The sequence below is a fragment of the Rousettus aegyptiacus genome, unplaced genomic scaffold (assembly GCF_014176215.1).
Source record: "Rousettus aegyptiacus isolate mRouAeg1 unplaced genomic scaffold, mRouAeg1.p scaffold_m13_p_6, whole genome shotgun sequence".
NCBI classification, from domain to species: domain Eukaryota; kingdom Metazoa; phylum Chordata; class Mammalia; order Chiroptera; family Pteropodidae; genus Rousettus; species Rousettus aegyptiacus.
In genome coordinates, this window is record NW_023416309.1 from 22664429 (window position 1) to 22736517 (window position 72089).

Genomic DNA, 72089 nt, shown 5'->3' on the forward strand with positions numbered 1-72089 from the left:
GGAATTTCAGAAAGATTGAATACAGGTAAGATTGGGCCAGTGGAGAAACCAAGCAGAAGAAAACAGCCTAAGATAGCAGAAGTGAGCATAGTTCTTTCTGTGAAAGTCCCCAAGAAGCTGAAGTCATACCAAAAAATGCCAAGTGCAGTCCTGCTCAAAGTATTTATTCAATAATTATATTCAGAACAGTAGAAAGAGTTGGAGATCACCTCTGCTTCCTTAGAGTCATCAATGATTTCGAGCAAAAATCTGAGAGCTGTTCTTTAGAGAAACATGGGAGTAGGGAGGGGCTGAAACTCCTAGTAAAGGTGTAAAGAGAATTACACCTTTACTAGGAGTGGAGTGGATTTAGATCTGGGGGGGGGGGTGGATTTAGATCTGAGGGGATCTTTGAATCTGGGGCAGAGGAGAGAAATCAAAGCAGCTCTACCAAGAACTGAATAAAATGCACTATACATCAGCTCTCGGAGAGACCCTCCTTATGTTGACAACACTGCTGGCCTCTCCCCATTGCACCCCGCGGGGAAGCTGACCTGACAAGTGTATCCTGCCCAAGTATTGGACCATACACAACCAGCTCTCCCATTCAATAGGATACATATACCAAACATGTGTTTTAGCTAGCCCAGTTCTTTATTTGCAAATATGAGTGGACAACAAAGGCTCATTAGATCACTTGAGGATCACCAGATTATTCAATTCTAAAAGTGAAGGAAGGAATTGAATAAACTGAGAAACTGGCAAGTCAAAACAGAAATAATTCAGGAAAGACAAAATCGTTAAAAAATTATAAGTAAAAATTTTAAAGAAATTAAAAAAGATATTGCATCCATCAATCAAAAATAAGATGCCATGAAAGACAAAACAAAAACCAATTACTCTTTTTCCTTTAAAGATAAGATTTTTTTTAGTCACTTTTCCCCCCACTTTTTTTTAAAAGGAAGTTTATTGGGCTACTAGACTGGAGGTCCCAAAATATTTCTCAAAGTCTACAGTCTTCTAAAATGGGCTTAGGAGAAAACTAAAAAGAAATAACCTTAAAGTTCCCTTTAATGATAGTTTTGTTTTTCAGATCCAGAGACAACAGAACCTATACTCAATCTACACCTTTGATATAAGAAACACCAAAGATGTGTGGAAGATGTCAGACTGACCCCCTTCCTTTTCTGTTTAACCTGCTTCTCCTGGAGAGCTCTCGTAGGAGTCTGAGAAAGAGAAAAGCAACCTCTGATAGCAGGCAAATGGTATGGTACAATCAACCAGTCCTTCATATTCTTTTGTTGAACGCAAAAATTTCACAAAGCATCAGCATCAAGGAAGGCCACTCTGTAGTGCGATGGATTAAGACAAAAAGAGGACCACTCTACAAATCATGTCTGAACACAGACAAAAACATAAATATTGTTCAAAACACAAAAATGCACAAACATTCCTCTATCTAAAGCTTTCTTAATACACCCAATTATAAAATTGACCCCACTTCCTGATCACATCCAATTAGAGCAAAGAAAGCCCACTTTCTTAAGCCCTCCAACAATCACCTAACACCAGGTCAAATCCTTTCAAATTAGTCCTTTCTGACACCTTCTTCCTAAGATGCCCCAAGTTTCTCCATGGCGTGTGTTCTCCCTAACTAAGAAAGTAATAACCTCAATTGTTCAGTAACAGATGTATTCCTGGTGGTATTCAGCTGGAGGGTTTGACAGGCCTTATGAATGCCATATTCATCTGCTCCATTCCTGTTATTACTTGTTTTGGATAATCAAAAGTGGCTCTTCTGGACTAACTTTCTTGGTCCAGGCAAGAATTACCATTTACCAAGCACTCCTTACCTACCAGGTGCTTCATATGGATTAACTCATTTGATCCCCCACAATGGCCCTATGAATCCATGAGCTTAGTCCCCCATTTACAGATGAGGAAACTGAGGTACAAACTGGGGTTACAGCACTACTAAGTAGCTGAGCTAGGAGTTCGAGGCAGCCAGTTGGCTGGATGGTAGGGCTCCGATGTCCACACCACACGACCTCATGTTGAACCAACTAGTCTATTGTGCTCTTGTGTGTCACTGAATAGTGTGTGATCACTGGTCACTGTGTCATTAGTCTACATTGAAGGGTTCTATGAAGCAGCCCCAGAAAATCACTCCTGGGTTTCCTGTAAGATAAGAAAGAATGAGGACCTGCAGACAAAAGAAAAACTCCTTATTCACAGTACCAGAAATAGCATAGCTGCTTCTAAGCAGCTGGATTTTTTTTTTTTTCACCTAAGAAGACATTAGTCACATAACTCAGTTTTCAACCTAATTTTAAGAAAGGTATGGTATGATTTTAAGTTGAATAAACATAACCGAGAAATATATCCTTTTTTCATTTTTCTTTCAATTTTACTAACGCGGTTAAGAGGGCATTCCTGCTCGGTAGTAATATGAACAGCATTACTTTATCTCCCCAGAAAGAGGGGTACTGCGGCACAAAGCCTTGGAAAGCAGTAATTAATATCTAGCAAGATTTTAGAAACTTAGATCCATTTTGTTTATTTTTGTAATTACCTTCCATCTGTAGCCTACTATAATGTTAAATAAATAGTGATACAGGTGGTAGGAGACCAAACATGAAAACAAAAATCATGAAGGTATTTTGGGAAAGCCTGACTTCAGTTTCCTCTCTGCTTTGGATGCTGGAAAGACCGGAGTTTAATTTATTAGTCATTGACCTCAAGGTGCAGTTCCCTGCTCCATGAATTTCTTCTAATCAAACTCCTAACTCTGTCTTTTATCTCCTCCTTCAATTGTCCTTCTGCCAGTCTTGTCCTGCTACCCTAAATGCTTTCAGGAAAAACAAAAACAAAAACGAAAACAAAACTGGAGGAGGTGGTGGAATGAGGGGCGGGGAGCAACATTATAAAGAATATCTTTTGTTTTAATAACATTAAAACAAAAGTGACCTGGGCAACTCTTTCACTAAATGAATGCAGGAGCTCTATGAAAGCCCAGCGTGTGTGATTTCCTCTCGTTCTGGGAAGTTTTAATTCTTCAAAAGTGTGGAGGAACCGCATTTCTAAAACTGCTTGGACAGCGGATTCCTTGGCCGTTCTCTTTTCCAGTTTAGTCACCATGGGAGCCAGTTCCTGGGGGGGAAAAGGTGTGAATTAAAGTACTTCACTGGAAAAGCAAGGAGGAGATGCCACAGATAAGTAGCATCTACCTATGCAACACCTTGGCCTTCAGTCCACCTCCCTCCTCTTTCCATGCTCTTGGGGCGAGGAAGTTCTTGGGGACCCCATGGAGGCCTGGGGAGGGAGGCTGGCTCCTGGGATTGGGAGGGGGATGGGCAGCGCTGGAGAATAACGTCCAGGAGCCGGGGCGTCGAGCCCCAGACTCCCGGGAAAGTCCAGCAGTCTAGAAAAGCTGGATTTAGATTCTCTTTCTCCTCTTTGACGAGTTCTCAGGAAGTTTGGGGGAGGGGCGAGCCGCTCTCTCCTGGTCTAAATGCGCGGGAGGGTGAGGAGGGACGACAGCAGCCGCTGGTCTTGGAGCTGTCACTTTCCCGCCCACGGGCGAGCTGGGGTGCTCCTGGCGGGGTCTGCCCCGCGCGCATGAGGGGGGGGGGGAGGGCAGAACGTGCCGGCCGGCATGGAGGGACTGATCCTGTTCAATGCCCTGGCCACGCGGCTGTTTTTCGTGCTGCACTCGCTGGTTGGAGTCTGGCGAGTGACCGAGGTGAAGAAGGAGCCAACGTACTGGCTGCTCGCGCTGCTCAACATCTTGCTCTTTTTGGAGACTGCTCTCACCCTCAAGTTCAAGCGCGGCAGAGGCTACAAATGGTGAGCGCACCCCGGGGAAGGGAGGGCGCGGAGTTCCCTGGTACTGTCCCCTATGTTACTCACAGGCAGCCCAAGAACCGTTCTCCCCGCAGCCCGCTGACTCTTTACTCGGATTCGGACCCTCTTTGTCCTCTCCGGTAGCTTCGAAGGAGCGCGAGATGCTTGCGCGTCTCTTGGGCACGCCGGAGTGTCCCAGAGTCCTCGGGCAACAGCCAAGCGTCACCCGGTCTCAGCTTTGGCAACTTGGAAAATAAGAAAAAAGAAGGGAAGCACTTGCCTGCTCTGCAGAAAGTGCTCCAAATGAGGGAATCGTGGGGCAAGGCGGTGTCATGTGCGCTGCTTTCTGAATTTGGGGCGTGTGGTTGTGCACAGTTACTCTACGTGCATTGCAGGTATGGGAACGTCCCTCGCTGGGCATCAGCGATTTTGGCAAGAGCCTGAGTGCATCCGGCAGCGGTGAGGGGCTAGGAGCCCCTCGCAGCACAGCAGTGGTTTCAGCCGTTTAAGTTCCTTCCAGCTCCTGGCGTCCTGGCATGACACCAGCTTCAGGTGTCTAGGGTTGGTCGCTTCGGAGCTTAGTTAATGGTCAGCCCATCTCGTCAAAGACGGGTTGCGGCGCGACGCTGGTGTAAGGACCAGCAGGTAGTGCAGACTTAACCTCAACCTGCAAAAACTACACGCTCTGCATGATGCTTTATTTCCTCTCAGAGACTGGAATGGCAATAGAAGAAATGAGAAAAGGATTCTCTTGAGATTTCCAAAGAGCCTCCACCTCCATTCTTCAACTTCCAGTAGATGTGTATCCCAAACTTCTCTAAGTTAGGCCTCTCCTGTATTAATTTTTAGAAAGACTGAGGCTGTGTTTTCATAGATGTCAATACTTTAAAAGCTACCTAATGCTATGAGAAAGAAAATATTAGGCAATTCAAGAATTAAACATAGGATGGAATTATAGTTAGCCACCATGTTAAGAAAAAAAAAATCCTCTCTACCTACAGTTTTACATATTAAACTACAAAAGTTGGTGTATTTCATGATAGTGCAAGGAGTGAATGTGTTGTCTCTTAAAATCATGTGAATCTTGCTTAAATTTTCCACTGTTGAAAAATTTCTAGAATTACCAGTGAAAAAGTTATTCAAGTGGAATCTTAATTTAATATAGTAAGGACTGGAATGTTACTGCTCCTCCCCAGTCCCCTTCCTCTATGAAGAATTTATTAAGCAGGAGAGAATTAAGGTATTTTTCAGTGTGCCTTTTGAAAATCTCAAAGAAAAATGGTATTAGCTTCCCAAATAAGCCTTAGATTTAAAGAAACAAAAGAGGAGAAAAGTGTGCACCTAGCAGGTAATGTGAAATTGATTTAAATTTTACTGAATGGCTTTAATATACTAAGGTAGAAAATATCTTCTGTAATAAGAGGATGAATTCTGAGGTTGAAAAATGTTCCACAGAAGGTAGTCCTGCTAACAACCATCAAAGCTTCTGAGAAAAATGTCAATCTCATAAGAGGGACTAGGTAAGCAGGCCCTGAAATGTCCCTCTTCCCTCTCCAAAAGTAGACCAGAGTCCTTGGCTCATATTAAGTCAGAATTCCACTCCAGTTGTATAGAAGTACTGAAGAAAATAAATACTTATCTCATATGTTGTTATGAATTAAATGAAATAACATATGTTGATGATCAATGAATAAAAAAGAAATGCTCTTTTCTAGATTCTAGGACTTCTTTTTTTTCTTCTTCTTATTAAAAATATTCTGTCAACTGGACATATTTTCTGTCTGTATAAGTCAAGCAACTTTATTTGGGGGACTGGCTAATAAACCATTGGTTCAGAGACAAAATGTATTAAAAAAATTCTCACCTTTATTTCAGAACAGGCCCATGATGAATATTGTATATTATAGCAGTAATTCACAAAGATCTTGCTGGCTCAGTATCTAGATTAACATTTGAAAATAAGCAAAGAAGAAATTGATAGATTTGGCTTACTATAAAATTTCAGGGACAAAAGACTCTTTGTAAATGATTTAAATACAAATATGTTACTAATGTTTTGTTCTATTGCTATTGATGTTGCAACTGAATCTGCAAATATGGTAATTTTTGTGGTGGACAATGCTCTCATGCTATTCTGTCACAAATTTGAAGAAAAAATTAGAAGATGGAATGTTAAAAATATATAGAAAATTATCCTTGATATAACAGTAATAATTAAAAAGAGTTTGATTTTGGACATATTTCATTTCTGGGTTGAAATTTTTTAGGTAAGGCAAGGCATAATTTTTTGTTGTTTCTGAGTGCTAAAAAATGTTTCCATGAGAAAATCAAAAACAAAAAAACACACATAAAGTAAATATTATGGCAGTATTCGTACTTTCATACAGGAACATATTACTATATAGATCTATATGGACAAATATATTAATAAAGATATATATATATATATCTCTTCATCCATTGGTCTTACATTTTTAAATCTACTCTATAGAACCAAAAGTAGTACCCTTATGTAAAGACATAGTACAAAATATTAATTTTCTTCTTATTAGAGGAAAATAAACCTGAAAGCAACCCAATTATTCATCAATAGACTGATGGAAAATTATAATATATCTTTACTATAGAATATTTTGCTGGTATTCAAAATAACGAGCTACACTTTTGCTATTGATTTAGAGGGATGTCCGTGATATATTGTAAGGAGAATAAGGTTACAAAGTTATGTATATATGGTCTCAATTTATTTTAAAAGACTTGTCAAAGAATTATCCCACATATCAGTTGAATAAATTACCTGTTTGCAAGTCAAGAAGATTAAGAATCAAATCTACAGAAATCATGGAACAATAAACAGAACTATAGAGGAAAATGTGAACAGAACTATAGAGGAAAATGTGAACAAAATTTCTTGAAATGTAACAAACATATTACACTTGTTCAAAGAATGTTTCTTTAGCTATCCTTTGGAAAGAAAAATGGAACTAGAGCTGCTGACCGCAGCTGTCTGGGGACAGGCAACATTACATCAACACTGATAATTTGCCAGTTGGAGAAGTTTAACTTGCTGGAATTCCATAGGATAGAGAGGGTAAGCCAAAAACACACCCCTTGTTAAGTGCAATAAATGTGTGCTGGTGAAATTTGTTCCATTTCATCTAGTGTTTATTAATTTCACCTGCAAATTCACTTACATTCCTCTAAGATAGAAAGTAGTATCACTTCGCTCTATTTTTTCTTGATTTTATTTTCTATTGTCTGGGCAACAATCCAATGGATCTGTGAATTATCATTTAGGTAAAGTCAAATGGAAGGCAGTATTTCAGTTGCTTCCTAGCCAATACTGATAAAATATTCCTCAGGGAATAGAAAAATGATGATGATTATGACATATTTGATTGAAGCCTGTTCACTTGAAAGTAGACTGTATCTGAAAAAAAAAGTAGAAATCTAAGTTGAATTTATTGGCAAAAGTAAAGAATTTTAGGCACGGAGCTTTTTTCATTGGAGTCTGAAGAATACAAGGTAAGTATAATTGAGTTAATAAAATACTTCACCTATTTGGTCACCTTTCTTCATTATCTCTCTTTCTCTCTTCCTTTATTAAGTTCAATCAGACAACTATTTGTTGAATTGCCTAATTAGTAAGCATGATACTATGCTAGACACTGCACGAGCAGGCTGAGAAAACAGAAGACAAACACACTTGAGATTTAAAATTAAAAGATACTAATGTTCAGACTCTTCCAAGTGTTTTATACACATTATCACATTTGATTCTTATAGAAACTACCACTATTCTGTTTCTCCGTTTTCACCCATTTTTAGATAAGCAAACTGAGAAACAGGGCTCTTAGATCATTTTACTTAGGATCATGTGGTTGGCGATTGTGGTTGGCCATCTGGGTATCTCCCAAATGAAAACAAATGTTCAAACTAGCCCAGAAGGAGGGATATTAAGACTCCAACGATTTAGAGGAGAAGGAATGTGATGAGAAGTACTATGGGGAGGAGAAGAGTGTAAGAGAGGAGGGGAGTCCATAGCATTTGAGCTATAGCAGGAAAAATGGATAAGAAATAGGAGTGCAAAAGCTGTGTAGCTAAAGGATATCCTGAGGATCAAGAGCATAGGGAAACCTGAGCAGATTTCTCTGGAGGAAGAACAGAACCTTATTATTCTTCATTCAACAAAAATATCTGGAACATCTAATATGTGTTAGATATTGTTTGAGTACAAAGAATGTGGAGGTGAATAAAACAAGTAAAATCCTGCCCCGAAAGAACTCACATTTTAGTCAGAGGGACTCAGAAAATAAAGAAGTAGGTAAAAAACAAGTGAGCAAATAAGTAATAATGAGTAAGTAAATACATGAATATCAGAACTATGAAGAAAGATGGAGTACCAGGGGGAAGTTTCTATTGGGTAGTCAGAGAGGCCTCGCTAAAGAAAAGACATTTGAACTGAGTCTGTTAGAAAAGGAGCTAGACATGAGAAGAGCCAAAGAGACAAAAATTCAGGAGGGAAGAATTATGTGTGCCTTGGGACATTTCTGACATACTCCCACAAGACAGATAAACACCAATTTTCTACTCTTCCTTGTCTCTTCTCCTCTCCATGCCACTTGCCTCTAAGAAAAATTTCTTCTCCTTCTAAGTTTTATATCTTTACCATATCTCATTTGAAACATCATGTGTTAGAAAGTGTCTGGGTATCTCCCAAATGAAAACAAACAAACAAACAAAAAGATAAATCAGGAATCAGAAGAGATTCTATCTTAAATTGATTTTGAGTTCAAGCCAATTTTGGGGGAAAAAAAAACCCTTAATGAAATCTATTTTGATTACTTGGTTGTATTTAGAAGGTTCAGTGGCAGAAACAAAAAACCTAGACTTGACAGAAACTATATGAAGTCTGTTCTTGAACAAGTTTTGAATAGTGTAAGAGAACGTTTTTGATGTAATTTTGTAGTATTTGATTATACGTATCTTCCTCCAACAAAATTGTTTATAAAAGTGCCAGAGACAGTTGGGACATAAAAACTCTTCTCCTGCTGATCTTTTTAGATAATGAAGAGGATGAAATGGAGGGATTTGGAAGAAGACCCGTGATTTCCACATGGCTGACTGGGGCACTGGAAATTCTCCCAGCAGACAGACTACTTCTCTCCTTGTTCACACTTGCTGTCCATATTTCCTGAAATCTCTCCTTAGATTTTTAGTTATTCCAGTAACACTTTCCACTGCTGCCTGCAGTGTGTCCAGAGTTTTATAATATTCATTATCTTCACTTGTGCTTGTGTGTATGCATTTTATCTCCTGAGCCTTGAGCTCAATGCAAAAGGGTGACTTAAATTTGCATCCTTTTGGGAAACACACATGGACTGTTACCAGAAAATAACTGTTTTTAATTATCTTATTCATAGTTTAGGAAGGAGTCTTATGCTACTTTGATTTAGTACTATGTTTCACGCCCAAGAAAAGTAAAAGTAACATATATATATATGTATGTATATATATGTGTGTCTGTGTGTATGTGTGTGTAAGATATATATATATATATATATATATATATATATATATATATATATATATATAATTTAACAATGGACTTGGGATTAAAGCAATAATTATGTCTGCATTTAGAATGGGACCCCAAGGAAACAGAAGGCTTGAATAATATCCATGCTTTCTTCATGAGTGTTCCACAGAGACATTTAGAACGGAAAATTAAGGTTATAGTATTTTGTAACTTCTTGTACTTGACTGGTAGAAAAACTAAGCGCAAATTAGTGTGGGAAGCTCCCATGAGCCAGTATAAATCTATCTCTACTTCTAATTTTCATGCATTTCTGTATCTCATGGTGGTAGCTCGATTATGCATACAACATCAGGACAAATCTGAATAGTTTAACTTCTTTTCCAACAATGGAAAATTCACCTTTACAGCAAGGATTATTTTCCCCCTGTGCATGTCCCTCACTACTCTCAAAGTTCCTCTGAAGTCCTTGTATCAGGAGAGATAAACCTGGGGTGTATAAATCATTTTGTTAAAAAAAAAAATCTTTTTTTTAAAACCAGATTTAAAAAAAAATTAAAAGGTTTTTTATATAGTTATCAAAAAATAAACTTTCTCTGAAAGTGACATTGAAATAATATTTAGGACGTACAGATTATTAATATAAAATGCCAGAGTGAAGATTAATTTTGTTGCTTTTCTCTGAATATAAGCCTACTACAGATAGTTGTTTAGGAAGAGAGGTTATATTTTATCTTTGGGTTTGTCTGACTTCAAAGTGGTAGTTAGTGCACAACTGACTTAATGTTAAAATAAAAGTTAGTAATCCCTCGGGGAAAAAAAAGTCCTCTCTGCCATTAGTGCTCCTGGCAGCCTTGGTCACCTTCTGCAGTATTCTTTTGCTTTCTTGTTTCCCCGATTGAGCCCCCTGTCCTGTGCACCTGTTTTAATCCACCTGCAATAGCTGTGCCATTTTCTGACAGCCTGTTAATAATAGGAATGAGGATGATAATGAAGGTGATGGTAATAATAATAATGGAGGTGGTAATAGGTATCAATTATTGGTTACTGACAATGCTCTCAGTCTGCTTCACATGCATTTTCTTAAGCAATCCTCACAATGAACCTATGAGTTAGTTTCCATCTTTATCATCATTTTATGATGAGGACATTGCTACATGGGAAGGCTAAGTTACTAATCTAAGGTCACAACTGTACTAGTAAATCACAAAAACAATTCCTAGCATCTGGTGGGAGCTCACATTGATTCCGGCAGGCTTTGGCGCTACATGCATTATCTCATTCACACCCCACAAAGGCCTGGTGGTACTATTCTTGCTCCTACTGGAAAATGAGAAAGCCAAAGCCGAGAGAAGGCTTCCCCATCCCGGGATTGAACTCTATCAGCCTATTCATGATGCTTTGCATTCAGTAACAAATTGAGTTTTGCCTGAGAACAGTACAACTACATAAATTTTTAGGGTCAAGGATTCCTTACAATGCAGAAAGAGAAAGGGTTGAAATATTTTCTCTTTTTCAAAATTAGGTAGGTAAATCCCAGGTGACCTACTGATGAGCACTGGGATAATTTAGCTTAAAACAAAATGTAGAAAAGTTCAGACTACACAGAGATATGACTCATAGACACTCTTGCATAAAGAGACATCCTTTTAAACCAAAATGAGATTAAAAGAAAACAGAAGAGGAGGAAAAATTCTAGATTGTCTTTATTTTTGGTCCTGAACTGAAAAACTAATCTTGTCTACAGAACAAAATGAATACCATTGTCTTTAATAGAATGAAATAAATTAAAACTTTACATAAATAACATCTATAATGAATTTTTATCTTCTGAGACTATTAAAAATTCTGTAGTCATTAGCGCTTAAGTCACATTTATTAAACAATTATTTATCGTAGTAGGTGCTACAATGGTGTTCTTGAAGGAATATAAAATTTATGCAATTACATGAGAACAGGATAAAATAACACTGAGAACCAAATAATTTTCCACAAATTAAGTTAAAAAGTGCAGAAAGTCTACAAATAAAGATACAATCAGTACGGTAGGCTTGTTAGACAAGGAAAATTTCTTGGAAGTGATTTACTTACTGGCCTTTGAAGTAACTAGTAGTTTTACAACAGTGGAGAGAAAAGAAAAAGGGCTTTTCTGGTTGAGGAAATATCATGATGGCAGTGCTTAGGGTTTCAGTTGGAACCTATTCATTTAGAAGATATCATGATTTTCTTTGCCTCAGAAATTTTATGAGAAAAATAGTACGTAGATCCTCAAATTGATGTAGATTTTGTTCCTATAACTTGTTTAGTCATACTTAAGCATACTGCTGAGGTTTGTATGTGGGAAACTTCAATATGAATAAAGCTTGTTTTTGTTTTAGATGTCCTCTTGGAAAGTTTTAAATTAAGTGAAGTATCGAATACTACTGTTAACGATTTATGTCATAATTAGGGATTATGGCTTTATTTGTAAAATGAGCAACAACAAACAATGAAACATTATTAAACACCCTAATATTCACCTTCAGAACTAGTTTCCTCTTTACAAAGCCTAAATGTGGGCATTCTTCAAAGGCTTGGGAAGGTAAAGAATGATTCCATCACACTGAGTATTCACAGCCCATTTTAGATTTCTCCCTGTCTCTTCTGCTCTTGTTACTAGTCTGCTCCTTTATAAGATCACGGATAAAACGAACCTATGATCTGACATTGGCATCTATTCAAACATACACACTCCAGATTTAATTTTCCATTTGGGAGATGTTCTCATGAGCTTATGTCCATTTAGTTGTGGCCTCCTTCCCTCCTTAGTAGGCAGATACAAAGGGGTCTGAGAGGGAGGTAGTTGTGAGGGGATGCCAGTTAAGAAGACAAATGAGTGGTGGTTGGATCAGCTTTGTGATTTTTCAGGCTTTCAGGTGTTATGTATTCTGCAAGAGCATGGGGTGAGTTTTGAGTGGCTGCAGAGCGGTAGATGATATATTGAGGCCGTTGTTTTGGACACTTCTTCCCCTGTACTAAAAAGAGTGCCCTTGCTGAGCAGCCCCGGTGGAAATCGTGGATGTTAAGGCCCACTTAGAGAAAGCAGCCTACAGTGCAAGTGAGGAGGACAGATAATCCTTAAACTGTGAGACAGGGTTTAGAGGCTCATGAAAAGGTATCTCCTTCCTTGATTTCCATGAAAGTAGACCAATTATTATAAAGTGCTCCAGAAATTTTATTGAGGACACTCAAGGCAGTTTAGGTCTATTAGTCTTACCACTTTACTCTCCTTTATAGAGTAAAAAAAACCTGAGAAATCAAATACAAATAAAATTACAATTCATGTCAAAATAATTTTGGAACATTATTTTTGCATCACTTAAATCTTATTTTTATATTTATGCATATATGATTAGAGGATTAGAATCCTTATTGTTTACAGAGAGCAAAGCTAAACAGGTTAGTGGGTGATATGGTTAATTTTTCTTCTGTTTGCTTATATTGTTCTATGTTTCTAAAACGAACAAATGTTACTTTTTCAATAAGAAAACAATAATAACTGTCAATTTTAGAAAGATGAAAATGGAATCCTAATTCTAGACTAATGGTGAGTTGAAGTAAATATAATCCATTATGGGGCTAAATTGCTTAATGTCATGACAATCATTTTGTAAAAAACATTATAATTTGTTGAAATGACATCTTTGCATGATAAATAATATTTTACTTTTGGATGAAATGAACCGAAAAGAAATATATGAGTATAACTCTTTAAGAGCTCAGAGCACTATTAGCATATAGCAAGACCTATAAAGATATTTTATTAGTAAATAAGTACATAAACCAACAAAGAAAAAAATCCTTTAAGATGATGCTCCTGCCAAGTACTTTAGAGAGAATTGGTATGCTGGCTAAGGGTTGTGAAATAAAACAAACAAACAAACAAACAAACAAAAATTTTTGTGGAGAGAAAAAATATCCTCAGGAAGGTTTTAATTTAGAAAAGATAGCTGAGCAAAGGCAAAGTAATTTGGCAATAAAGTATTAGCGTAGGGCACTTTCTGTATTCTCATAAGATAGGGGTAATCGGTATTATAATAAATCTAAGTTTCTAAGGGCAAATAGCTTATTAGTAATAGGATATTATTAATTTTGTAAAAATTTTCCACTCAGACATATCTTATTCATTTAATCATGTATTTATCAGTTTTTTGTTACAGTATGTCTTATTTTTATAAACTAGTGTCCAGAAACCTGATTTAAGTTATTTCTGAGTTGGCTAGACCCATCTATGGTGTTAGTCTTCATACAGAATTCTTGGCATATGTTTACTCCTGATGCCATTAAGACATGAAGACAAGTGAAATGATTTGGTAACTCCTGAGAAAGAGCATGCCATTTGATTAATTACACCGGAAAAGGTAGGATCAGGCCTAGTTTTTAATTTTTAGAACTCTTAGTCTCCTTGGTTCCAAAAATGAATTGCACTGACAATGCACAATCAAGAATATGGTAAACCTTCAAAATAGTAACAGCTAAAATGTCACCTTGAAATAGTAAATCTTTCATAGCAGCAAAACAACATTAGATTCATACAAGAAAAGAATAGTTTCCTTCAGTGAAACTTCTGATAAATGATGATATTTCAAGAAGAGATTCTAGACAAACCAGCATCAGAGTGGCAAGAAAATAGAAACTGTAAATCAACCATAATCTTATCAAATAACTATGTATTTGTGGGGAGCCCACCATCTGCCAGGCACTGTGGAAGGAAATGAGGGTTTGATGATAAGCAGACAGACACAGCTCTTTTGCTTGTGTTAGTTAGAATTTCTGGGAGACAAGCAATGGCAACACACACACCCCTGGGTGCATGCGCGCGCGTGCGCGCGCGCACACACACACACACACACACACACACACGTATGTGCATATATAATTATAAACTTTGAAAATATATGGAGTAAAAGTGAAGAGTACTATAGGAAAAATAACAAGGAGATGTAATTTAGACCGAAGGGAAAAGGAAAGTTTTTGTGTGGAGTCCCACATAACTAACATGAACTATGAGAAGGAAATAATCAGAGGAAACATGAAGGAAAGAGGTATTTCAAGGGAGAGGAATGCATGAGTGAGGGCCTGAATTAGAAAGGCACTTAGCTTTTCTCCAGAACTGAAAGGATAGCACTGCTGTGGGATCATAGTGAGGAAGAACTGCAAGCAACAGAGCTCAAGATGTAGGCAGGGCCCTGATTGTGCAGCATTTTATGGGACATGATGGGCAACTGGCTCATGTAAACTGCAACGGTATGTCAGTAATTGCTTTAATAGTGAATGTAAACTTAGGCGTAATGAGGCCCTCAGCAGTACAAACAACTTCCCTCAATTCAAAGAGTCTTAAATAGATTTTAGTATTGAGAATCACAGTTTAAAAACAAGATTGATTATAAGTTATATGAAGACATAGTCTTCTAAATGGGTATCCTCTGGGTCCTCTTTCAGCCGTCAGTGTATTTTCAGAGCTGAGCCTAGATAAAGCAACAACTCACACTATTGAGCACATACAATATCAGGCCTATACCACACACTGTTTCAACTCTCACAACCACCCTATGAGGTGGATATTATACTAGATCTCTTGAAATGGGAATAAAAGGTCCTTGTAGATACCAGTAGCCTCCATTCACTTCGTTTACTCAGTTCTTCCTTTATTTATAAATTCAGGCATTTCAGCATTTAAGGATTTGCCTAATAAGCATTAAATAAAAACTAACTAAGACACCTGATACCACTGAGGAGTGGAAAAGATGAAATAAAGGAAAGCGGGAATGGACATAAAGACATACAAAGCTCAGGACCTGCCTGCAAGGAACTCATATTGTTAGGAAAGCTAAGTCTCATATACACATAACTATAGAACAATGGAGAAAGTGTTGGGCTACGAGAGAAATACAAGTTAAAATTAATTCCTGGTATGCCTTTGAAATACAGGTATGATATTGATGGGTTGGAGGAGGGCATTCCAAAACGGGCAGTTATAATGTGGAGAGGTATTTTCTCTAAAGCCTTTTCAGAACCTCTCTTCTCGGATTAACCAAGCTGCAGGAGAATAGAGCACTTCGTTCTTAACATGAATCCATGGTCAAACAAACATAGGTGGCTGAAATTTATTTTTCATAGCCAAAATAAAATGTTTTTAATACTTTTCTAGATAATAGAGACTTTTATTTTCTCCATAAGTTTTTTTTTTTTTTTTTTTTTAAATAATTTCAGTTGTGCAATTGCCGAAGCCTGCTACTGGGGGTTTAGAGAGGAAAGAGTGAAGGAAGCTCTTGATTCTGATTTGCTATTGATCACTGTGGTATTGTGTGTTTCATTAGTAACTTTACCTGGAAGCTTTCTGAAACTCCAGTAGGGTTAAGAGGGTGGGAAATATGGTGAGAAAGGCTATAGGCAGACTCTCCTGAGTTGAATATGATTAACTCTTGGGCTCTCAACGTGATCCTTTTTTCTACCCCCTTTTCACTTACGTCAAGTAAGTCTAATGAAGAAGGACTGAAGGGAGGGGAACTTTCCAAAACATTTTGTTTTGTTTCTTTTAAATACACAGCAAGTTGGAAGTACACAGCAGGTTTTAAGTAGCTCAGGGAAGAGGAAGTGGAAGTGGAGATAAGACTAGATAATGGAGGCTATTATAGAGTTTAGATTTTCTGTAGTAGGCTAAACAGAAAACCTTGGACCTAGAAGTTTTTTTGTTTTTGTTTTTGTTTTTGACATAACTAGATTACTAGTTAGAGAAAATAAGTTCAAACAGAATAGTATTTTCTTTCCAATTATAAAAATAAATCATGCATAGAAGATGTTACAGGTTATTGTTTGTTTTATTTTTATCCTCTTTCAAGAGCTATTATATATTCAGTCATGGTTTCCCTAGATTATTGTTGTAACAATATTGTTAGGGGAGTTAAACCCAAAATTAATCTTAAGAGAGTCAACAGAATTGCAGTCCAGCCAATATTTGACACACCCGAACAAACATTTACATATTCCTACTGTCCCTCCAACTAGAATTCATTTCCTTTCCCAATCTTACAAAGGAAATATTCTCTCCTGATGTTTCCCTTGATATGTAAAGTCAAAAATTAATTGTTTCTTTTCTTTTTAAGAATATGTTTAACATGGGGACTTTTGATATCTCTCTGCAGGCCAGCCATCTTCAAAGTTAGATTTCAATAATACTATAACCTATAACCTTTTACTTCGAAATTGGTTTTAGCAAGAAATTAAAGGTGGGGGTATCTATATTAAATATTGATTTTTTAAAAAAATCTCTTTTTCTCTTGCCCTTTCTCTCCTCTTCTCCCCAGAAGTTGAAAGGAGATATTAGTGAAAAGGTTAAAAGCCTTTAAAAAGTCCATTCTAACCACTCTCTTCTATTTAAATTTGCTCACTTTTCTCTCTTGGATTATAATGTTAAGGTTTTAGTAGCACATTTCTATTTTTCAGATCATTTTAAGCCATCATCTGTCTGTACTAAAAGCCTTTTAATAAAATTATATTTACTCACAATTTTGACTTTGAGATGGTCTATAAAGTGAGTCCATATCTAAAATAGAATGCAGTTTGGTGACTATCTAGCACTAGGAAGAGAGCCCTCACCGAATTCAACCTTACTGGAATCCTGATCTTGAACTTCCAACCTCCAAAACTGTAAGAAAATAACTTTTAGTTGTTCAAGCCACCCAGTCTATGGTATTGTGTTATGGCAGCTTGAGCTGACTAATACAGTGACTGTCCCCATATTGTGCATTAGGATACACAGCAAGAGGTCAGTGGCAAACATTAGCTTTGGGGCCTGAGTGTGCCTGACTACAGAGCCCACTTTTTGGATTATCCTCTGAATTTTAGCCAGAAAACAATAAATAAAAAATAATAAAAATAATAAGTTTAGCCAGAAAATAATAAAAGTAATATATTAAAAAATACCAAAGCCTTCTTCTGTTGTTGTTTATATTGTTATTTTTAGTGGTTTAGCAGATATAGACAAAGCTAGTTGATTGCTCATTCCTATTCATTATCATTTGGTTTTTGTGTTCCAACAGAATGTTATTTGAGCTCTCAGAATCCCAGGTTAAGGTTGAAAATGTAGCCAATCTTCCTGAAATTGCAATGTTGAAAAATCTAAGATTTACTATTACTCTGTTTGCTTTTTCATAAAACATATTAAATATAAAATATCCAGTTTTGTGCCTGAAACTAATTGGCAGTGTCCCATTAAGCCATATTAAAATTACATCTATTAATTGGATTAGAAATTCAGTGTGAATGACAGCTGCTGGTGCCTTTTACAGTTACTTTGTTTCTGTATAATCCATATGGCAGAAATCACATCGTGCTTTTTTCCCCATTTAAATAAACACTTGAGATAAAAAAGGTTTGAATCACTGTGGTCGGGGTATGTGCATTCATTTTTCCTTCTTTCTTTCAAAAAAATGTTTTTGTATAAAAGCTTAACTATATTTTTACCCCCCTCTTTCACAGGTTTTCACCAGCCATATTTTTGTATCTGATTAGCACCGTTCCATCATTATGGCTTCTTGAAGTGCACCATGGGACCCAGGTACATCCTTTTGGAAAGCAGAAAAGTGAAAAATTCAGCAATAAACTACTTTCATATTATAATTCAATTTTTGCCAGAAATGTACTTTTCTAAGGAACCAGAGTTATCAAGAACTAAATAAATAAAGAGTTCATCAACAAAAGATTCATGATCTGTCAAAACCAATAAAAATATTGCATTCATTTAAGGCTTAAAAGAGTATATAAACAATTTGTGTTAGAGATCTTATTTCTAAGACCCTCCCCCACAAGCTAGAGTTTACATAGAAGTGTAAATAAAAATATATGTATTATTTTACCCTTAAAGCTTCAGTGAGTTTCTATATTGCTAAGAATGGTCAGGGCTTGATAATCTAACATCCTATAAAATGACATTTTCAGAAATAACAAAAAAACAGATCCTATCATCTGCATCTATACTCTGCTATATAAATACAATCAAACATGGGGGCACTATTTGAAGTAGTCTCTTTTAATATACAGGCTTTGCAGATTACAAGAGATTCACTTTTGAGGGTCCCATGAGCTAGTGGTTCTAGTGAAATAGAAATTCTACTCAAAATAAAGGTGAAGGAGAGAAGTCAGGGCAGCATCCTTGGGAAAGGTGGGTTGTATATATTAGAACCATATTGACAATAAACAATGGCTTCCAATAAGAAACCCTAATCTATATAAAGGTGCTAAATTTTAAGTGAGCTGCTTTACTTGGGCAACCTTAGGTTGAAGATTCTAGGCTGGATTCAGCCATTTCATGTTAGTAATGTTCCTATATGACAGCAGGGAGACCATTTGTAAAGTCCATCAGACTCCAGCCTGGACTTCTCATCTTCAAGGTTTAGTTTACAGGACTAAGTTTTACAGATGAACCACAATTACAATATAATATTTTATTACCTTCACTAATAAAATAAATGCTTTAGGTAAGATCTGTGAAAATTTGCCCCTATACAGATTTATTTGCTACAGTTGGTCATTTTATAGAAAAGTTAAGCCTTATCAACATGTTTCAGATATTCAAACCTTATCTAGAAAATTTTAGGCACACAGAGGACAATTTAGCTCTGCAGTCTATTTTTGAAGAATTCCACAAGCATGTTACAATAATGCAGGCATGAAGAAAACATTTGTCTGCCTTAAATCTCCTGTTTAAAAAAAATATTAAAGTCATAGGCTATCTCTACGTCTGTAGCAAAATTATTTTTGTAACAGTAGATGGGTTGGTTCAAGTTATCATGACATTTAAAAATTGTACCATAGGGAGTTAGGAAACTGTTTCAATTTCCTTACTGCTTACTACTTTCAAGGTTATGGAAATAAGCTCTGGTGATTTGAATCATTTTTTTTTTTCCTTCAAATCCAATTCTATGGCATGGCTATCATCCACAATAACAATTCGTTTCTCAAATGCTTTTATAATATAAATGTGTGGCACAGTTAATTGATATACAGGTCAAATCCCATTACAACAAATAGCCTGCAACCAAAAGCTCTCCTTTTAATAAAAAAAGATTTTCGAGCCCCAGGCAGTACCTCTCTAATTTTCATACTACAAAAGATATTGGACCTTTCATAGTAATGGATTTGACTCGTTTTGACACTAAGAATTAAAATGCATGCCCCAAAATTGAATTGGGCAGGGTGGGCAGAGATTGAAATAGAGGAAAAAAAAAAAAAGAGAGAGAGAAAAAGAGACAAAAAGGTATTGGAATTGCATTTAAAGATATAAGAAATGGTAGAATAAAGGGAAGTATAGCAAATCTTTTTGTCCATTCATTCAGGAAATTTTGGTTATGATAATAATTACTTTTCTCTTTTATTGCAAATATTTTCAGATATGTTTTCTCATTTATGAACACCGAACTCCATAACTTAGGCATAGTATATATATTTCTGTTTTATATAAGAGGACCTCGAGACTCAAAAAGATTAAGTGATTTTCTCAAGGCCGCACAGCTAATCAACAGTTTTCTGGGGCTTAACCCCTGGGTCTTGATTCCTACTCTCTGTTAACCACACTGCCTTTCTCAGTTACGTGTTCTATGTTTTAGAGGAGTTAGCATCAAAATCATCTGGATTTTTCATGAAGGAAAAGAGTAATTTAATTTCCTTTCATTTCTTCCATTTACTCTAAATCCTAAATGTTCTAACCTCTAACCTGGCATTAGGAAAACATCCTGACCCATCCCATGAAGACATTTCTCCTAGTTGATCAATTCTGTACCTTCATTCCTGAACCTGGCTCGTTCTACATGAATGGAAACAAAATGGTTACGACAATTTTGACCTTAACCCAGGTTTATTTATGAAATGGCACAGTTAAAGAAATGGAAACTTTCTGGTCTCAATGGTGTCAGTCTGGTTTGACCAAAAGGAACATTTTTGAAGTTAATAAGAGTTTTTAAGACATAGCCCAGAAAAAGTGGATTGTTTGCACCCAGGTCACCTACATAAACTCACATAAACAATGCTGAATGTAAACAATATTACCATAAAAAAAAAAATACAATTCAGATTAAGTTTTAGAAGTCAAATAAGTTGCTCTTTGCAGTCCTAATGCAGGTGCACTAAAAGGAAATTTTCAAAAATGTATAAAAAATAGAATTACAAGAGTATAGAGGAACTCAGATAGGGTCTAATATCATAATATGGATCTTAAAACTATTTGCTACCAAGTTATCTTATACTGCAGTGCAGATGACTTTTTAAAAATAACAATATGTGAATGGATTTTTAGTGATAAGGATTTAAAAAACATAACAAGGTCACCACTTATAGTACACAATTTGCTTTCATGCCTGCAAACAAAGTGGTCAAAGTTTGTTTTACATTGACCATTTTGTTCTTAGAGTCACAAAACTACTCTGCAATGAGGATTTGTTACTTGGTTTGAAGGTTTAATTTTGCATCTTTATTATCTTTTCTTGGAACCTTAGCTGTACAAAAAAAAAAAAAGTGTGGAAACAGCTGTATTTTGCTCTTAGAGGTATGGGATATGGCCGGTTTTCTTAATTATTCTTGTCATTTCACCCATAATACTAGTTGTTTTGATGGAAGGTAGAAAAAAAAAATAGCTTCTTGACAGACTCTCTTACTTTTTAAAATAGCTCATAGAATAATCGGTGAAGCACCCAGAATAATTTTTTAAAAATACACTTCTTACAGCTTTAGAATTTTTTTTTTTTAATGTTTTTTCTCTAAATCCAAATGTGTGATCATGGATTTGTGGTGGTGGTAGTGGCATGTGTGTGTTTCAAAAGTAAGTTAGCACTGCAAATATTTAAAGAAATCTTCAACCTTATTATTATTATTATTATTTTTAACCATTTGTGAAATAATCATTGGCTATAGATACATTTGCAAGTGTCACTTCTTTCTTCTCATATACTTTTTCTTTATCTCAGATTCCTAACATCGGGCTAGATAAAAATAATGTATAGTTCACTTGCAGAAATTTATATGCACAAAAAGGAACAAGAAGCGAAAAAACATCATTTAATTTAGGTCTATTATAAAATTTTCTATAAACCTAAATTGACTTCTAAACTGACACCAAAATGAATATTTTGATGGGCAAACATGTTAATATTCTTGCTTGTTACAGTGCTTAATGGGCAAGATTAAAAGTAATTGGATACCTATGTAAGCAAATGATATTTTAGCTAAAGAGGTTTCTGGACAAGAAACAACCTCTTAGAATGAATGCTTTGACCAGGATCATGCATATTTTAATGCTGGGATTTAGTTGTTTTTTTGTTTTTGTTTTTGTTTTTTTTTGTTTTTTTTTTTGTTTTTTATAATTGTTCCAGGGTTCAAGAAAGGAACATCAATTATCAATCCATTAATTCTATAGCTCTCCACAATGAACTCAGAACATCTATATCCTCACAGACTGGTGGGAAAATAAGACATGTATAATAGACTCTCTCCCCTCATATTATTAGAAAAGTGGTTTTCTATCTCAAGCCTATAATCTGATTTTTGGAAATGTTTTACATACTGTTTAAACTCCACGTATCTGCTCATAATCTCTTAGACATATTGAAGTCGTTTTAAATTCTACCTATTGTAGCGTTTTTCAACATATTGCCTTTTAAAAATTTTTTAGTATTGCACCCAATCTGAAGAAATGTTACAGAATATCAGCAGCAAAGAAGACTTCAATCAAACTCTGATGTCAGGTGAACAAACCAGTGGAGGGGATGAATTTATTAAGACGGTGAGAACATTTCCCACAAAACGTTAAGTGGTCTAACAAATCTTTTCACTTGGTGAGGATAATGTGCTCTAACCTTTTGGCTTATTCTTTCCTAAGGAAACTTGTCAATTGTTCGACGCAGGAATTCACAAAATAATTGTATTTTTATATTTACGTTTTTATTTTTATATTTATTAAACACAGTTAACATGTACAATAGACATATATATATATATGTATATACACATACATACGTACATACACACACACTAAGAGAGATACATGTATTTGTGAAGTAATAATATAATTATAAAATTGGGATCTGCCCTATATATTTTAAAGTTGTTTACGTTAATAAAATAGGGAAGATTTCCAGCCAAAATGGAATCACTACTTTATTCTTCATATGCCTGATATTTGTCAAACTAACCATGGCCTATTAGAAAATGATATATAGAGAGAAGAGATTCAAGGCCGAGGCCTATACCACTGAACCATGTTTTCAACAATAAGGCTATTGATTCTATGAGGTTTAATAGAATTAGCCTTGGGTTCTAATTCAAGCTCCAATCACAATTTATGAATATCACTTTGAACAGATCATTTAGTCCCTCTGTATCTCAGTTTTTCATCTGATAATTAGAAATATTAATATATCCCCTGCTGGTATGCTACATGTAAGAATTAAATAAGATGTATGTGAAGGGTCATAGAATAAAAGTATTCAAATAAAAGATTATTGATCTTCATTCATGGCTTCAACCAGGTTAGCAACCTGCCTCGTCTTTTTTAATCCCTCTACCTTTGCACTTGACATAAGCAAATGATCTAAAAGGATAAATAGATTTTCCACAAACATAGTTAAATCACTTGCATAAATCAGTTGAAATCACTGTCCAATCCACTTGAGACCTACATCCCTGTAGTCTTTAAAAGATTGTAACCTATATGGTCAATAATATACTTTAAAATTTATTTAGAAGGTAAGTGGATAAGAGACCCAGAATTAATGAAGGAGATGTAAAGTTTTCTCAGAATCCAAGAATAAGGACAGAATAAAATTTGGTTGCTAGCTTATAGATTCTTGAATAACGAATTAAATAAAAATAACTATAGGTATTCTCTTTATTTATATTTAGGTAATGAATAATAAACAGTATTATTTATTTGATGTAGTACTGTTATAAAGCAATGAAAAACAAAAGAGAAGATTTGTACCATGCTAAGATATTCCCAGATTGGTAAATTCAGAATTGAAATCTCTGAAAGAAAAGTATAGAATTTTTTTTCGTGATTTTAACACGGGATTTAAAAAATTTTGCTATGTGTTATACTTTGTTACAGAGTGTAATCAAATGAAAAATGATATTTAAAACATCATAAAATTAGCTCTTTAAATATACAGAAGAATCCCACTAGCAAGTGCAAGATTTAAATTACCTCTAGTTATAAAGCTGCCCATTTTAAGGACTACATCTTCAGAGCATTCAGTTGAAAGAAGTTTTAATTTCTTTAGTAAGTGAAGAATCATCTTTTGAAAATGACCTACCACAAAAGCTAATTCTTGATTGAAAGCTATGGCGAAGGAGGTACATCTCTCCAAGGTGGTAACTCAAAATCCTTTTGTCTGTATTACATTTCTGTTAAACAGGCCCAAAATTTTGTAAATAACTTATCTACAGTATGCGAGAAAGTTTGGACTCTGGGACTCCATCAAACATTCTTATTAATGCTAATAATTGGAAGATGGCTTCTACCTATTGGAGGTGGGATTACTCGGGACCAACTCTCTGAACTTCTCCTTATGTTCGTGGGGACAGCTGCTGACATACTGGAATTCACAAGTGAGACCTTGGAAGAACAAAATGTGAGGTAAGCAGAACCTGCAATTAAACGACCTTCTTTTAAAGGTCAGAGCCCATACACCTGTCTCTTTGTTCCACCATTTATATTCTGCATGAAAAAGGATTTTCGGTATATCATATGCCCAATGGTAGAGTCAGAGAATTTGTTGCTGTTCAGACACATATTAAGTACCAGCCCAGTATATATGCGATGATATAGATATAGGTATAGACATATATGTATATATGCAGTTAATATAAGATTCTGTTCTACAGCACACCATAGCTACAATTTCAAGAAAGCACCTAAAGGAGAAAGTGAAATCTCTCCCCCACCCTGTTGGGAAATATATTCCCTGGTGTGAATGGAGAATGGGCAGATTAGGTTTTATTTTATTAAATTTTATTTTTAGTCAGTTTTGTTCAAAGTGCCCAAAGGCTTTCTGGAGTAGATCCTTATAAATTAAAACTTATTGAGTTGGTACTTTTATTTTTGCCACAAGCAAATAAACTCAGAATCCATGATCACATCTGTTTATGGAACTACTTTCTTACCATTAGGGATTTAAGCCTCAGTGCCTGAATGTACTTTCGGCTTGGGTTGTTTTGCACTATGCTATAAAAATAAATTGCAATGAGGCTGGTTTTTAATGTTACAGTTTACTTTATGCTGTGTTCCTCAAACAACAAACCATAAAGCTGAGCAAAATACACTAACTTACTGAGTAAACTTAGTATCTTAGTCATAGCACAAAGTATATCTTTAATCATAATAGGTTACCTTTACAAGATCATTTCTTGTCTCACTCACTTATACTTATCTTTTATACCTTATTAAGTACACATAGAATTTTAAAAAGAATCCGATCTAAATTGATCCATTGTCCTCAAAATGTGGATTTTAGTTTTGTAGCTTTAATATCTTACATTTGGTCAGTGATTTACATTGCATAACAATTTCAGATCCTTTAGGACACTTACGACACAATGGAGTTACAAGAAAAACATGAAGAAACCACGACCAAGCACGCAAAAACAATAAACCACAGGCACAATCACAGGGGCATGAGCTTATAAAGACAACTACACTTACATAGAAATAAACACATACATGCTACATATCTAGGGATATGGGAAGGATAGAGGGAAGGAAATAGGGTATTTAGGAGGGATATGGATGTAGCGAGCTATTGACCGATTAAGTGGTATGTGCCGGGCAATGTGTTGGTCAGAGATTGGGGAGTAAGTGGGAGCAAGTGGAGAGCGAAAGGACACAATCCTGTCCCAACCCAGCCAATTTCAATTTGGCAATTTCTTCTGCCACCTACAAATTAATCTGAACGTTTCATAAATCTTTCTTTCCCTCATTTTAAACTTGAATCTTGTCCTGAGAATGGGACATAGGGTCTAATAAACTGTGCCACAGTTTTTGTTTTTAAATTTCTTTTTGGGTTTCATGATCTCAGATTGAAGTCATTTTATTTTTAATATAACTGCATTGCGTCTGTGACCTTCTGTAGTCTCTATTTCATTCCTGCATGTCTCCATTACTACTCAAAGACTCCAAAACCAAGGCCCAGAAAAAACGTAGATTTTTTTCTTCTTCTAAAAATTCACCTCCCAGGTTCTGCTTTCGTCTCTGGTTCCATTTATACTGCAAGAATTGACACTACAAATGACCTTCTCTTCAAAGGAAATTTTTAAATCCCTCCCACTGTGGCATAACTTTTCCCTTTGGCCTCAAAAATACAGCCATGAAGAATAAATTCCATATACATGTAAAAGATGTTTACATGTAACAGCAAAGGGAGTTGCATCATTACAACCTACTTAGTATTACAACATTTTATTTTCTATTTTATTTTATTCCACAATTTGGGCTGATTTAGAGAAAAGTCTGCAATGATATGTACACTAATATCTACATCTTTTCTGCATCCTGGCTAAAACCTCAAATCCAATTTTTTTAACCTAAATTAATTTCCTTTATTATTCTCACATGAAGTTAATCTGATTTATTCTTATGAATTTACATACTGCAAATTTTTCTTAACAGCTTGCCTTTATACATCATAAAATTCAACGATTATAATCCTATTGTTCGATAATATTCAGTAAATTCATATATTTGAGTCATCATCATCAGAATCCAGAATCCTTGTGGCTGTTTGTAGTCGATTCTCATTAACAACCTTAGGCAACCACTGATATGCTTACCGTATTTTTCTAGAAATTTCATGTAAATGGAATCATAAAATATGTAGAGTTTTGTATCTGGCTTTCTCACAGCATAATGTTTTGGGGTTCATTCACATTGGTGCATCTATCAGCAGTTAGCTCCTTAATTTTAAAGCGCTGAATAGTATTCCATGCACTTAACACTTTTAACTTACCCATTCAGTAGTCGATATACATGCGTATTGCTACTTTTTCACTGTTGAGAATGATATTGCTATGAACATTCACTTAAAAGCCTTTTTAGAAAAATATGTTTTCATTTCTGTGAAGCAGATACTTAAAAGTACAATGACTGGGTTTTATGATAAGTACATGATTAACTTTTCAAGAAACTGCCAAACTGTTGTTCAAAGTGGCTGTACCTTTTTATTCCAACAATGCATGAGTGTTCTAGTTTCTCCATACTCTCACCAACACCTTTTTTCCCAGTCATTTTTGATAATAACCATTCTAGTGGGTTCATAGTGGGATCATATTTTGGTTTTAGTTTGCATTTTCCTAATGACTAATGATCTTGAGAATCGTTCTGTATACTGATTAGTTATTCATATGTCTTCTTTGGTGAACTTTCTGTTAAAATTTTTGGTCATTTTTCATTGGATTGATTTTCTATTATTGAGTTATAAGAGTTCTTTATAAATTCTAGATACAAATGCTTTATTAGATACATATATGTAAATGTTTTCTCCTGACATGGTTTTTTAAAATGTTTCCATTTGAAGAACATTTTTAAAAAATTTGATATAGTCCCACATATTATTTTTTTATGTAATGCTCCGAGTGTCATATCTAAGAAATATTTTCCTCACCCAAACTTAGAAATATTTTTCTCTGTAACATTTAACACTACACAAATTTTTGTGAAGTGCGTGGTAAGGGTCTAATTTCATATTTGTCTTGATTTGTTTTTCACATTGTTTCAGTGTTTTTTTTTCTTTGGTTCCAGCTGAGACCAATTGTCTTGGCACCATTTGTCAAAAAGGCTATCCTTTCCCTATTAAATTGCCTTGGCTTCTTTGTGAAAAATCAATTGATCACATATGTAAGGTTATGTGTTTGTTTATGGACATTCTATTAGGTTCCACTGCTCTAAATGTCTTATTTTTTTTATGCCATTGACACACTATAGCAATTACTAGAGTTTTATGATAAGTTTTGAAACTAGATACTATAATAAGTCTTCTAACATTATTCTTTTTAAAAATTGTTCCAGCTATTCTAGCTCTTTTGCATTTCCTTAAAAGTTTTATAATTAGTTTGTCAAATTCTATTTTTAAAAATCCTGCTGGAGTTCTGGTAAGGATTGCATTAAATTTAAGCCCTCGATTTGTGAAGAAATGAACTTTTATTAATGTTGTCTTCCAATCCATGAACATGGACTGTCTCATCATTTATTCAGATGTTCCTTAATTTCTCTCAGGAATGCTTTGTAATTTTTATTGTATAGGTCTTATGCTGCTTTTCTGTCTCTAATGTCCTTTAGTATTTTTCCACTAGCTCGCCTAGTGCTTAAAATCTCTCCTGCCTTTTGTTTCAGTAGGCATGAATTCAAACTCTCTCCCCTATTGCCATAGTCTTGAACAAAGCCTTTCTTGACTAATTAACTCTGGCTGGTGCAATTTTTCTTTGGCATAGCCAAGCTAGAGGGATATGGGAATATCCAATGGGCAAGAGTGCCTCAGACTCCCACTATCCTTAACTGAAGTTCTATTAGTTTTTCAATATTAAATGTTACTCGATTTATTTACCTCTTGTTGATTTCCAGAGATCTGAAGTGGTTGTTTTTGAAAATTTGTTCAGTGTTATATATGTTTGTTGGAGAGAGAATTTGCTGACTTTTTATTCTGTTACAGCCAGCCTCCAACATTTTAACAAGTCTGAATTTCAATGCCATTGCTATGAACAAACAGTTAAGTGGTTATTTGTACTTTGAAGATTACTCTGTGCAGTCTTTTTTTGAGCACAGATCATTTATTAAAAAGAAAAAATATGTTCCCATAGCATTATTGTTACTTCCTTGTGTTTGACCACACAAAGGAGAATTTTCCTATGTTCATAATGTGCTTTCTTTTTATTTAGCTCTTTTTGCTCGGTGAAACATTTCTTCCAGGCTAGATTAATACTTCATTGTTTTTCTTATTTTCTCTCTCCTTTATTTTTCCCCTTCTCTGAAGAAGTTTGTTAGATGCTTTTATAAAGCTAAATAAATTCTATTCACTACTTATCTCTTATTTACAGGAATATTTATACTTTCAAAAAGAAATGTTAAGCAAACTAGTGTTCTGATCTACCAATTTCTAGTCTTTTATCCTCTCAATTTTCCAAGTAGAGAAGTGACACTCATATCTATAATTATACTTCTCCAGCTCTTTTGCCTCTTTATGAACAGAGCCCATTATCTGCTTACATGCTTCTCGGTTGACATTTATGGAGATAGATTACACATGAGAAAATGGGGCAAGACAGTTGGGGGTGGCAGTTACACAATGCAGACAATGTTGGACAAATTAACTCCAAAATTCCTTCACAAATTTTGAGCATTTGCCATTTAAACTCAGTGATTTATTTACATTCCAACCTTTAATTTTCCTGAGTAACTTTTATTGTCTGACTTAATAACACGCATTTGTTTGCTTCAAAAATTTTCTGACTATCTTTTCCAAAGCTATTTTTAATAACTTTAACATGTTTTTCAACACATACTTTCTCCCATATTTTAGTGTGCAGTTGTGTGTTTTTTGTTGAGTTTTAGATGTTCAGTTTAATGTTGTTTAAGGGGAGAGATCTGGGGACGTCTCTCACTCTGCCATGTTTCTCCTCCTCCCTCTCCCATATTTTGTATGTGCTCAGATAATATTTGCATATAAAGAAGACATACGTTCTTTATTAAGGGTTAGAATTTGAAATTTGCTTACTTAGGGATAGGGTTAGTTTATTATCCCTATTTTGTAAAATGGTGAAATTAAAACACAAAAGAGTTCAAGAAGTATGTCCCTATAATAATAGAAATACATCAACTATGATTAGGTAATATTTATTTATCACCTGCTATGTCCTAAGCACTGTTCTAAGAGTTTTAGTTGTGATAAGTTATTTAGTCCTTACAATAACACTATGAGGTAGATCCTATCATTATCTCCATTTTATAAACTGAATAGTGACGAGCAAGAGAAGTCGAGAAAGTCTCAATGTTACATGGTAATAAAACTAACTAACTTGTAGTGATCTACCATATTTAGTCTATATCAAGTGCTGTTCTAAGAGCTTTTTATGTTTAACATATTTAAACAACACTCAATCGAATTATATAAAATCTAATAGCTATTATTATTGTCATCCCTATATTGAACATGGGTAAACTAAGACATATAGATGTTAAATTACCTGTTCATATTCATGTAGCTAGTTAATAATCAATTTTTGGTTGGAGATCCACATATCTCTGGTGAGGGTTGGAGGCAGTATTTGAACTCCAGCAACCTAACATCAGAGCTCATGCTTTACCACCACTTTCTGCTGCCTTGAAGACAAATCGTATGTGAGTTTTTGGAAGAATTATTGAAGTTTAGGATTAAAAGAAACTTCAAAAGTGACCACCTATTGAAAACTCTATTTTACATCTATTGCAAAATTCTCTCCAAAATTTCTCAACAAGTTTTGTCCAGACTTTCTTTGAAAATTTTCACTAATAGAGAATATACAAACCCCAGGGGCAACTCATTCTGAGTTAATATTATTAGAAAGTACTTTCCTCTATTGTGATGAAATTTGGATTTTTACAGATACAACTAAAATTCTTGGAACCTCTGTTGGCCCCCTGAAGTCACAAGAAATAAGTTTAATTCCTCTTCACATGATAGCCCTTTAAGTGTATGAAATAAAGTTTTAAAGGAAACTTCGTTTTCAGCTTAACTGCCTCACAAAAAAACACACATATACATGTCTCTGAGTTTTCTTACCACTTTAGTCTCTCTCTTTTGGACCAAAAATATTATAAATGTTCTTCCTAAAACATGAAGCACAACACATAATATTTCAGATATGTTCTGAACATTGTAGCATAGAACAAGGTTAAAACTTCTCATTTTGTTCATGAAAATAGTATAGTGTAATGTTTAAAAGGGGTGATGCTGAAATTAGCTATCTAGTTTTGATTTCTGTTTCCAACACTTATAACCACATGACTTTTAACAAGTTTCTTCAACTCTTTATGCATCAGTTTCCTCACTTGTCAAATAAGGATAATAAGCGTGTGTACTCTGTAGAGTTAATATGAGGATTAAGTGTGATCATAGAGCTAAATAGAAAAAATCTTGCACATAGTTCAGACAGTGTAGGTAAAATTATTTAAAAATTCAGGCACTTATCGAAGGTCTCCTATGTATAAAGACATTGATGTTGCAATGAGGGAAAAGTTATAGGCTGTGTTCCCTAGGCATTTCCACTTAAAATTCTAGACTTTATACTTTTGTGAAGCAACCTATGATTGCATTTGATTTTGGAAAATCACATATCTTTTGTAGTTTAATATATACTTCTGTTTCATTGTGAAAATTAGGACTTTATTTATTTTTATTTTTTTATTTTTGTCACCAAACTTGTCCTAGACATTAACTGCCAAGACAGATCATGATGGCTTAGAAACTTCATTTACAAACTCTCTTAGAGTTTTGAAGTCTAATTGTTTGAGCCTTCAATACTGGAAGCACTTAAAGGTATTCCTTAAATCCCTCATTTACTTTGGTTCAGTTGGCCTTCCCTGATGCTTTTCTATTCCTCTCCAATCTGAAAATCCCTCCTGACAGAGAAATTTGCAATAAAATCTGTTATTATACCACAAACCTGAAATTGATAACTTCCCATGTATTTTTGCTAAAAAAAAAAAAATTGACTTTGATACATTTAAAATATCTTTTGTATTTTTGTAACCACTTTTCTTCATGACTTTAGTCTTTAAGACCATTTAGTCTTTAAGGCCATTTAAAAGGTCTATAAAATGCCTATGACTTTTATATATTTGCCAAGTACGGGTCCTTCTTTCGTACACTCAGCAATTTCTTCTACAGGCATTTCTCGAGTGTTTACTATTGCCCAGGGACTGTTTAGGCACTAGGGATACAGAGTTGAGTACAAGAGTCACATTCCTTGACTTACATCCAGTATTGAGTGTGAATCTTAGATTATTGGATTTATCTCCCCACCTTTTTTCCAGCTGCAGATAGCATTCTTTTACATGCTGAACTTGTAATTGTTGAGGATCATCTAGTTATTCTGAGATGTATTTTTAAGTTAGAGTCTCAGGATCATAAAACAGTTTTCACTTTTTCTCCTTGAAATTTCTTGAAATCGGTCCTCTGAATTTCTAGGTCGATGTCTAACATTTGTCCTAGCATTTCTCTTCCATTATGTTTTTATGATTTTGCAAAACTAAAGACAGCAATATGGGGTCAAAAGGCTTTGCCATAATGCACACAGATGTTGGTGCATGTGAAAGCTGAGTTTTAAGTCTCATATCGTTTTGGGGTTTTAACTTATTTTTCATTATTCCATTATAATTATACATGTACTTTTCATGGATTTCTTTATCACCAAGATATTTTGACAACTCTCAAGAGGTTTATTAGGGTATATAAAAATATGAGAAAAGATTCCTCTTTACTACTTTTTATCACATTATTATTCTGAATTTAAAATTTTTGTCTGCATTTTAGGAATAACCCTGCTCTAGTCTATGCCATCCTTAGTATATGGACTTGGAGCATGTTGCAGTTTCCACTTGATCTGGCAGGTAAGTGTCTTGATGTTTGCTCAAAGAAACAGAAAATGACAACTCTTGATTATAAACTGTAATAAAGCTAAGGAGGCACTTGAGAGGATTATCATTTTAATCATTTTGATATCTCAGTGTTAGTGCTAGTTCAGCTTAGATGAAAAGTAGATCGAAACTTAGGAACGCCGTGAGCAGATCGTCTTTAGTACATGGTGAGCCTGACATAGTTGAGTAGATAAGAGCACAGCTTTATCTTCACTTCATGCAGTGGTTCCATCACTTCAGATCTGTAAAACCTCCTGCAAGTGAGTCAACACATCTATGCTTCAGTTCTTCATCCATGAAATGGGGATGATAATTACAGTGATGACTAAATAAGATACAACTTGTAAAGTGCTTAGCACAGTTGCTGGCATATAAATGTTATCTCTTGCTATTTTTAGGAAATCATTTGCATGCCTTTGTCAGACCCATATATTGGAACATCACAGGGAATAAAAGCAGTTTCAAGGCCACATGGAAAATTAAAATTTTCCTCAGTACTGGCCCTTGGAATCCCATTGGTTTTCTTTTAATAAAGACATAAACCCCTAAGACTTTGTAAGAAGTAAATTGTGTTCCAGGTATTACATTATTAGCGATAATGCAGAGCTACATTGTCTAATATGGTAACTACTAGTCACATGAGGCTATTTACATTTAAATTAAAAATGAACTAACATTAAATAAAATTAAAAGTACAATTCCTCAATAACGCTAGCCATATTTCAAGTGGTCAGTTGCCACACATGGCTACTGTATTAGACAGCACAGATATAGAACATTTTTACAACCACAGAAGATTCTATTGGGCAGTATTGATCTGGAGTTATCTCATAATTTCTAGGAACCCTGGAATTTTGATTTGAGAGTTCTCCTGGATGCCATTTTACTTGGAAGAAATTCTAGGGTTTAATATTATGTTTTCCTTTTACCTGACCTCTTTTTTATGGCACCCTCAATGGTCTCAAGATTAGAATTATTTTTAGGGTAGGAGATATTTCATTTTTTTCTGCATCTTTTTTGGCTCATTTTGATAGGCCCAGAGGTTTCAGAAGCCATGTTAGAACTTAGCACCTACTTTCTGAGACAAAATTATCACCAGAATAGATAGAAAGTGTGGGTGTGGCTTTTTGGAAATACCAAAAAACCTAATTACTAGTTAATAATTACAAACAAATGTATGCCAATAACACCCATCCTCCCTCATCCCCAGGCACACACGCACACATGAAGGTTTTGTCATAGTGTCCTAGAAGTCTACACACTGATCAGCTGATGTCCTTCTGATAGAATATTAGGCACCATCACTTTAGATGTATAATAACACTCTTGGGGGGGGGGTTCCCCTTTTTCTGATCCTAACTTCCTAGGAAAGGCTATTATTAATCTTATTTTTTTTTGTCATTCATTCTACTGATCCTCACCCTCTCATATCTTGTGGTTTATAGACTTGCTAAGAAAGTTTTTATTTAAGAAAGAAATTTTGTAAACTTTCAAGGGTGATAATGTTATGCAGCTGTTTGAAAAACAAAGACCAAATGTTACTTCTGACTAAATCACTATTGTATTTTCCAACAAACAGCACATTATATTCCGCCCATATCAAAGCAGCTTCATGATATTTGCAGGCTTCAGTAGACAAGGTATTCTTTGTTTGAAAACTCCAAACGGAAGGCTTCATTATTATAAAAGGATTATTTTCTGCCCTTGACCCTGAATTAAATTTACATTTTAGAAATTAAAACAAAAAGGTTCATTTGTTGATTGGACTTCCTTTTGTTCAACTGGAAAATTAGTAATTATATCCAGTTTTTCTTGTGAACTGTGAAACAAATCCATAAGGAATTAGACAAGATAAAATGACATTTATTTGGGCTTTTTTTCACCACCATTAGAAAAATGTTTAATGTGACTTAAATTTGAATGTGAATGTAAGTGCTTAAATTTTCGCAACACAATTTACACATAGGATCGAGTGAGTCAACCAGTAAATAAGTAGATCTCAAAGAGAAGATACAGAAAGATATGGATCATGTATACTCTGTTCCAGCTGCAAACTTAGCAGTTTGGTAAGTCATTCATTACCCCAAGGGATAGCTAGAGTGAGAAAGGAGAGAGGAGCCAGGGCTGTTATTCTAAGAGAAACAAAAAAGAGTCAGTGAAGAGGAGCCCCTCTCCTCACAGATATCACCATTATCCCAGTTTTTCCAAAAAGGAAACTGAGGCCCAGGCAGGTTAAGTAACTTGGCCAGCATCTCCTTGCTAGATAATGAGGAAGCCGGGAGAGGAAGCCGGGAGCCTGACTTGAGGCTGGGAGTGGCCTGCTACACTGCCTCCCTGCTTTGCAGACCCCGAGGACAGTCACGGTGGTTTCTTCTTTTCTCTGTTCTCTCCAGCCTAGTTAATTGTGCTGTCTGGGTGCAAGGGCTAGGTGATCCACATTTTCTACATGGATAGAAACTAGAGGACTAGCTTTCTTGGGTGTGTTTTATTGGAAATATAACAGATTATCAATTTTGAATACAAAATGATCAAGGATGTTAAATGGCAGGATGGTTTCACCTGTTCCGCCAGAATGAAATTACAGAATCACTCCCAGTTGTGAACTAGCACAGCACCCATTGTTGATAAATTGTTCGCATTTCATTCTGTCTTACTTTTTGACAATTGGTCTGTCTTGTGTTTTCAGTACAGCATGTCGTGTGCCCCTTGTCTGTGGCAGCAAGGGGGTTCCTCAGCCTATTCTTTTGCCAATACAGTGCCGATCTGTGGAACATTGGAATCAGTGTCTTCATACAAGATGGTCCCTTCCTTGTCGTGCGTCTTATACTGATAACCTATTTCAAAGTGATCAACCAGATGCTGGTGTTCTTTGCTGTGAAGAATTTCCTTGTGGTGATGTTACACCTTTACCGCTTGGTTGTGTTGGCATTGGATGTCCGTGCCTCCTTGAGAAGTCAGCCAGAAGGCCTGACAAGAGAGCATGGCTGCCCAGCTGAACCGGCTGAGAGTGGGGTCTCACCCGAGGACAGGGATAGTGGTTCTAAGGAGGGCTTGGCTATGGTTTGAGGGCCTCGGCAGTCACCTCTGACGACTCTTAACCCACACCATAATTATTTATTGACGGCATGCAACTGGAACATTTGACTTTCTGTTTCTTCCTATAAACAGAATCTTCCTCTCTCTGTTTTTTATTAACATTGACATATATAATTTTTTAAAGAACAACATAAAAAATGATCTTAAACCTGTCAAAATATACCAATGGAGCCACTCTAAAATGGAGCTGGAGCTGCCATGCCAGATGAACTGCCTCGCACCTCTCATGCTTCAAAATTTAGAATGTTCAGACAGGGCATAAAGCAACCTTGTATCCCAAAGAACTGTTTGGAAGGATACAGAAGACAGACATTATGACTACCAGACTGATGGCTACTGAACCAAAAATTAAAAACCTTGTCTAGAATTAGCATCACAATGTTATGTTATCTGCACCAATACATATGCCTTCGTCCTATTGATGTAATTGTTCTCCTTCCCTTTGTCATAAATATCCTTTGCTTTTGTCTCCTAATCAGAGCACTTTTTGGGCTGTTGCCGAGTCAGTGCATTCTGAATAGCTATTTTAGTTGATCTCAAATAAATGCATGTTGCTTCTTGCTTTGAAACATCTTTATTTTTAGGTTATCAAACCAAAGCTAAGGAATTTTTTTTTTTTTTAACTGAATGGAAAAGACTTTGATTAGTGGCTATTGCTACAACTTCCATGTGATGGTATCAAATGTCATAGTTGTTCAACGACTAAGTGATTTGTTTGTCTTGAACTGTCTGAAAGCTATGGACAGGGTTACAATGACATGCCCTCAAGAGATTTAGTGCAGACGAACTGTCATGGCTGATACCTGAAAACAGAGAAGCTTTGAACTTTGGCTCCGTTGTCAGACTATCTCATCTGATCTTTTCTGCAATGTCCCTCTCACATAAAATAATGTACATTCAGTGGATGCAGGACAAATAAAGGGAAACACTAAAATGACCTCACTGTAGGCGAGAAACAGTAAGAATCTCTGCCTAGCTTCCATAGCATTGAGAGCCCTATTCCTTGACACACAGGCCTTGCCAGAAACATCATTTTTCTGGGCTGATGTGTTATTCTGTCACGGCACATATGCTCTTATAGAAATTTTATCACTTTTGGCTTGGGCCCTGCCAAATTCACAGCAAGCCATTTCAGTTACAGATCTACTGGTTGCAAGGCAGGAAATACTGGTAACACTAGCAAAGTCACAATTTCCACTCTGAGCGTGATTTGCAGTTGTCAGTATTTTTCTTAACTCCACTTCACCATTTTCAATATCGCCACGTCGAATTATGTGGGTCGATGCAAGGAAGCACGAAAGTAGTGAATAACAGTGTCTGTCCGCAGTCGCGGTAGCTCCTCTGAACTGCCACTGCTGGAGACGGCCTTTGGTCTTAAGGAAGATGTTGGCTCCAGAGATTTGCATCAGCCCTACATGCAGCCAACAGCCCTTGCTTAGTGACGGGGGTTAGGCTGTGGCACAGCATCATGGAAATCAGGAAATTCGCTTTTCTTCCCTGCATTAAGGATTCATTTCCCCAGTATTGAAATAGTCATACTTTCCCTTTATATACCTCTATATTTTCCAGATGGAGGTGACTCAGAACCTTTTAAAATGATTTTTGCTTTAAAAAATATAGTATGAAAATTTACCTGGCTGTATCACAGTAATTATATGAAGCGGACAGTCCAAAAATTGTTCTTTTAGGGCTCAAAGCAGTTACTCCTTGTTATTATGCTCAGGAATTCAAAGAGACATTAAAGATAAGGCAGGATATGACCTTAAAGTGAGTGTGACTTATTGACAACTAATTGAGATAATTTTATCTATAAATCTACATGACATGATATCTGTTTAAAATATTTGATAAAAAGTTTCATAGGCGAATTGTTTTTATAACGAGAAATTAATAATTTCAAATTAATGGCTTCTTCAGTTCTTGACAGCATATATTTCTATCTCTTTTCTTCCCTGTGTTTCTAATTTTAATAATATGATTATTGTAAAGTTATACATGAAACTAATGGAATACATTTATAATTTTTCATAATAATTTTATGAAAGATCAGGAAATTATATTTATATAAAGTAAAAAACTTGACAGCTTTTAAGCACATTGTTATTTAAAATGCTTAGCAATTGAAATCAAAATAATCACTGCTATTTATAAAAAATGCCTCAGCAAAATCTGTTTTTATGTTGACTGTTGAATGTTTTCCTCCACAACATGTATGTGCTACTTATTATTGCAGATTTGCTCATGGCATACTTTTCATGTTTTAATTTTTTCCTCTAGCAAAACAAACATTGGGCCTCTAAAAATAGATAAGTATAAAGTAGTACGGCTGTTGCAAGGATATTTTTAAATGCTTTAAAATCTGAGACTTGGCTTGGCTTTGTGAATGAGTTTCGAGTGTTTAACTAAAGTATTCCGTAATTAGCACTCCTTGTAAGGTCTGGGAAATAGAAAGTCCAGTGTCTAGCTTCATTCAGAGTGCCAGGAAGGCAAAGAGTGCCCAGGACCATCTCAGTAATTACTGGTGGCAAAAATAGACATACTCTGCAACGTTTTCCAGGAAAATTCGCTAAGGGCAGCATTTGTTAATTTAACTGCCAGTACTCCCACTCTTTTGGACTTACTGTTTTTATTGCAGAAAGAAAATCTATATTCACTTAGTTCATTTAAAAATAAAACCTAAGTCCAAGTTGTATCCCAAGGACCCCTGATCACAAGTTAAAAATGTATTCTGTTATTATATGTTTTTATTGTAAATTGCTAAACATTGTAATGTTTGAAAATATCCAAGTGTTTGCTATAAAGGGGCTAAAACAGTAGTTACCTCCCATATGTTGGCATCCTGGGACTTGCTTCCATTTTATTTGTAATAAGATAACTGACTCAGATCATATACATAATGTGATGCAGGCCATACCTCTGTACCATCCCCTACAGACACATACCAATCCCGACCACTGAAGAAAGTGACTCATTTGTTATTGTTGTTTTTTTAACTGCTTAATTAAAGCTCAATCAAATGTCCTTCCTAAAAACATATCCTTTGACTTGTGACAAAACACGGTATACATGTTTTAACAATGCTGTGTAAAAACACATCTCATAACTCTCTTGTGCATTTCCTTTACCCTTACAAAGGACGCGGCTTGACATTGCAAGATTAGTAAACTGTCTTTGTCTTTGATTATTTCATTAATTTTTATTTAAGCTAGAAGAGATAACATATGAAAATAAAATTTTGCATTGGCAATAAGATCCTTTCTAATCTTCCATTTTGTTTTACAAATTTATCAGTTACATCTGTTATAGTTCTGCTAACATATATCAGCACCTCAGGACTTAAAAGACCATAAAGGTATGGCTAAGAAATATCAGGATTTACTATTATAACATTATTAACTTGTTATTTAATAGAAACTTTTCAAAGCCCCTGGAACACATGCATTGTAGGTGCACATGCTTTAGAATTTCCACCCAGTTTTCAGAGTTCAACATTGACTCTTATTATCTTTTATATTTAATCTCAATGACTCTTAATCAACTCCTTTGTTCAAAGGGAGAAAGAAATGCAAGAGGCCCAGTCTCTGTCCACTTTCACTCTACTTTAGTGCCAGGAAAGTGAGATGCTTAAATATTGCAGAGCCATAGAGGTTTAAGTGAAAACAACAACAACAACAACAAAAACAATCTTGAATCATAAAAAGAGACTTTGGAATTAAACTAGACAGCTAAAAGAGTTTATAGCTCTGAGGCTTCAAATAACTGTCCGTATAATGGGAGTAACTATAAACAATGTTTGAATAATCAACTGCTAAGGCCTTATATTTTATAGGTGTCCATCCTCTGAATCTTTCTTATAGAATATTTTATAAGAATATTTTCTCTGAAGTAGTCATACTTATACTATTTTCCTATGAATGACCTTTGTATTTTATTATATATTCATTAAATAGCTTGTTTATAACTTTACCTTAATGTCCATGTTTTGCTTGAGTTTTTTGTCTTTGTTCTCTACTATAATTCATTTCCTTTAGTTTTTAAGCTCTGGTTTAAAATAAAACTGATCTATTTAGAGTATGACTAAAGTGGCATTTCAAACTAGTGAAGAAAGACTGACCAACTTTATAAATGATGTTGGGAAATTTTGTGAACCATCTGGAAAAAATAAAGTTAGATTTTTATCTCACGCAATATATAGAAATAAATTCCAGATGGATTATAGATCTAAATGTAAAACTGAAAACTCTAAAATATTAGAAGAAAATGTGGACTGTGTCTTCAGCATTTGGGGAACGGGAAAGATCTTTCAAATCAAGACATGAAATTCGGAAGCTATGAAAGAAAAGATTGAGAGCTTTTTCTATGTAAAGGTTTAAAATTTCTGAATGGCCAAAGGTATCATGAATATATCACCAATTTTTTTTTTCTAAAGATGTCAGTGCATTCATGCAAGAGAAATGAGAGGTACAGATATTAGAAAGGAGGAGACAAATCTATTTTTTCTTTATAGAAGATGGGTCTTGAACATCCAAGAAAAGCATATAAAAACCTAAGAAACTATTAAAAATAATCTAATTTTATGTAAAAATCAATGGCTTTTCTGTATATAAGCAAACATCATACAGGCTTTATATATGAAGAAGTATTCATACAACATGAACTAGAACAAAAAATACATAGAAATAAACTTAATAAATGTATATGATCCATATGAAGAAAACAAATGACTTTTTTTGTTCCTACAGCACCTGGTATTCCATCTAAGGTGGTCTCCCATCCAGGTACTAACCAGATTCGACCCTACTTAGCTTCTGAGATCAGGTATGTTCAGAAAACAAATGATTTTGAGGAACATCAGTGACTAATTTAACAAATAGAAAGATACATTCTGTTGGGGAATGGTAAGAAGACAATATTTTAAATGTATCAATTTCTCCTCAATTCATCTATAAATTTAACGCAATCTCCCTAATGAAATCAGTAAGATTTTAATCTTTAATTACTACTCAAGCTGATTCTAACGATTTCATGAGAAAATAAACATGAAAGAATACCTGGAAAATATTAAAAGAAAGAAAAGAATGAGAGTACTTTCAGCATATTTAAATATATCATAGAGCTACAATAATCAAGAGAATTTGATTTTGTCAGGCAGAAAAATAGAACAGAATAAGGTCAAGCAATAGATTGAATTACATAAGGATTTTGATATATGAACAACATGAAGGAGGGTAATAGAGTTATGAGTGGTTTAAGATTTTTAAAATATCAAATTGAACCCCTACTTTAACCCTTATTCCCAAAATATTTTCAGATGGATCAAAGAATTAAATATTAAAAATAAAAAGTAGAGACCTTTGCTTTTATAATCACAATGGGGAGAATGTTTTCTAAACAAAATATAAAACTAGAAACCATAGATGACTTGTAAATTTCATGTAAAATTAAAATTTTAACATCATAAAAATGCCATAAATGAATTCAAAAGTTGAACAAACTGCTAACTATTTTTGCAACAAATATAATAAAACATTAGTTTCTTTATGAGTAACAGCTCTTCCAAACTAGAAAAACAAAAACAAAAAATCACTCTTTGAAATAATGAGCAAAAAATGTAAGTATGTAATTCGCTGCAAAAGGAATAGTTAAAGAAATGCAAATCAAACCACAACGAAATATCATTTTCAAAGGCAAACGAAACTACAAGACACCACTTTTGAAATAACCGGTTGGCAAAGATTCAAAAAAAAATTAGAATGGTGTATTACAGGGATCAAGGGAAGCAGACATTCTTAATCATTGCTAATTGCTAGAATGTAAATTATAATTTTTTGGAAAACACTTTGGCAATATCAGTCAGATAAAAATTCATTTATTCATTCATCTGACCCAGCAACTCAACTTATAAGAATGTATCCTACAGATAAGTGTATGCGAAATGTGTGTATAAGGCTGTTCAGAGTAGTACAGTATCCACCAACAATAGTTTCTATAGCAGCACCAACAGGGTGATTATTAAATTATGGGACATCTATACTACATATTACCATGTAGCTGTTATAAAGAATAAGTAGATCTATAAGTGCCAGTTAGGAACAATCACTTAGATATTTTGTTATGTAAAAGTAATAGAGCAAACCATGAGGTTAGCATATCACTCTTTTTACAAATGCTATCCATGCCTTTATGGATGACTAGTAAATGTGCGAAATAATGCCCAAATCTCCAATGATGATGGACATTCCCACCCTTTTCTTCTTTTTAAAAAATTTTCTGCTTTCTATAGTTTGAAAGTTTAAAATTTTAAGTATGCATTCCTTTTATCATTTTTAAAACAATTACTAATAAAAAGAAACCCTACCAACTTATAGAGCCTATTGTCATGTACAGATGCGGAGATAATCATTTTCCAAATAAAGAAAAAAAAATCAATCTCTTTCAACAAAGACAAAGACTTTGCCATTATAATTAAAGATGATCTTTAGATGCTTTAGATAAATCAAAGGTTTAAACCATGTCAAATAGTGCTTACCTTATGAAGCATCAAACCTAGGGAAATTAAATAGTGAATAGATTTACAAGACCATAGAAAAATCAAAATGACCAAAACGACTCATTTGGTATGGATGAGTACTATGGAAATACTTTGAAATGGCCAGCCAAATACTTTCGCTCTCTCTAACACTTACGGAGCCACCAAAACAAACCATAGAATTTCACATTGAATTACATAGTTAAGTTGATTTTCCCAGGAAAGATAGAGAAATGAAGGAACTCTGAAAAAGAAAACTTCAGAATCTGTGCATCTTTCCAAGTTCATATTTATAGACATGTAACTTGTGTATGTAAGCTTTCAGATTTTTGTCAAATATTTACTAAATTTACAATTGATTGTGGTAAGTGATCAAATGGATCATATGCAAATCTGATTGAATTATTGGAAAAAACAAAAATTCCTAAACTAACCATATGTCAGCTATCATATACTCTTTATATCTAAACTAAGAATTTTGGGCACAGAAAATTGGATCTACAAGACAAAATATGTTTTCTCTGTGGATGCTGTTGTTCAGCTTCTGCCAAGTGCATAGCTGGAGAATTCAGATGGTTGTGGTTCTGAGATCTTGGGGTTTGTTTCTACCTTCTGGCAAAGAATGTTCTTCTCTATCTCTCATGGGTTCCTATATGACCTGAGTGCCAGATAACAGCTGGGTCAACAGCTATAATTATTTCATCAGCATTCTTGGTTGCAACTAACTCCTATAACGAGTGGTTTTTATTGGTATCTAACTTCAACCTCTTTCCTGAATTCCATGCCTGAATGTGCATCTCCCCACCCCCAAATATTCTGCAAACATCATACACTCAATATATATAGAATACACATCTTCCCGCACCCAATTCCCAATATACTCCCTTACCTCTGTTCTATTTAATAGTTAGCAGCAGCAGCAGCAGCCGTTCAGGCACCAAACTGATGCTTGGTTCTTCTTTCTCACCCCTTCCACCTAAGAACCCTCAAACTCTTTCAGTTATGCTGCTTATAATTCCTTTCAATTGTTAAGCTACCCTCTATTTCAACTGCTACTATCCTAATTTAGTGTCTTATCATTTCTTGCCTCAGTGACTGTAGTCATTTCCCAACTGGTCATCCAATCTCCTGGTTTAACCCACATAATAATATTTCAAACTGCATTCAGAGTTGTTCTAAAATGTGCAATTGATGACATGTCTCCTCTATTTAAAACACTTTGATGATGCCTCATTGCCAACAAGATCAAGCATTAAGTCTCTAGGAAATCACTTAAGACTTTTGACAAGCTGGCCTTACCCTGATTTTTCAGCTTCGTTTTCCACCACTGTACACACATGCACATAGCTGCCACCATAACATACTACTCATGCTCCCCTAAACTTGTCATTATTCTTTATATTGCTATGTGTTTGCGTACATTGCTAGTTCTTTTTTCAGTGATGTCCTCCATTGCCACCACTTCATCACTGATTCCTTGTCTATTCACCCTATGACCAGAGTTGATGATTAGGGAAGGAAGAAGAATCCCATCAGCCAAGATTTTCTGTACCCTATGGGACCTCCAACAGAGCGACCATAGATATCCTCTGAGAGCAGAGGTATACTTCAGTCCTGGGTCACTGATTTCTAGGATTTCCTTTGAAAAAGCAATGCTAATGAGAATACCAGGTAAGACAATGTGAACGTCGGATTTGTCACTTATGCTCTCGGACTAGGGTCTGCAGGATAAGCCATGGGTCAGTCGTCCCCAGCTTTTCTCTCCGTCTCAGTTCTGGCCAAACTATGCAGTTTCTCCTGTATTTACTAAACCAACAATTTCTGTTTATACTGCCTTAGTGGTACTTTCCCCTGCACCTTACAAAAAGATTCTCCCTTCTCCCTCCTAGCCATATTTTTCACTCAGTGGTCACCAAAGTTGGCAAAAACTCCCACAAAACTTAAGAAGGCTTAGCTCAAAGATCACATTCACCTGCTTCCGGAACTGAATAACTCTGCTCCTTTATTGGGTATTCATCACACTTTGTATTTGTCTCTGTCCCTGTCTTTATCATAATATAATGATTTGTTTATGAGTCTGTCTCCAACAAGCCTGTGATCTGAGGGCATGGGCCATATATTATAGCCTATTATAATAACCACAAGCTTCACACTGAAATTTTGTCCCGTTCCTGGAATTCACAAAGCTTTTTAAAAGTTTCCTTTGGGTGCTTCCTTGCTGGTGCTTCTTCCTGGGACAGTCCCCCAGCTCCAACCCCCATTTTCTGAGAGCTGGACTCTTTTCATTTGAATTTCAGCTTAAATACAAGGTCCTCAGAGAGGTCTTCAATTTTCCCTTTCCTCAATAATCTCTGTCACATCGATCTTTATTTTATTCCTTGCATTTATCACTAGTCAACATTATCTTTACTTTATATGTTTATTTATTTACTGTCTATCCTATCTATAATGAAAATGTAGAGGTCAAGGGTATCTGTCTTGTTCATCTCGATGTCCCCAGTGGCTAGTACATAGTAGCTGCTGCAAAACTACTATTGAGTGTATTATTTTTTTCTGTACTTATTTATATCTGTAATTCTTTTCCAAACTAAATTCATACTATATGTATCCTGCTTTATTCATTCTCTAACATTTCTTAAGCTTTTCAATTGGATTTGAAATGCCCTTTCCCAAATCAATTCCTTTTCTTGAACCCTCAGTTTCTGTTAACAGAACCACCATCCTTCCAGTCAGCTCGAAAATTTTGACTGACTCTCCTCATTCAAACATTTGCTGAATCCTATTTCTTATTTTGTATAATGAGTATAATTTCATTGCTTTTCTCTGATTATATGTCATATGTGTTCAATGTAGGATTTAAAACATACAGAACAATAAAAGGGAGAAGGTAAAAATCACATGAAACCACACCTTACTACAATGTTCATCATTAATACTTTGGAGGTCACTCTTTTATGAATCTTTTATTTAATAAAAATGATAAATAGATAAACAGATAAATTTTATGTAAATAGGATAATACACTAATTAAGTCTTTAAAGATAAAAAATCAAAAGAGGTACAGGAAACATGGCTTAATTTAAATTTGTACGATGAATAACTTCAGCTCCCAGTCTTGTCAGTATCACATCTATGAAAACATATATAACCTCATGTGGAGAAATGGAAAATATCTGTGTTTTAGGCCTTTTGTAAATTTGAAGCCTGGACCAAATGGTGCTGTGGTAAATTCTGGAACTGGGACCTTGTTTTATTCATTTTCTCTGCCTCATAGAGATTCTCATGATACACATGAAATAATATTTTTGTACTATGAATGATCGATAGTATCAAGAAATATCTTTTAATGCCTATTATATACAAGCCACTGCTAGCTATGCAAAGGATACACAAATGAAAAAGACATTACCCTTGCTTTTGAGGAAATTTTGAAGAAATATTCATGGTCTTTCAAAAAAAATGCCACTATTACCTCCATAAACTTTGCTTCCTACCACCTATCTTTATGCCAGTAAAAGGCTCATTTTTGTTTTCAATGAGTTTAAGGTAGAACCTGAAGTCCCCAGCCTTGCTCCCAACATAAACTTCAAAATATGAGAGGGAATGCGAAAAAGAAAGGAGATCTGAGAGGACTGATGTAAAAAAAAATGAAAGTTGTTTGTTCTTTTAAAAACACATTTTGTAGATTGATGGTTCTTGATTACTGTGGGTGGCCACTGTAAGATCCCTCAAACACTGTAAGAGCTCATCTTCGACCCATAACGATTTGGCTACAATTTGCCATCTTCTTTTCAAAGGATACAGCTATTCTGGAGAGGCTTCTATCTGAACTCAGGCATATTTTTATGCTTAACATGGTGGGACACTATTCATGTGAAAGCACCATGGAAGGCTTAAGAGTGTTGTATGGACCTTCAGAATAATCTGAAGTATATTCCTAGTAGATGTCCAGGGCAGAAGATGTTCATTTGTCACATGAGGAGAAGCCTGAGCTTTACTTTTACAGGTTACTGGGCTGAAGGGGAGAATACTTGGGATCATCACAGTCTAACAATCTCAATTATAACAAAACAATCTTAGAAAGAAGACATACTTGGTTTATACTTGAAGATTACAAAGTCTTTGATTAAATCTTTGCAAGCACTTTTCAAAAAATTTAAAATCATGAGTGATACACTACATAAAAGCCTTAGAGAAAATGCTAGTTTAGGGAACATGTCAGTCATTTTCAGAGCAGATGTCCACCACTTTAGGGAAGTATCCCATTAAGCTGCATGCTGCTGAGTCAGATGTGACAAAAAAGTTCATTCGGTTTGGTTTATTTTGGCTTGAGAGTCAGCAGTATGAGTGGCAATGGCTGGTATTTCTGAATCTGCTGTTCCTTCTGTGTTGGAGACTTGAGTCATACCTGACCGAACTCACAGGCATCCCGAGCTCTGCTGCACATACATTCCTCTTTACAGCCTGGCACTGATGATCTACAGCATCCTGGTAATTTGTGTTTTAAAATTGCACACTCACCTGCACAGATGTAGAATCAGCACCAAGCAAAATGAGTTTGCCCTCGAATCTTTGTGTTCTGAGTTTTTCCATAGAAGACTAAACATCTAGGCAGTGATCCATTTATTATACCATATATGGCATCTCTGGGGGTGACAGCCACATTTATCAAAGCTCCAGTCCCTCGAAAAGGATAATGTTTAGGAAACATTTGAGCAGCTATCAGAGGATTCATCCTTGCCTTGTGGTTTTCCTAAAATTTAATAAAAATCCTCTTTTCAATGAGAATCTTTCAAAGAATATAGACTTCATTTCTCCAACTTCTTGGAGAAGCCAGAGCAAACATCAACTGTTAAAAATTTCTATTTTTTAGCTTCAAGTGTCTCAAAAATGCTCTTTCACATAATGTCATGCTGTTGACTGCCTTTCAAATGTTGCCTACACAAAGATTTTACTCAAGATAAATTCTGCTCTTTATTTGTACTTTGAGCCACATACCTTTGGAGTATTTACGCTTTTTTACTTCTTTGAAAGCTGAGAAATAAAAGCTGGGAAAAGAGAAGGGTCAGGTTGTCCTAGTTGTACTCTAGTGATGGGAAAATTCAAGATCAAAATGACCTGTCACAAAAGCAAAACACAAACAAAAACATACAATAAAATAAAAGTTAAACATATTTGATTTTCTGCTAATAACACATAATATCTATAACACTTAAAATAGTTTTACTTGCCCAACATTAGTCTATGCGACATTCTCACGTCAGTTGTTTCAATCCTCCAACTACTCTGAAGGCAATTTTTTAAAAAACCAACGAGGAAATAAGCACTCAGAGTGGCCAAAAGACTTTCAAAGGTCATGTCTTTGGGGGTTAACTGGGGCTCAAGTCCAAAGGTTAAGATCCTCAAGCAGAAATTTATTATGAAATGATTCTGTTCCATCAGCGAGCAGCAGTGAGTATAAACCAACTTAAAAATCTACATAGTTTTGCCTATCCCATTGGTCTGAAATTTTCCAAAATTAGCTTTGGCAAAATTGCCCTGCTATCCCTAAAAGTAGATCTAAAGCCACTTCCATAAAACGACAACAGCTGTCAGTAAATCAGACTGGAATTTAATTACCACTCTATTTCTTTGGGTCTGAACTGCTTTGTTCCCAACAGCTTCCATCTTTAGGAATATTAGAGTAATTTGACTGCCTCTTCCCAAGGAGAGATTTGTATTGTGCACATTTGTTCAAGGAAAACTGTTGCTGCTGTTTCTGCGGTACTGGGATTAATTATGCCAGAGCATTTTCTTTTGTTTCTCTTCTATATTTAATGGAGCTGGGAAAAATACAACTCATTTTTTTCTCCTTCTCACACTGCAATCTTTACCACATTTTCCAAGACAATGAAAATAAAAGAAAGACATAGTGACAGGGAATATGTTGGGGTCTTTTACAGAAGATATTTTGTGTTTCCCTAACATAGACTTCTTGCTTCCCTTCCCTTCCTAGGTCTTCCTGTGTCCTACAAACACTTTAGGTCACTGAGGACAAGAGTCTGCAGCAAGAGTGAAACTAAAACAGAAAGTCTTCCTTTCTCTTCTTTCTCTGACTTCTTCATTTGCATAAATTAAAACCTGTTCTAAACTGGCTTCTTTCTTTGGCATGAAAATAAATTCTTCAAGTACTCATTAAATGCCCAGTCACCTCATCTTGTCTTCTGCTTCCTTAACTTTTTGTCCCTCAACTTCTCATGGATAGCTCTTGTCAGACTGATATAATTTTTTTCTGTAAAACCTGAATTGGTAACCTTGGAGAGTCTGAATCGCATCCAAAAGGAATTCATTACTGAGTGGGGGTGACTTTGACTTTCATGAAAATGAATGCTCCGAAACCATCAGCTTTGGAAAATAATTCATTACGCTTTTTTTTTTTTTTTTATTTTTGGTGGTGGGGTGGATAAAGTGCCTTTCATAAAAGCACCTCTTGTATGAGTATCCTGTGTGACCTATCTCTTATGAAAGAAAATGTTAGGACAGTCAGCTACTTGGAAACACGGTACGTGCAAGCTTTTATGCTGACTTTCAGTAAGAACAAGATGAATCATGAATACTTAAATTTTTTCCCCCATGGTTCTGCTAAATCCTAGCTTAATTGTTTCAGAGTATGCACTTGGGAGACACTGTATGTAATATGAGTTTGGGAGTTGGAGCTTCCAAGAACTGTCTAGCTGAGTGGCCAGTGGGAATATAACTCCCCGGAATTTTCATCTCAGTCCTCTCCTCTCATTTGGGCACTTTCATGTCTCTCTTTCTCTCAAGGCAAAAAAATATTTACCACTAGTCACAGTATTTTGAAGGGTAACAAAAGTTTTAAGATTCCTCCTTAATTAAAAAAAAATACAGAAAAAGCATTTAAGACTGATCAAAAACTAGGTCAAAAAACTAATATTTTGTCCTATTGCTTCAGATTATTTTTCAGATGAAACATATAAATAAAATAAAGATTAAGTGAAAATCCTCTTTGTATTCCCACTAAAGTGTATTCCTCTTTCTCCCTTCCTAGAAGCATTACCTATCTTTATATATTATGTAATATTTGAGGCAGGCAATTCTAACCGCTGGCCTAATCATTGTCATTACCTTCTTGCATTTTATGAGAACACTGGTCTTGTCCAGGAAGCAGTGTCCCAGGAAGTCTATTCATCCCCGCTCCCAAACCGTTGCAGCTGAAGAGTGGAAAGGTGGGTAGAAAGGATGCGACGTTATTTTGGTTAAAGAGATATAAGCAGAAGTTTAAAAGGTGGGGCTTCTAGGAAACCCACTGTTTTCCCGGAAAGAGAGGGATATATGGAGATTCAGATTCATGTTTTACCCTCCCTGTCTTTGGATCTGAAGCATAGATACAATATGTGACACTAAAGTTATTGTCTTGCAGTCTTGAGGACAAAAGAGAGAAATATAGAATGACCAATGAGCCTTGAGGAAGGAACTCTGGTTGCAGATTTGAACCTATTTGAAAATAATTTTCGAGCCCTCCAGCAGAAGTGAACTAATTAAACATATTTACACATGTTACATCTAGTCTCCTTCAGGACCATCAGACCTGGTTAACTGTATGAGCATCCACTTCCTCGCTCTGTGAGACCTGCCAGATGGCATCTTGGAGCTGCCTTCATCTAATCATCTTCAGCTGAAATCTTACAGGACAAAATTATAAACTCCTGTTTGCTTACGCCACTATTGCTAAAATTGTTTAAATGGGGCCAAACATAATTCTAACTAGTAATGTATTATTTTGTTTTTAAGATTATTTTTAAAAATGTTTTATAACTTGCTTTTTTTTACTCAATACTATGTTTGACCTTTATCCATTTTAATAGATATTTAGTTCGTTTACTTTTAAATTTATTTTCCCATCTATTTATTTTTTAAATTTAAAGTTTATTTTTCAATTATAATTGACATACAATATTACATTTGTTTTAGGTGTACAACAGACTGATTAGGTATTTATATGCCTTATGCAATGATCATCCCAGTAAATCTAGTACCCATCTGACAAGACGCATAGTTATTACAATATTATCAACTATATTCCCTATGCTGTACTTTACACCCCTATGACTATCCATTTCTTTTTAATGGGTATTTAGATTGCATCTTACGTTTCACCATTACCAATAGTATTAATCTGCACAGCCCTGAAGACTCACATGCATGAGAGTATATCTGGGATATATGCTATATGTGGACACTGATGGATCTTTTTCAGATTCTTATTTTGGATCTAAGTGGTTTTTTGAAAATAGAATTGTTTGTGAATTTAGAGACAGGTAGGTAATGGCAATCTCCAGGACTCTAAAATATGCAGTGTTACATTTTCTTATTTTCTTATAGCTTCTGACAAAAGTGGAAACTAAAATCTGAAAAAAAAAATCCATACACATCAGTAATTGAGTAAAAAGGATTTTGATTTTCACCAGCTCTTTGACAGTTCCTTCCGTTATTCCCCCTTTTGGCCGTGAAACACTATACCAGCGTTTTTTAATCATGGCACTATTGATATTTGAGGCAAGATCATTCTTTGTCCTAGGATCTGTCCTGTGCATTGCGGGGGTTTTAGCAGCCTCCCTGGCCTTACCTACTGGCCTCTACCCAGATGCCATTAGCACTCCTCCCCAGCTGTGACAACCAAAAATGACTTTAGACATTGCCAAAAGTCCCTTGGCCGAGAATGATGGGGAAAAATCACTCCAGGTTGAGAACTATTGCTCTATAGTAGCTAATCTTATACTATTTAGAACCCATATAAATAGCAAATCTAATGAAGGCAATGGAGAAATATGCAATTTTTTTAAATGACCATTTTAAGCCCATTTACGAAGATGACTATAGTACCCAGTTTGAGTAAACCTATATTTCCAACCCTTAGTTTGGGAAAATTAATTTAGAATATTTATAAAACCTTTGAAAATAAAAATATAGGAAATAATAATAGTTTCATTGATTCTGTACTGGAAATGTTCCTAAATATGACAACATATGCCTATTTGTTTAACCTATTTGTGATATAGGTACTATTTTACTCCAATTTTATAGGTGAGAAAACTGAGGTATAAGAAGGTTAAAACTTGCTCTTCATACAGATTCTCTTTAATTCTCACAACAAGCCTTAAGGTGCCTGTAATTACCACCATTTTAAAGATGAATAAATTGAAATTGATATTAAGAAACCTAGCAAAAACCCTATAGCATTAAATTTTGAGGTGATATTCAATGTGGATTAATATGGTTATACCCATAAACATGATACAAATTAGAAATGATATCTACTATCAAAGCTATAGTATAGAGAGATGGATCCCTCAAGAAGAATTGTTATTTTTTGTAAATATAGAAAAAATAGTTTTTATAATTAGTCATAGAAGATTATATTTATGTCCGAGTTCTAAATTTTTCAAATTTCTTCCTCTTTCTCTTTCTTCCTTAACCCCCACATTCTTTCCCATAAGTATTTAGGTAAGGCAGCTAAACAGATGTGTAAAGCTAGCTAAACATAATAAAATGTGGTACAGGAACATAATGTACATTCAGAAATGATGATGAGAAAACACTTACTATAAACACCTATACACCACTACAGGAAGACTGTAAATGAGAATTTTGCTCTCTCATAGCCAGTATGGAAAGAGAAACCTGGTCAATTACAAAGTCCCCCAGGCCCATTGAATGAAGAAAAACAAACCCACTACTCATAAGTACCACTGTTTTTGGTACTAAGATTAGACAAGAATTTCTCCCATTGCACATGACAAAGTTACACTGTATGTAGTATTTAATAGCATCCTCAATAGCATTCAAACAAATCCAGTGATGACTGCCATAAGACTGGGTAGGCTATAAGTCCAGTTCAGAGAAAGCATGATTATCAATTATGAGTTGTCCTTTATATGTCATTTGTAATTTTATTCTCTCATAAATACTCTAAAGTCATCAAAATCTCAAATTATACAAGAATTTCCTACCTTATTGTTTTTTCCCCTGATCTTCATTAATCTCCATTTGACACTTTCTTTATAAGCTTTTACAAATTTTAATATTCTTTCTTTTTTAGGGTTTTGTAAATTCCTGATTGTGCCTGTTTTCCTAAAATTACTGTATTAAGCCATTGTAGGATCACTCTGGTTTGTGCTACTAACTTAATAGTGATTTACGTAACTCTATTTCCCCAGCCTGCTCAGTTGCTTATATTCTGTAAGACTCAGGGCACTTTATAAATTAGTAATTTTTTTTAAAAAAAATCTTCAATAATGTTGCAAAACCAGCAAAATCCACAGTGGGCAGATTTCACTTTCTGTTTCAAATTGCTAGCATAGGTCTATTAGCGACCAGAACAATGGCGAGGATTATAATGGTTTTTCCTGCCGTATGTCTTTTAAAAGAAGATTCAGCAGTGTAGGGTAAGGTGAAAATAGCTGAAATTTCTAGTTCCTGTTGTAATTGAGAAAGTACTGATATTTATTATTATTATATTATTATTAATACTATTATTATCAGTACAAATAGTGAAAGTAGGGATGCATAAAAAGAGTCTGCCCCAGGGGCAGCCTGAAGCTATATTCCAGCAAGTTACTGTGCTCCAGTATTATGAGAATTTTTATCCATCATCAATAAAAAATGAGCAGAGCAGTTATTATGGCAGTTTCCACAGTCAAGACTGTTTCTGCTATTACATCTCTTAGTAAAAGGGTGATACACTCTCCATTATACGATGTCAACTCATCCACCTTTTTGACATTAAAGTATAATGTACAATCTTTACATGGATTCTTCCCTAGTGAAGTCACATTTCCATGAACTTGGGGCAAGGACACAGTGGGGCTAAATTAACTGTGGGCAAAAAGTAAAGTAAATTACATTTTTATAAAACAAAAGCAGCACTGAGCTGCCTCCATTTCTTTTTCTTTCTTTCTTTCTTTTTTTTTTTTTTTGCAAAAGAATAAAGTTGAAATAAATTTGATAAAATAAATCTTTTACAGAGTAGGCCTATCCTCACCAGTGGTGGAATTATGCCAGACCGATGCCCTTGATGCTCTACCGGGCACACTCTCTGGAACCACAATAGAAGTATATACTTCTCTCCCTGCAAACTCTCCAGTACCATGAGTATGAGCAGCAGGCTGAGCAAACCAGCTGCTGCAGCCATCTTCCCAGAAGTGCTGTAATCAGGGTTAGGTTCTCAGAATATCAAAGTCCTTATCCTTACATGCTAGTTTTTTTCTCCCTCTAAGCTCTTTTTAGTTTATTTTAACTTTAATAAAAGGGGGGAAAATAAAAACTACTCTTGCTTATGGTCATCAAAGAGATACAGAAGCTTTGTGGGTAAATCACTAAGGAGTATGTGTGTTAAAGAAGCCCAAGGTTTGTAATGCAAGATTTCAGTTTAAGTCCAGTCTCTTCTCCTCCTTAGATGTGTTACTTTGGGGAAATATTTTTCTTATTCTTTGATAGTTTTAAGGGTGTTTGACTAGCTCAAAATTATTCCCATTTCTCTGGGAAGCTATGTCTGTCTGCATATTCCTTACTTATAGCTAATTGGACCTTACCCATCCTATTTTCTCCCCCAGCAGGGTTGACTAAAACGTAAGCTGTGTCCACATTTTGCCATGTGGACAAAGGAGCAGAAAAGGTTAATCTGCTGGGAGAAAATAATGTGGTAAAAAAGAAGAGAAGAGCAAATACAGGAAAGGGAGACTGAGTTTTAATGCATTCTTAGACCATTCGAGGGAAGGAATGTGTCATCTTGGCAGCATTCCCATCCCACAGCCTCCATTGAGATCCTGCCTGAGAGTTGGCTGCACATTTATACTCTGGTTTGTGAGATATCCATTGTGATAATGCTGAAGTTCTTTCTATTGTTTTTCTAGATTTTGTGCATCTTTGTTACCTACAACCACAAGAGTTCCAAGACATTCTTTAAAGTCTTGGTTTTTCTTTTTCTACGATAAAACTAAGAATTTGTGACCTACTAATCTTCATGAGCTCATTGTGAGGGAAAAGTGAATTGATGAACAACAACATTCTTTGTTGTTTATCATTGACAAGCTCATTCATTTGGGCAACAAGTGTTTACTGAGCATCCATTATGTGCCCGACACAGCCCTAGATATAAAGATAAGACACAGAAAAAAAAAAGACACATGTTCTGGGGGAGGAAAATTAAAATAAAAAAAATTAAAAGCAAGTAAATATATTGCATGACAGATAACAAAAGAAAGGAAAAATGTAATGAGAAGGTGTGATGATAGGGAGTGATGGAGGTGAGGGGGTTGTTATTTTTGATAGATTGGTTAGAGGAAGCCTCAATAACGCAATACCATCTGAGACATGAAGGAAATTAGAGCGTGAGATAGGAGGATGTTTGGAGAATAGTGTTCCTGCAGAGGGAAAGGAAATGCAAAAACCCTGAGGAAGGAGTTGACCTGCTGTGTTTGAGGAACAGAAAGGGGACCAGAGTGACACAGTAGAACACGAGGTCCTGTAGTGGCTGCTATGTTATGGTAAAGACTTTTAATTTGATTCTGGATGAGATAGGAATCTACTAGAGGCTTTTGAGCAGAGACATGACATGATGTGACTTACATTTTGAAAGGATTATTGGGATGCTGTGCTAAGAAAAGATAGTAGAGGGGAAAAGTGAATCAGAGAAACCAGTTCTAATAACAGACAGACATCCAAGTAGAAAAGTCCAAAAAGGATTTGAATAAGTGAGTTTGGAGATTGAGAGAGAGCTCTAGACTGGAGATCTGGTTTATATTCCTGCCTCCCACCCTACTTGGGCCTGCTAGAAGATTAATATTTTCAGTCAGTGGGATTAAGAATTAAGGAGATTATAGATAGCATGATATTTTAAGATCAAAGTGATTGGAAGGGAAGCGAGAAATTTTTTTCTAAAGCCCTGATTGGCTTTTTTGGCTTTCTGTAAATAATTTGGTTCAACATATCTTTTATCTTTGAACAAAATACTATCAGCAGCAAAACATCTTATATCTATATATATTGATTGGAAACACTTGAGACTTCTGAGTAAGAAAACAAATATAGAGGTCATTTTAATACTAATTAACGAATTATTCTTTAATGCATGAATTGTTGGCTGAGCATAGCAGTCATTGAACACTCATTGAGCACTGATTTTGTGCTGCTGAGTACAGCCTAACAGGGCTAAGACTAATAAAACTTAATCTCTGCCTTCGAGGGGTTTACAGAGACTAAAATCTGGCATACTCCCATGGTCAACTCATAGGAAACCGTAAATTTGAAAAATCTATCTTTGGTCCTTTTCCACTGCTATATTCTAATTTAACTTATTTTATAGCATATCCAGTTTCCAAACCAATCTGTAAACCAGAGAGATTGTGTAGCAGGGAATACTCTGAAAATACACTAAAATAAAAAAAGAACATATATTCGAGAAGCAGAATACAGCCGAAACCATGAAGGCAATGCAGTTTACTATAAAGAACACAAAAGAGAACTAACTTCTTAACCTCACTTAGCATGTCACTTATCAACTATGTCATAAATGATAAATTTATTTATGTAGAACACTTCAATGCCTCACTGATGCAGGAGAGCAACTATCTCACACCAAAGTCTTTAGAAATTTCTATCTCCAATCCTTCAAAGTCTCCATCGCTTTACACTCTTAGTTTTTTAATTCTTATCCAACTCCAAAATATTTTAAAGTTATGACACATGACACTATCGCATAGGACACTATTACACATTGTACTAATGAGTCCAGTAAACATTAACTGGGTACCTACTGTGTCACACAATGATGGCACAAAAAATGACATGTAGCCCTTCTTTTCAAGCAGGGAGGAGAAACCACATAAACATAATACATTATAGAAGTTGGAAAGGTGGTTCTTTGCATAAGATATTATGAAAGCCCAGAAAATACACTTATCAGCCCAAGGGGGTTGGTGAAGTCTTGCTTAGAGAGTCTTAGAGGACAAGTGGGAGTTCATCAGGCGAAGAGACAAGAAGGCCGTGTGTAGGAGGAAAGATCATTCCTGTTAGATGGAGCAATAAGAAACAATAATGAGTCAGCTGCATGAGATTAAGCCTGTTAGAATATAAATTTCAAGACAGAGGGCCATGAGAGTTGCAACTGGAAAGATAAGTGAGAGTCAGATCATGGCATAGGGGGTCTGATGTCTAAATTTAATTCTGCTTTTGCTCGGGAGCCATTCTTCTCCAAGCCAATTCAAATTCCCCTTTGAGGTGGGAGGAGAGGCATGAACAGAGTATGTTAAAGAACTAAGAACTAAATAAATAATTATACAACTGTAGCGGTTTCTTGTTTTATGTTTTCTGCTGCCTAGGGAGAAATGATGCAAAAACCAGGAAAATAAATACTATGAAAATTAAGTACATAGGAAATCACCTGTTATATTTAAAAGTCATCAGAAATAGCGATATATGCTACAAGCATCTTCTACAACATTATTACTGGTTACAATAGAAAAGCATAAATATTAAGTCAATGACCTCTGTGGTTCCTTACAGCAGTTGTAAAATTCTTTGCATAATTATGATCTTACTTTTTGTCGGGTGTCTCTGGAACTGCCAGAGGGGAAGTATCTCTCAAGAAAGAATTAAGAACTCGGTCTCAGTATGTGTTGCAACATCTCTCTGTTCTTAGAGACCATGTCATAGTGAATAATGAAGATATTTATCAGATTTCTCAGAAATGATTTCAAATTTCAAGAAAGTATGTTATAGGAACTCACAAGATTAGTGAGACAGAAGCTTATACAAAAGATGCAAATAATATAAAAATATTAATACAACAAAGTAAGCTTACCATAGGTATATGAGGATAGATATCTATGTAAATATTAAAACCATGCCTCATTAGTGCTTTTTATGATGCATGTCTGATTCTATGACTAAAAATATATCCACATATTTTTGATCTGGTAAAAATCATTTTAAAAATCATTCCCCAAATCCTATAATTACTGAGATTGCTGACCAGTGCTATGTGAAAACTCTTTGTAGTCCAGGTTACTTATCATCATGTTGGATAAAAATAGGCAAATGACATCTGCTCCCTTTTAAGAAATAGAGTTTCTGGCTTCATCTAACCTAATTAACTGGCTAGAGTAGCCATCCATAAAAACAGAAGCCAGCACTTCAGGGCCCATTAGCATCGCCCCTTGAAGCTGTTCTCCTTAGCTGGCTGATTTCTCTCTTTCCAAGCCTAAGTGTCCTGACCCTGAATATGTGGTAGGCCCCATTCAAGTTCCCTTTTTCCTTTAATTCTGTGAGTGGTGAGAATAGGTTGCTAATGAGGTTAAATAATGAGCTGAAGTCCTAGGCAAAATTTTTGTTATTGTTGTATTCCTTCAGTTCATACCTTGAACCGGTTAGTTCCATCAAAATTAAGATGACAGTCAGTTGTAGTTTTTATCTGTACAATCTTTTTTAGATAGTATATACTAACTTAAAAAAAAATCAAACACTGAATTTTATATATTTGTGTCACAGAACACTAGTAGTCAAAAAAAAAAAAATTCCTTGAAAAGGAAAGGAAGGAAGACTCCAAGGTTATCAGTTGCATGTTGCATGAATGGCTCACTCAGGAAGACTCCCAACCATCAGCACATGAAAGGTTCTGAGACTTCTATCAGTAAACAAACCTGTTATCCTCCTTTAACCAAAATTATCACACTTACATGATCAAGGAAGGTTTGTTTTTTTCTTATAAAACATATTAATATTCCAATGAATTCCACAATTTTGGAAATGACAGATATTAAATAGGAATTTTGGAGTCTGCAGTGTTCAAAATTTATTTATCTTATATATCTATAATAAACCTTATTTGACAGATAATTTGAGAGTGATAGATATCATCCCAAGGCTGGCTTGCTCCTGCTTCAGATGCAAATGGCAATTAGGTTTCCTTATTTCCCTTCCCAATCATCTCACTGTCAACCAAATAATTCTTGATTAGTTGCCCAATGATACTCTCCAGTATTTTATCTGAAAGCATAACATACTTTCTACCAAATTTGGAGTAGGAGCATATTTATAATTTTTGATCTGATAACAAATTTCCAAACACAAGCAAAATGAGCAGAGCCACATGTATAGTTCAAAAACCATAGCAATGAGAGGTAAATATAAGAATGCAAATGTCGCAATGCGGCTCACCAAGGTAAATCCTTACAGAGGTAGAAATAGAATAGAAAAGCAAAATGGTAAGCAAGACTGAATCCATGAATCTAGATTCAGGTGGTAGCAGCGACTGACAAGAAATTAAAAGAGTTATAGATGATATTAGGACCAAAACTAGAATCATTACCTGAAAACCGTGGTCAAGGAAAGTTCTCCTGCTCATGGACAAATAAAGCTGGGGAAATTAAAAACAAACAAACAAACAAACAAACAAACAAACAACTATTACTGATTTGTTGCCTAGAGCTATGGCATTGTAGAACTGAGGAAAGGCAATGACACAATCTCAAAAGGAAAGAAGAGTTCCTATTTACCATAGTAAGAATCTATAAAATATAAAACACATGTAAATTAAATAGGCCCAACAAAAAATAAAACACACCGAATCTCAAACTTTGGAACTGAAAAATATAGCCATTGAAATTAAAAACAAAACAAAACAAAACACCAATTTGGTAAAACAGTTCTAAAGATAGTTCTAAACCATCTAAACAATTCTAAACACTGTAGAATTAGAGAGAGTTAATGAATTAGACGATGATACTGAGGAATTCACGAAGAGCAAAATAAATTTCTAAAGAACAAGGAAAAGTAGCTAGAAAATATTCTCCAAATAAGAGAATAGAAGAAATGGCAAAGTAACAGTATCTGAAAAGATATCGTGAATTTTCTGAAAGTGAAGAAAAAAATGTTCATAAAAATTATTGAATTCTAAAAAGTGTCCAAAGAAACATAAAGCTAGAACTACAGCTTTTAATATACTAAAATAATCCTAAAAGCTGGAAGCAAAACATTACCTGCAAAAAAAAAAAAAAAAAAAAAAAATGGCGCTTAAACTGTAAGGAAATCTCTCTTTAGCAATAAGAAAACCCATAAGACAATGGAGTTATATATTTAAAAGGCTGAAAACAATACCTGTGACCTCAAATTTTAAACCCAGTTGAACAATAAGAGTGAAGGCAAAATGAAGACATTTTCAAACATACAAACACTAAAATGGTTAACTACCAGAGATGCTAAGATTTTTTTAAAAAATTAAAGATTGTAATAAAGCAGAGATGTGAACTCAGAAATTGATAAAATATGTCACTAAGTTTATTTATTGACTGCAAAACAACTTACTGTTTTATATATTTTTAGAAAAGTAAAATATAAAAATAATTGAAAATAAGGAAATGGTAGTTTGAAATGATTAACGTAGAGTTGTAGTATGATAGCTTTTGTGTAATGTAAGAGAGAAGAAACTTTTCATAGCTGTAGAATTTGTTAGAAAATAAAATTAACTGTAAATGTTTTTTAAAATTCAAGAATACTTAGTAAAATAATAATACAATTAGAGCTTGTAAGCCTGTAGAAGAAAATGAAATGAAATATTAACTTTTTATTAATTCAAAAGAAAACAGGAGAAAAAAGGAGCAAAGGAAGAAGATATAAACAAAACACAAAATGAAATGATAGAAATAAAACTAAATAGATCATTAAGTATAATAAATATAATAGGTTTAACATTTGACAAAGCTAAGAATTAACAAAAGACTGTGATTTATTAAATTAAGTTTAAAAATAAAATTCATCTAAGACAAAATTACTCTGAGAAATTAAAAATATGAGAATGGGTATCTCATAAATTATAAATTTTATGTATATATACATATCATATTGTGACATTCTATCACTATTTTTACTTATGTAAGAACTTTTGAAAGCTTTTTTGGTTATTTTCAATTTTATTACTCTTATAAACAATGCTACAATTCACATGTATATATCATCTTGTGCATTTTTACAAGATTTATTTCCTAGATACTATGCCTAAGTAGAAATTTTCACATCATTACGTATACTATTCTTCAGTTATATTGGCTATTACCCAGTTGCTAAACAAAATGTTCATAGTTGCAGCCATTTACATTCCCACCAATGCTGGAAATTCTAAATTTTGCAAGCTTTGTTTTGGTCAATATTTGATATTGCCAGACTTCTTAAATTTTACCAACCCTATGCATGTAAAAATGTTCTTTATTTTTGTTTTGGAATTAATTATGAATTTTCCCCTAAGTATTTGTGAGATTTAATGTCTATTAATATGTTTATAGGTCTGAGATTTTTTAAAAGTTAAACTCAATTTAATGAACTAAATATTATTTGATCATGAGGCGTATATTAAATCATTTAATTTCTTTTTTTAGTGTTTATTTCGAAATTTTATGTTCATAATTTTCACTTTCTTTTTCTGACATCATCCAGTTTTGATTCCAACATTATTACTTATCTAAATATGTTGGTAACTGACTTTCCTTCCTTTTCGAGTCTGTTAAATAATTTTTATTTGTTGGCTTTTTGAAGGTTGAACAATATTCACCTTGATAATAGTCAGATTTTTTGTTTTTTTGGAAGAAGGAAAAGAGAAAAAGGGGACAATAATTTTGATTATAAATTAAACTTATTTAAAAGCTACTGGTTTATTACACTTTTCTGCTGTTTTTTAAAAATTTGTATATTTTTCTAGAAATATTTATATTTAATTCAAGTTTTTGATTTTTTACTTTATAGTATTCTCTTACAATTTTAAAAATTAATACAGTGTGGTTGCCCTTTTAATTCATAATATTTTAATTTTTTTCTTGATCATTCTTGTTGGAAGTGTGACTATTTTATTAGTTCATTATAGAACTATATTTAGTTTTGTTGATCTTTTGTTTCTTTGACTTATTTTATATTAATATTTACCTTCTCCCTAATTAAGGGTTTGTTTTTTTGTTACTTTTCTAGCTTCCTTAATTAAAAGCTAAACTCACTTATTTCCAAATATTTTTATTCTTTTAATAAAGGCATTTAAGACTATAAATTTATTCTAATTACCATCTCAGATGCTATAAATTTTGATTATTTGATACTCTTATTTTTCAACTCTAAATATTTTTAAATTTCTATTTGAAATTTAGAAGTGCCATCCTTAATTATTTCTAACTTTTTAAATTTTATATATTAATTTATTACTGAATTACTAATTTAATTTAATTTTAGAGAGTGTAGACTATATGAACTCAATTTTAATAAATGTTTCCCATTTACTTGAAATGAAATTATACTTTCTATCTTCTTTTTCTTTTTTTGGCGAGGCAATCCTTAGAGATTGCAAGGACCTTGTAAGTTTACAATCCCTTATTTTTTTATTTTGTACGCTTTCAGCACCCGGTCTTCCTGTAGGTGATCTCCCATCCAAGTACTAACCAGGCCTGACCCAGCTTAGCTTCCACGATCAGACGGTATTGGGCTTATTCAGGGTGGCATGACGTAGATTTTATTTTTTAATATAAAGGTTTTTCTCTCTTTTTCTCTTCCCTTCCTCCTTCCCTCTCTGTATTTGTGTTTCATTCATAACATCATAGCCTTACTACTTTATTTTTGGTTGCTTGGCCTATGGAATTTCTTACAGACTTTAGTTAAAATATTTCATCATAATTGTTAGTTTGTAAAATTTAACTTTATATTCTGTCAGTGTTTTCTTTAAAATATAGGTAAAGACTATAGTTTTAGTTGCACACAAACACATAGTTTTTATTAATTCCTTGTGAAGTAATCTTTTTTACTTTTTGTTCCCATTCAGTTATTCTTGCCTGAAGTTTTATCTGATAAAAGTTAACACCACTAAAATGGGAAAATTTATATTATGTGCCTCTTGATGTAATGAACTGGGAAAGAGAGACTAGATAGATAGATAACAAAAATTATACATAAATATACGTGTCTATATGTAGGTCTGGAATACTAACAATTGGAAAATCTGGATAAAGACTAATGGGAATTTTTTTTATACCAATTTAGTGAAATATGCAAAATATCTATCCATTAAAAATTTAGAAAAAAATAAAAATCAAGGAAGGCCTAAATAAATGGAGAAATATACCTATTCATAAATTATAACTCTTAATGTACAAATTTAAATTATCCTCAAGTATACCAATTTGTCCTAAACAATTCTAAACAAAATTCTAACAGGATCCTTTCTTTTTTTTTTTTTAGGGAAATTGATAAAGATAGTCTATATAGAAATACAAATGCCAAGAATAGCCAAAAGCTTATAAACAGTAAGTTCTCTCATCATTTTCTCTTGAACAAGAGGAAAATTGTGAGGGAAATTATTCCATCAGGGATATAGGCCACAAGGTTACAAGGCAAAAATCTACAGGTGGTAATTAAGCATGATGGTATTAATACAAAGATTGACAAATGGTTTGGAATAAAGGAAGAAAATCCTCTCATCTATGATTTATTATAAACACACACTGGGTAAATAATGATTTTAAAAAAATGTTGCTGAGTCAATTGGATATCCATGGGGGCAGGGCAGAGGTGGGGGAGTGACACTTTACCCTTACCACAGACCATACACAAAAATAAATTCCAAGTAACTTGAAGACCTTAATGTGAAAAGAAAAGCAGTACAGGTTCTGGAAGAAAACATGGGAGAATATCTTCATGACTTTGAGGTGGGGAAACATTTCTTGAATAGACAAAGAAAGCCATATCCATAAATTCCATAAGAACTCCATATCCATAAGAACTTCATTAATCAAATATGAAAATTATATGAAAAGACAAGTTTGAGAATGTATTTGTAACATACATAATTTGAAAAAAGGCTCACGTACATAATATACAAAGAATCCCTAGAAGTCAATAAGACAAAACACAGACAATCCAATTGAAAGGTACTTGAAAGGCAAGATACTTGAAAGGCATTTCAATGAATGGGCCAATAAACATATAAGAAAAATACTTAACCTGATTAATCATCAGGGAAATGCAAATAAAAATCACAATAACATTTTATACTCATCGAAATGACTACAGTTAAAAGACTGACAACAGAAAGTATGAGCAAGGATACAGAGCAATGGCAAATCTTATACACTGCTGATAGGAGCATAATTGTTCAAATCAGTGTGGAAACTGGCATCATTCAATAATTTCACAGTTTCCTTCTTTGATATATACCCAACAAAAATCTGTGGAGAAGAATACTCAAAGTAGCATCATTAATATTTGGAAACTGGGCACAATGAAAATGGCCTCGGCCATAGAGTGATTAAATCAACTCTAGTATATTGATACAACTGAATACTATACAGCAATGGTAAGAAACAATTACGGTCACTTGCAACACATGATATATCTCACAAAATCATTTTGATCCTAAGAAAGCAAACTCAAGGAGACATACAGTTCGACTCCAAATATATCAAGTTCAAAAACAGGCAAAACTAATCTAAAGTGGTAGAAGATAAAATTTTGGTTACTTTTCAAGAAGGGTAGGATATAGTGGTTGTTAGGAGACACAAGTTTGAGTGAAGGTTGCTCCTTAGAAGCTAATAAATGTTTTATTTTCTAAACTGCATAGTATTTGCATGAGCCTCTTTGTGAAAATTTATTATACATCTCTTTAACATGTATTTAAAATTGAACACACAGTACATTTTTTAAAGTTTAAAATCATAACAGTGGTTGCTTCTAGAGAAAGAGCGTGGTGACTGAGATTTATGGCGGAAGGAGGAGAGTCAACTCTATAATGTCTTCTTGTATTTTAAAAGACAATAACGCAAATATAGCAAAATATTAAGATGTAATTAAGTTGAAAGTTTGCTACACAGTTGTTTGTTATATTACTAATAATCTGTATATATTTTTTGTAAATTCAAAAATCCTTCCCACACAAAGAAAAATCAATGAGTGAGGTTATCCTAAGGAATATGTTCATCAATGCAAGAGAGACTTCCAGAATGATGTCAGCATGATCTCCAAATTGCTCTGAGAGGGTAGAATTATAGCATGTGAAGGTGTTGGTGGAGACTGTGCTCATTACATTTCACAGTGTGCACTTCATTAATTCTTGAGAAAACTTCTCCCTGACCTGAGTAGTGAGGATACTTTGACTTCCTTCTCCTGAAGGAAACTACGGACATTTTGAATTATATTTGGTCCTAGTTTTACTTTTGTCTTATTAATTAGAAACTTCAGAGTCAGATCTGGCACCCTTTCCCTATAGTATGTTTTTTTGAGTATGAATCTAGATCTTAGCTTAATTTTACTTATTTTAATTACTTATTTTAACATTAAATTATTTGCCCCGATCTACTTTTTAATTTTATTTAATCTTTAATCTACTTCTTAAAGCCTTCCTGGAACATAACTAGTTAAAAATTATTAAATACATGATGAATTTGACCCAGCGATTTTTGTTTAGAATGTCCTTTCAATTGTTTATCATCCATGTTTGTATACAAGAAGAGATTTTCATGAAAGAACTGGTTGAAGAACAAGAGGCCTTAAATTCTTTTCCAGTCTCGAATGGCATACTATTCTGGAGCCTGATGTACTATTCTGTTCTCTGTAGGGAAATGTAAAATCTTGGTGACTATTACTAGGATAAGTAGCTTAATGAACCTTCACAGGACCCACAAACCCTTCAGTATGGACAAAATTTACACATATAGATATGGTCAATTTGGAAGACAAAACAAGTTTTCTGACTCTCTTTTCTGAGCATCTTGTATTAATGTGATATTTTCAGCTTTATGACATTTGTGTTATCATATTTTATTAGGTTTTTTATTTCATTACTTCATTATGTTTTATTACATTGATTTATTGAAATTAAGTTATAATTGCTAGACACTCCGGTTTCTCCTGTTCCCCCTACATTCCTTTCATCTGTACTCACACACACACGAGCACACACACACACACACACACACATACACACACGCACACACATGTGCGCCTTTAAAATAACGATGGATGATTTATAAACTACTTCTCACCCTGTTTTCCATTTTAGTCTCATTAAAATTCCTAAAGTCTACTCCAGAGTTCAAGCTTTCTCAAAGATCAGTGCAGATTTCATTTACCATTGGGTTTTGTTGATCTATCCTTCAAGAAGCTAATTTAAATTTCTCCCCACTAGGTAATATGGTAAGTCACTACTCTATGTCAATATTTGCTTTAAGTTCTTTTCCACTTGATGGAGTTTATGAGATGTGTAAAGCATTTTCTTGGCTCTTCGAGAGTGGGAGATTATACATATATATATATATATATATATATATATATATATATATATATGTGTGTGTGTGTGTGTAAAAATAAAAAAGAAAATGACTGTAAACTTTTCCAAAGGCCTTTCTGAAATGAATGATCATTTTATTATTTTCTCAGATAAAATTAATTTAGTCACTTGAAAGAAATACAACACTCATATTTAATGCAAAGTATTGAGATGAGAGAATGAAATATATCTGTATTTATAATTCATCATAGCATTTTATATTCAATTTTCACTTTGCCAAAATGCATCCATCACTGTATTTTAGAAAACTAGGGGAATTCTTAATACTTCAGGAATAAAAGTTGGACGGGGAGGAATTCCTTCTGGTAGCAGTTTTACTTCAATAAAAGTTGTATCTTCAATTCTTTGATGTAGGCAAAACTTCCAGTGAAGAAAGTTTAAATGCTGCAATGTCCTCTTACTATTTAAAATATAAGAATAGTAACTCCCTAGACTTAGAAACATAGCTACAATAGCAACCTCCCACCTCAGAGCCCATCAACTTTAGGGCCTGACTATAGGATGACAGGAGTTGGCCAGTGTAAGAATAACATTTCTGAGAGTTCATTTTACTCTTGAGTCACTTTTGCATGAAATGATAGCATCCCTTTTGAGAACTGGCCTTAATACATCTCTCTATAAATTACTTACCATATATCAGTCTTGATTCAATAGACAATAAAATATAGGTACTTTTTATTGGCAAGAACTTAGGGCATTTTTATAATGGAAAATAATGTTCCACATTAGGAAAATTTTAAATAGTTAAAAATTATGGAATTATAAGGAGAAATGACCACTTGTTCCTTTGAAAAACCCCTTCCCTTCCCTTCTTTTCCAGATTTCCCATGTACAACTTCCTAATTCTGTCAAAGAAAAGAATACCGAAGTTATAAAAATAATTTCAATGTAAATTTCTTTGATGCAACTTACATAATTAACTTAACAGTAGATCAAGCTTGTTTTTTCTTAAACCTCTCTGTTTTCCTAATTGCCTGATTTTCTAATAGGAATTGGAATCTTCCATTAGAGTCCTCTCAGAGCCTGATTTTAACTATGTTATGATAGTGGAGACTAGAAAACTGGATTGCATATTGAACTTACTTTACTTTAAAGCTCTGAATTTGGTTCTACTAGACATTATATTCCTTTAGTAAGTGAAAAATCAAGAAGGATTTGTGTCTCCATCTTTAACCATAATAAAGTGCCTCTCTCTGGAAAAAAAAATTGTATATCTGGAGCATAACTAAAAAAAATTTACTTTATTTACTTTAGATGTTGTTTAAAGATTTTAATACAGAAAGTGGGCTTTCAGGAATTTATGGCATAAATCCAGCCATAAATTCACACATACACACAGGCAAATCCAAATAGAAGTTCAACAAAGAGCCGTTTAGTGCAAATGAGCTGTTAATAAAGTATAAATTTGAATTTAGTTTGGAAATTAAAAATGGTAGCGTGGTTCCCAGAGGAAAATGTTCACTACTGGAAAAAGATCATCAGGAAAGAGTCACACTGCTGACCAAAGTATCTTCTATTTTCTTTTTCTGTTTTTGTTTTTATTTTTCTCTCTTGCCAATAAGAGTAAAAAAGCAAGCATAAATCAAATAAAAAATAAATAAGGTTGAGGACTTATAGTTGAAACAGAAATGAAGAAAGTTAAAATCCCCAGAACCAGATAATGAGATAAAAAATTAAGGTAAATATGATAGTTACTCAATATCTTCATTTTAGCAAGCTAAATTTCAGGCAATAAATTGCTTAGAGCTGTGAATAAACTGTGTGTATATGAAGAAGAGAGATATTTAAAACTTTTCATTCATAAATGAAAACAAAGCTGAAGTAGGTGAAAAATCACCAATGATAGAAAGATCTTCAGCAAAACCAATCACCTTACTATAGAAGAGAACTCAGGGTCAGAGAAATTCAATGACATGTCCAAGTTTACACAGCTTGTTAATGATGGAGCTAGGACTAGATTTGACATCTATTGGAATTTTTACTGGCACTTTCGATACCTAAAAGGTGTGCATTTTTAAGTTTTTCATTAATTTGTAACTTATTCTACAGTATATACTTGGCATTTTTCTATGTGTCAAAAATTATGGTCAGTCCTGAGGAGACAGGATGCAGAAGTCTTATACAAAAGATAGTCTTTGCATTCATGAAGTATTACAATATTTGAGGAAAACGAACATCACAAAATGAATTACATCCGTAATGAGTGCTACAAAGAAATGAAAGGTAATACAAAAATTTTGGAAATATTAGCTATTTATCTAGGACTTCTACCTGTACTGCTCTGCTAAAATTTCCCCCCATTAAAGTCACTAACATACATTCCTTTCCTTATTTTATCCAAACTCTTAAACTTTTGACATTTCTAACAGTTCTTTCCTTTTGGAAGCTCTTTGCTCCCTTGACATGATCTTTTTTTGGAGGCATTTTATATACTTTACAAACAAAGTAATACAAAGAGTTTTGGGATCCAGGCCAAGTTAAGAAAGTTATCACAGGACAGACTTATGGCTGAAAACTATGGTCACCAAAGGAGTTATCAAGAATGAAGCCATGGGAAGAATAAATAACTTGGAGAACAAGAATATGCAACATGTGGTCCTGGTAAAGTTTTCCTAAAGATCTTTATTTTTCCAGACATGTCTAAAATGGAGACAATTTTTCTTATAGTACAAGTTTCCCTAAAACAAAAGTGAATGCAAAATAACCAATTAATTAAGAAATATAATTTGTACAACATAGATTATGAGACATGAAAAGAGGATAATGATAATGTTAAAAACATTAAACTTATATGTTTTCATTTCCCCCTAACTCACACTGTCCTGCAGCTCTTCTGCCATTATGGCTCCAAGAAATAAAGGCAAATAATACTTTATGAAAGAATAAGATGTGATATAACAGAAGTCCCTGCTAGTTGAGAAGTGAACGTGCTTCTAGTTATGGAAGGAGAAAAAGAGATGAAAAAGGAAAGATAACAAGTCTAAAATATATGTCCTTTCCACTTCAGAGTCAAAACAACCTACTAGCTACCAGTTAGAAGAGCAGAAATATCCAGGCAGGTTACATATGTATGTAACCTGTGTAGGGGTGATCTGACAAAAAAAAAAAAAAAAAAAAAAAAGAGTAATAAGACAAAAAAACAAAACAAAACAACAAAAAACCTGTTAGAATCCTCAGAGAGATAGAAGGGAAGAATGAGAATATCCAAGTAGATGTTTCATTTTCCCACCACATCCAACAAAGTTCAGGAGTGGAAAATATCACTGTCTTCCTGATTTGCTATACCTAAATGTGGTGCACAAGAGATTCAGACATTTCTGAGGTGCCTCTCCCCATGCAGAAGACTGAATTGCAAGCTTGCAGGCTTGCCATTGATCTTCTGTAAAGAGAGGCAAAGTGTCTTCAGAGTAGAAACTATTGAGTGGACATCATTAATTAGGGGTAAGATGAAGGAAGTAGCTGAGAGAGAGTGGATCTGCATGCTCACAAATGTTGAAGTAAGCAACTATAGAATTCACTGCATGACTTAGTAATTCCAGTCCTAGGTACAGATCCCAAAGAATTTAAAATAGGTCTTCAAATAGAAACGTGTACACAAATATTTATAGCAGGTCTATTCACAACAGCCAAAAGGCAGAAACAACCTAAATTTCCCTTAGGAGGTGAATGGATGAACAAAGAGTGATGTATTTATAAATGGAATATTGTTCAGCCATTAAAAAATGAACTCTGAAAACATTATGCTAAGTGAAATAAGACATATACAAAAGGCTACACATTGTATGAATCCATTGGCATGAAAAGTCCAGGAAAATTCGTAGAGATGATAAATGTACTGGAGGACGTCAGGGGCTGTGGGGAGAGGGACTGGGGTGACCGCTTATTGAATACATGGTTTCCATTTGGGTTAACAAAAAAAATTCCGGAACTAGAGAGTGGCGATGGTTGCAGACCATTATAAATGTACTTCATGCTACTTAATTTTCACTTGAAATGGTTAAAATGGTAAGTTCTATGATATGTGTATTTTACCACAATAACAAAAATAACAACAAAAACAATAATAATAAATGATAGAAGTAGAAGTGGGGCCTTACCAGCAGGGAGTCATGGTTACTTCCCTCCCCAATGGAACACTTGGCAAACTTTATACATGCCAAAGGAACAAAATGTCAGTAAGTCAGCTCTTTGTTACCGGGCACCAGAGCTTGACACCCACGGGTGGTCGATGGAGATCCAGAAGAGTGTGAGCACCTTGGGCCCCATTGACCCACCGTCCAGAAAGAAAAGTAACACTTGAAACCAGAAGCTGCCTTCGAGAGTAGGAGGAAAGAGACAGATTGGATTAAACTTTGAGTTGCTTTAATAATTTCTGAAATGAGACTCTCCAAACCAAAAGAAATGATTTTAAACCAGAAATACTGAGATACTATAATTGGCAAGTTTTGAAGTATTTTTTCTGCCATCAGAAGGAATGAGTGTTTCAGAGATGAAAATAGTTATAGAAAACAAAGGACCACTTTTTGTGCATATCTGAGTATAATATGTATATTTCAGGTTTTAATGAGATGGAAGTCAGAAGCAACCAATGTACCATGCAGTGCTGTTTATAACCCATCTCTTCTGAGTGTCTTTATATTTGCTTATCTAAACAATGATGAGGAATGTGATAGAAACGTAAGAGCTACATCACTGATGGTTCTTATGGTGACAGATGTTGCTCTTGGAGCAAAAGTCTATATGATATCATCACTCTATGATGTTTAGCTATTATAATTCTACACCTATACAATGATAAAAACCACCACTTACTATGAAATTCTTCCAGGATGAGGATTTGTGTTAGAGTCTAAAACTCTCAAGCATTTAATTTCCACCTCCCCATTGAAAGAACTGCTTTTATAATGAACTTTTTGATACTATGAGACTTCCAGTAGTGCAATTATCATGGCACAGGACAGAAGTCTCTCTCAGAGTTCTCAAAATAGTTTAATTGATTGCTATCTTAAAAATTGGGATATTTTACATATAAATGTACAGATTTTATGTTGTTCTTAAAATTTTCACAGAGCTTGACAATGAGCTTCATCTGCCATGTGGCAACAATCAGAACTGAGTCACCAGCTTGACAGGGTTCTCAGCCCTATAGTCTCAACAATACCAGTTTCACTTCATTCATTTTAGGTATCCTGACTTGTGCACACTGGCACTCATACTCCTCGCTACAGCCAAATGTGTGTTATTATATCCAATAAAGAGGATTATATTGGTGAACCACATGGTTTGCCTTAAGTGGCAAGATCCCAGATATTTTCCATCTCTGGATGACAAACACCACCGACTCCTTGGCTAGAAAAACTGAAATCATAGTAAATGTACCATCATCCTTAAAACAGAATCATTTACTCACCAGTAGAGCATTATGTACATTAGCCTGTCAAGTGCTCTGCATATATAAAGCATTATTATACTGTTGTCATTGACAAGCATTCTGGAGTTTAGCCAAAGTATCTAGAAGACTATTTGATAATGATGATAACATTGGGACAGCAAAGACAGCTCTAGATTAGCTAAAAACCATATTGGGAAAACCAAAAAAGTCTGAAGACATTTATTATAAAAATAGCATTTGAAATCTCTAAATTTGTTTTATAGAGCATGCAGGCTTTCTAGCACAAAGATAAGTAAAAACATTAATTTTGAAATATAGATATTTAATTTTAGTGCATGGCTCAGTGTTTCTCAATATCTGTACTTACTTCAAGGAAAATGATGTTTTCAGTCCTTCTGGTATCTCTGTTGATTTTGTAATATAATTGAATTCTCATTTTCATACAAGCTAAAAATGAAACAGAGAGATTAAGCAACTATTTAAAGGTCACACAGTGACTCAATGAAGAGGAAAAAAATGAACTGCGTCTCTTTATTCCTATACCAGTTTTATATTGTAACCCGATTTTTCTAGGTACCAAGACCCACTTAAATAACATTTTCATTTTTAATTTTATAAGAATTGATTAAGTAATGATCCAATCGTCATTGAACTTTTATTATTTTAATTTCACAGTTATCAGCAGTTATGTAGAGATTCATAAAAGACTATTCTTGATGTGATGTAGGAATTGATTTTCTTTCAGACAACTGATTACTCAGAATTTGAGTGTGGAATTCTATTAAAGCTCTACTTTGATTTCTTAATAAGATTATAGTTAATCTCTTGATGAATGGTAATGCAACATCCTTTATTCTTGGCTTTATGTTTTTAATAGTTCATTTTGTTACACTCTCTTATTGCATGTTTTCTTCACTTCTGTCAATAAGTACAAACACTGAACAGCCTAAAGATTTCTCTTACCAGCCTGCTGTCTTCCTGGAAAGTATTAGTGGGAATAAAACAAAAGATAAAAGCCATTTGCTATTTTCTATAAAATAAACTCAGCCTGGGAGATATAAAGAGACAATTTGCAAGATTTACTTGAAAAATCTACTTTTCTAGACATTTCTGGCTGTGGATAGGCTACACAGTCATTTATCATCTGTGTGTCCTGTGGGTTATTTACAAATTTCTGGTAAGAAACAAATATGGGGCAGTGGAAAACAGTAATTGAGACAATGATGAAAACTGAAATTTGAGGCTGTGGCTTGCCTTTGTTTCATTTGAGATACAGCTGAGGTTTTCGGCTAAGCATAGTGGAAAATAAGGAAAAAGGAATTATTGCCAAAAAAAGGTAAATACAACGATGGCTGAATATATATATTAAATTATTTTCTAAGGCGCTTTTGTGTAAAAGCCTGTCTGATAGTGCACTTCAATTTACATCTTGGAATTTTAAAGGGTCTGTCTATCAGTGTGCTTTCTGAATGGATTTTCAATTGCACAAATGGTCTCTATCACATGAAAAGCAATACTGTTTTATGAAAGGCAATGTACTTATTGTGCTACCCACATGGGACTATCAGTGCCTATTGGCTACCAACAATTACCTTTGAAATGAAAAATATTGTTTGTATCAAAGAACTGTTTGAGTCTAAAGAAAAAGCTTTGCAG

At 34.5% G+C, this 72089-nt stretch overlaps 1 protein-coding gene and 1 long non-coding RNA gene across 2 annotated transcripts; both read left to right on the forward strand.

The window, feature by feature from the left end:
* The first annotated feature begins 3122 nt into the window (after window positions 1-3122).
* TMEM26 (transmembrane protein 26) lies at window positions 3123-36046 on the forward strand. Its single transcript, XM_016157321.2, is given in 7 exon segments — window positions 3123-3603; window positions 3605-3825; window positions 17879-17957; window positions 22062-22172; window positions 23803-24023; window positions 31945-32021; window positions 34735-36046. Coding segments are annotated over 7 exon segments (1443 nt in total). The 5' UTR covers window positions 3123-3249; the 3' UTR covers window positions 35115-36046.
* Window positions 36047-39893: 3847 nt separating this feature from the next.
* Window positions 39894-59056, forward strand: LOC118603964. Its single transcript, XR_004951526.1, has 2 exons — window positions 39894-48899; window positions 49241-59056. It is a non-coding gene; the product is annotated as an uncharacterized LOC118603964 (long non-coding RNA).
* The last annotated feature ends 13033 nt before the right edge of the window (window positions 59057-72089 follow it).